Source organism: Alosa pseudoharengus, unplaced genomic scaffold, assembly GCF_046254945.1.
Source record: "Alosa pseudoharengus isolate Yale_2024_CS ecotype anadromous, Long Island Sound unplaced genomic scaffold, YU_APseudo_1.1 YU_APseudo_1.1_scf_14, whole genome shotgun sequence".
Classification (NCBI taxonomy): domain Eukaryota; kingdom Metazoa; phylum Chordata; class Actinopteri; order Clupeiformes; family Clupeidae; genus Alosa; species Alosa pseudoharengus.
The window spans coordinates 13816921-13889009 of NW_027468609.1; the positions used below are offsets into that span (position 1 = coordinate 13816921).

A 72089-nucleotide genomic window follows, 5' to 3' on the forward strand; every position below is an offset into this window, starting at 1 on the left:
GCAGGATGGATGTTTGTGAAGGTGTCAGGTAGTTCTGGGACTCTTTTCACTTTGTTATTTCCAAACCTCAGTTGGTCACGATTTTCCCCTCGCTCAAAATCTGTTGGATGTTGAAAAACAGAGATGCTGGTTCCATGGAAAGACGTGGTAGCTGTTGTTGCCGTGGGATTGTGATCTATATTGTCCATAGCTGCTGTGGTGAACAATCCTTTTCGCAAGATAGATGGACACACTACTACTTCTTCCACATATTTACTAACTGCTGCCTCTCCCAGCTGTGCCGATATTTCCAGCACTCTGCTTTGATGTCAGCACCATGTTCAATCATACCTACAAACTGAAGGAGACTGGATGGAATGGCTTCTTCAATACACCCTTCTTGGAAAGTCCCATCAAATGATGATTTATGGTTGAGCATATGGGTCCTCAAGATCTTTGCTGCCTTACCAAGGATAATGGCATCACTGTACTCACAGACTTGTGAAAGTGCCAGTCCAACATCACTCTGGAAAGCGAGGAGCATATCTCTTCCCTGTTTATGAGCTTCCAACCCAGGTATCTCTGCAAGTAGTCGGTCCTTGAGTCTGGTGGCATTTACGACAGGTTTCTCCACACCCAACTGTTCTAGCCGTTGATGATACAGATGAACTAGGTCTGCAAGTCGGTATACAGAAACAGCCTCAGAGCTAGATTTGGCCTCCACTACATATATGACCAGTTCAGAAAATGCCTGGGGGTAAGCATTCTGTTCATGTGTCTGCTCATGCTCCTGTCTCTTGATGGATCTGAGATAAGTTCTTTCTCTGCTATACAGTTCAGACAAACATGTGAAATGGTACTTCAGCTCCTGTGCAATGGCATCTCCACCACTCAGTTCTGTCAGAAGTTTTCTGTCATTTAGTATTTTAGCACATTAATTCAGTCTTTCATTAAGGTGCATTGTCATGACTTCCCTCAGCTCAGTTTCTGGTGCTTCTTTTTCACAGAGAAAGCAACGATACTTTTGACCTGCATGACTAGCTCTGCGCATCTTAGTGTGGCCTTCTACTTCCGTACTGCTCTCTGAATCAGCTCTCCTTTTTCTTGACCGATCAAGTTTGCTGTTGTTCATCAAAAGGCGGCATCTCTGATGGTACTTGGCCTTGTTTTGTCTAAGAGTTTGCTCTATTCCACTACCCTCATCCAGTCTAGCAGGATCCAGAATGATGGGCAGGTCATTTAGGGCATAAAAGATGGGAACATTGGTTGCAATCATAGTGTAGCCATCCTGTTCTATTGAGTAACGTGTGGGTGGGGTTTTGAGATCTTCCTCTGTCTCCTTTTGGCACAAACAACATTTACTCCAGTCAGTTTTCCATTTAGGTGGTACTGGTGATGAACTTGCCATCTTTTTGGTCTTTTTAACATCTGCAACATATGTCTACAACATGAAACAGAAAAACACATAGTTTAAACCAGTGCAGTATATAACACAGACAGAACAGAGAATCAATGCATTACAACACATTGTGCATCTGAAGTTGATAACACTTTTATTTTACGGGACCCCTGATACAATGTATTAACATCTAACATCTAAGTACAGTGTAACAAACTGTGTACTAATATGTAATATAGTTTACAAATACAGTACCTTACCCCTAACCCACAATAATGTTTGTATTTTGCAATAATACATTGTATTGCATATAGCCTACAAAGATATACACATATATTATGGTTATGGATATTTAGAAGCCGCTTCTATCGAAAGCTACATGCAATATACAAAAAATACCAATTAATGTTAAATTATAATTATAGTTACTTAAATGAATAATTTGATTACAAATGAAAGAATAATCATATTACATAGTACAGTCTGTTACACTGTACTTAATGATGTAGATACACTGTATCAGGGATCCCGTAAAATAAAGAGTTACCAAGTTCAAAAAGGCACAATTAATGATGAAGGGTTGTGTAATTAATGTGTAATTAAAAAATAACCCCTTATTAACAGTTTATAAAACATGTATTGCATAGTACTTATATGGTAATAAGTTACATATTCATTTTATTACATTGCATTGACTAGTGCCAAATTTCAACCTTCAGGTTATTTTAAGAGCAAAGATTAGCACTATCTTGCTAACAAGCTAACTTGCTAAGCTAGATAAAGCCAATTTGACAAGTAAAAATAAATTGCCATGACACCCTTCAATTTCATCTTTTGACATTTAAAGTGTATGCTTTAAAACACTTAAGCCTTGTACATAAACATAAATAATTATCTTAAAGTAAGAGAATACATAGAACTTACCTCAGATAAAATGTTCATAGCATCAGCTACAATCACCTCTGAAGGAGAAATGCCTACCTCACTTAGAAACAGTTGCTAGGCTACATTAGTTCTTGGCATTCCAATGTAAACAGAAATACAAGAATACAAGGCAACATCCAAATACATTTTTCTTTCTTTTTTCAAATTAAAATGAATTTAAGATGAATTTAAAATGAATGTAATTCCTTAAGAAGAATACATTATTGTAATCAATCAATAATGAATAATTATGATAATTATGAATAGTATGATTTCCATTCTGAATCATGACGTCCCACTATTAGACTTACCTATTGATCTGGAAGTTTTATGGTATTAGAAATAGTGTCATTGTAATCCTTGACCATCAAAACATGGGGGTAGACATCACCATTATTGATTTTTGATGTTTGGCGAAAAATATATGATGTAGGCCTAAAACATATATAATTCTGTAATAGCAGATAACAAAATGGCCGCCATTGCAGTCCAGAGGCATTCATCGATGTTGTGTATGGTATCCTTGTCATCATTGACCATCAAAACATAGGGGTAGACCTCATCATTTATGTGCTTAACTGTTTTGCTTAGTAGATATGATGAAAAACACATAATTTGGTAATGGCGGAAACAAAATGGCCGCCGAGGCTGGCATGGGGGGGGTTTGCGATGGCTAACGTTCTTTATTGAAAGAGCAATACCCATACAGCAATTGTGCCAATTTTGGCGCTTGTTACCAGTTGTGAACGATTCTTATGAAAAAATTCAGTTATCTGCCCCACTAGGTGTAACGTTGGTACTAAATCAAAGCAAAGAATGATTTTTGTAGCACGTGCAACAAATATGTGTAGGTACAGCCCTGCCCTGAATACATCTCAACGTGCGCTCTAAAACATCTGGTTTAAATGGAGATGTAGATCATCACGGGTGCGTTAATAAATCTACATTGCGGCGAGTTGACACAAATTATTCATTTTGACGAATTTATGTAGTTTCAGTTTACTTTGAGCCATGCTCTTCCTTACTTGAATCACCTTTGAAAATAGAGGATTGAAGTAGCCTATATGGGTGTTTGGGAATGAACGTTGACTCAGATGCTTTTTGAGACCTTGAGCAGAAATGTCCCAGCGGTGTTTAGGATGCATCATAGACAGGTTATCTTTCAGGTAGCCTATATATTTTCCATTAAAAAACCATCACGTAGCGAACGTGTTGTGGCTAACTCACTTAGCTCCTGTTAGTAGCCTAGGTTATGGTCATAAGGAAATGAGATGACAGTTCAAAGATACAATTAGTGCTGTTATCGATTTGCTTGGTAGCCTATAAACGCATTTATGGTTTTCTACAAATACATCAATAATCAAATTGGCCTCCATCACTCAACCATGCTAACGGTAACATTATTTTACCTACGTTCTGCTATTGATGCTATTGATAGGATTAACGTAGCCTACCTGCAGTAAAAAACAAGCATGTCCGATAAACATTCTCAGATTTATTTCGGCTTCAAGAGGAAATGGGAATTACATGTCATGCAGAAATCATCCTACCCTTAGATGTTCTCTGCGGTAAACTACTGTAGCCTACAGTCTTGTCCTTGTAGGAAGCGTAGTGTCTTTCCAACCCACTTTAGATTAACTTCCAACAAAATTACATCTCACTGCAACGATGCGCCATCTAGTGGACAAACGACTACGTGACGCCAATACTGGAAATGCAGCCAAATTTTTATTATGATGAATATTTGGTTTTCCTTTAATCCTACTGAATTTGTAATTATGTATCGGCCGTTCTAATTGCCGATACTGATGGTATACGTGCCTGTGTGTGTGTGTGCGTGTGTCCACCACCATCTACAGGCCAATGAGTGTACAGTCACTAAATATACACATAACTTAATTATTTAGACCCCCCCCCCCCCATGGATGAAATTCTACGAAACTTGGCATACCACCAGAGAATGTCAGGTTAATCATACACATAAAATTTGGTGCAGTTCTGAACGTCTTTACTGAAGAGAGGGGCGATTAAAGCAGAATGATATTGCATTTTAATTTTTTACTGGTGGGGTGCAAATCACAAATGAGTGATTATGGGCTAGGTTGATGTGGGCCCTTGAGACCAACATACCATAAAAAATTTGTCATCCTCGGTGCCACGGTTCAGGTAGTTATTTAGGAAAAACTGCATTTTTTGGGTTTCGGGGGGCCCAGCGCGGAGGGGGAGTGGCCCCTGGGGACCAAACGAAATTTTTCCGTAAAAGTCTAGTGGGGCTACATACCCACCAAATTTCATGTGCCCGGGTGTTTCGGTGCCCCGGGTATCGTTGACCAAAATTTCAGGAAGTAGATGACGGGGGAAAAAAAAAAAGAAAAAAAAAATTGACAATCCCTGTATTTTAAGGAAGAACATTTATTTATTTATGATATATTATTCATTCACAAAGAAAATTGGTGTCCTTAAAGGTTTGATATTTCCTCTTTTTATTACTTAACACATTAAGATCACCTTCCAAAAGATGATTTTATATTCCTCTCTTTAGTCAACTTTAGCAAAGGTGCCAATAATTCTGTATGTCAGAAAACCCCCACAGCTAAGCTGGACTAGCTGGTTAAAGGTGTTTCTGTGAAGTTCACTATGGAAATTGATTTCTCTGTGACGCTACAAGCGAAGGTCAGCGTGAAGGTCATGTGAAGGTCAACGTTTGCAGAGCAAGCAGCAGCGTAAGAGCCAGAGGAAGAGCGGACACAAATCTGGCCTGTGCCGACGAGCCAGAGGTGGTCTGCGCAGCGGTTGTAGGAGTCGCTGTTGTCGTAGTTGAAGAAGTAACTAGTTCAGAGGAAAAGTGGTGTTGAAATCAAAACAACAGTAAGTACAACTCATTTAAATATAAATTAATAATAGGCCTATATCAGTTGAAAAAAATCAGTTAAATGTCAATAAAAAAATATCAGTTTAGATGAATTTGTTAACTTCAACTTTTATAATGTGTCAAAACTTACTTGCACTCATGCTGCCTGCCACTATGTCCAGGGTAGTTGAGTTGGCCAAAGCAGATGCCACACTACTGGTAGATGGAACTGAACTTTGTCTGTCAAACACAAGCTCTGAGGAAAACAACAACTGAGCCGCTCCTGAGGTAACACAGACAGCAGAGTAAAGGACATGAACTCAGAACCCAACTTATCTGCAGTGTAGCCCACTCATACTCACGCAAAACTCTTGATCCTGGTACTTTTGAATGTGCTTGGGTATTGTGCTTGGTAAATCGCAGGGGCAGCTGTAGAGGCCAGAGGGGCAGCTGTAGAGGCTGCAGGGGCAGCTGTCGTAGCCACAGGGGCAGCTGTAGTAGCCACAGGGGCAGCTGTAGAAGCCACAGGGGCAGCTGTAGAGGCCAGAGGGGCAGCTGTAGAGGCCAGAGGGGCAGCTGTCGTAGCCACAGGGGCAGCTGTAGAGGCCACAGGGGCAGCTGTAGAGGACACAGGGGCAGCTGTAGAGGTGGCAGGGGCAGCTGTAGTGGACACAGGGGCAGCTGTAGTAGCCACAGGGGCAGCTGTAGAGGCGGCGGGGGCAGCTGTAGAGGCCGCGGGGGCAGCTGTAGTAGCCACAGGAGCAGCTGTAGAGGCGGCAGGGGCAGCTGTAGAGGCGGCGGGGGCAGCTGTAGAGGCCACAGGGGCAGCTGTAGTAGCCGGCAGGGGCAGCTGTAGAGGCGGCAGGGGCAGCTGTAGAGGCAGCAGGGTCAGCTGTAGAGGCGGAGGGGGCAGCTGTAGAGGCCACAGGGGCAGCTGTAGTAGCCGGCAGGGGCAGCTGTAGAGGCGGCAGGGGCAGCTGTAGAGGCGGCGGGGGCAGCTGTAGGGCCAGTGGTTGTAACAGCAGCAGTCACTGTAGAAGTAAGGGTGAAGAAAGTAATATATAATTTACAATGAATTGAACAATAAAAATGTTAGGTTACACTTTACTTGACAGTATCGACATAAGAGTGACATGACATGACATGACTATACTCTCATTCAGGCGTAATAATCCAGTCACTAACCAATTTTTCTGCTGCAGCTCAAACTTGTTGCTGGAAGTTATCCTATGGAGACTACTAGTATAAGTATATAGTATAGTATATATACTCTTTTGATCCTGTGAGGGAAATTTGGTCTTTGCATTTATCCCAATCTGTGAATTAGTAATACACACTCAGCACACAGTGAACTGAAGCACACACTAATCGCGATACATTGAGATGCCTACAGCGGAGCAGTGAGCGGTTAGGTGCCTTGCTCAAGGGCACTTCAGCCGTTCCTACTGGTCGGGGTTCGAACCGGCAACCCTCTGGTTACAAGTAAGAAGCGCTAACCAGTGCCACTGCTGCCTGGCAGGTGCTGCGTGATATCATTGTGCTGCTGCGTCCATGAGAGTACGCCGCAATTAGAGTATAGTTCCATGTCAAATCAGCCTAGAAAATCGCCATGTTTCATTTTCCATTGGTCTTAATTCACTTTCTAACTTGAGAAGAGACAAGTTTTAAATACGAAAATTACCGGAAATCTTAGTCACTTTTAAGCGTAATGCTAGCGGGCAAGATGCTATTGGTCTAATCTGATTCAGTGATCTATGCTAGGCTGCAGCTAAAAGTGGTATTGCCAGACTCGGCTGGATGAACTGGAGAAAGGTAAAAATCAATTGTTTAACTCGAGGGGAGGTGGAAAATGAGCGTATTTCCCCAAATGGTGGCATATCTCTTTAAACTAATAAGACCATCTTAAAACGTATTTTTTATACTTTATACTTAAGACACTACCAAGAGTGGAGTTTTTGCTTTTGGTCATCCTTGTAAGGTTCTGGGTGATATTGATTAGGGTTTGCATGCCTTTCAGGTAGCTACCACTTTAAGACCAAACCTACTGCATAGCAAGGAAAAGAGTTGGATCAATAAATAATAACTCTGCCTAGTAACAAATCTTGTAATGCACAGATAATGCAGGCCAGAATATTGTTCTGCTGTGAAATGTGAAGGCTTCTTTGCTCCTTGACTTACCTATCAAAGGAAGGAAGACCAGGAAAGGAACCATCTTCATCTTGCCTCATGCTTCCCTTGAAGTAAATGACAGTTACAAATATTTTGTATTTGGATTAAAAGTGGTATTTGGAGTTTTTTAACCATCCAAAGCAATGACCTAGAAATAAACACAGAATGTGTAGAATTTAAATAGATTATTTTTGCCTTCATTGCTGTATTTAAAGTGTCCTTTAAAGTCAGACCATGTCCAAGACACGTGTATAAGTTATAGACTTTTTTTGCGTTTTGTAACATCATGTTCCTTTCATGTTACAAAAAACGCTACACAATTTCTAATTTCACAACTGATTGTTGCTTTATTGCGCCCTGCAACGTGTCATTAGCAAATAATGGTAGCACTTAGCCTGGTTTCACCAAACTCACAACTTAATCACAATTGGGAAATATTTCCAACCCTAGCATCATAACTGGCGTAGACTTTGTGGTAACTTTTATATCATGGGTCCAACATGCCCAATTTCATTAATCAGGGATAAATGCATTTAGAGGAGACAGACTATCTCAGTGAGATACAAATGAGTGGAGATAGGCAGGCGGGGCCAGGCTAAACAGCACCTGCATGATTTCCACAGCGCGGTGGGAAACCAGTTTGCTCTGGTATGCTCTGATGCAAAGACTTCACCTGGCAGCATCCACAACCAGTTCATTCAGCAGCAACCTGACAGTAACATTCTCACATGCCACATGTCAAGATAGTCATCAACCTAATCTACCTCAGGATCAGGAAGGAAACTCCCAGACGGAACCACTTTTAAGTGTGACTGCCTGTGATGAGTAGTTCCTGACTGGTTGTGGGGTGGTCCTGATTGTGGCGAGTAGTTCCTGACGTCTTACAGTCATTCAATCATGCTGAAATATAGCATAAGCATGGTGGTTCAACTTAGCTGGTCTGGTGAAGCAGCAGTAACATAACCGACTTAGGATCTGTCAGGGTGCGATTCCTGTCTTTGCAATTCTATGTCACTTTGGATTAAAGCCCCTGTTAAAATCCAGTTAACTTGAATGAGACCTCCCATGTGTAATCCTTGAGAGGTTTTATGTTTTATTGCTACTATTGTTTTGTTCACCCATCCACAGATTTCACAATATTAACACTATTCAGTGATCCACGGGTCATCCAACAGGTAGAACATAGGAGAATCAAAATTATGTTTTCTAACCCAAAGTAAGGGCATGGAGCACCATTTTCAAGTAAATGGTTCTTTGACTTTAAAATAGAATAATACCAAATCCCTTACCCCACAATATTTTGATTATTTTCACCAAGTACAGCAATGATCCTTAAAGGGATATTCCACCATTTGGGGAAATACACTTGTTTTCAGATTATCAGATTAGACCTTTAGTTTATAAGAGAGATGCTAACGGTCTAATCTGATTCAATGAGCTGGAGCTAAACGTGCTACTGTCAGACTCCGAGAACGGCTGGATGAACTGGGGAAAGGTAAAACTCAATGTTTTCCAGATGTCTACTTAAGTAAAAGTACTGAAGTACTTGTTTTTAAAAGTACTTGAGTATCAAGAGTACAAGAGTAGCCTACATTTTCTAAATATTGCATTACTACTGCCACAGTGCTTACATTTATGTACAGAAACGTCCTACATGGAGTTATGAAAAATGTTAATGTTAATACCTTGGAGAATGTAAAAGGAATTCAAAGTAAAATCAAGTAATTTTCATCTTTTTACCATGTTGCCAGGGATGGGCAGTATTTATAATACATGTATATAAAATATGTATTTCAAATACAAACTAGAATGTAATGCCAGAGGAATTACAATAGTGGATGGAAATATGCTGGCTTAGTGTTGGTGGGGAAATTCCTTGAAAAAAAAAAACATTAAATCACTTAATCTTTGAGTTCATACAAACCCTCATACCAAAATACCTTGTGTGTCAAGGCGTTCTTGAGATATAACACTCAAGGTGTTTTTGACCTTGACCTTTGACCTTTGACCTCCAACATCAACTCACTTCATCTTTGAGTCCATACAAACACTTGTACCAAATATGAAGCATATGCGTCAAACCGTTCTGGAGATATTACGCTCAAAGCATGAGATATGGCTGTGACTTTTATTTTGACACACGGGAAACACTTAAACAGGATGTGTAGTTTTAGGGAGCACCAGATTGTATGCATTAGAAGCTGACAGTTGAATTCACAGGTGACACCTGTGCCAGTGTTCTAATTAGCCCGGGAACTACTCTGGGCATAGACTGTATATATAGAACTTGGAGGTTTCTAAGTGCACTGGCAGTGTTCACTGGCAAATAATGCAGGAATCACAAGTGATCAGGATTTTTAGAGGAACTAAACCCCCTCTGAGTAGGAACGCGGCCAAGGCTTTCTGGAGTCAGGTATCAGCGCAGCGAACTGGCAAACAATCTGACGGGTCCACCATGAGAAATTTGACTGGCATATGCCAGCGTTCGGGGGGGTAAGAAACCTTCCCTGCAATTCAGAGCACCGAGGGAAAGGGAGTTCAAAAGGAAGGTGTTTAAGAATGCCTTTAAAAAAAGCATGAAGCATTACAAAAAAAAACCTTCTCCCTCGTCTGGTTCTGTGTTGTTCTACTCAAATGCAGAACATCTTCTGCAAAGATCTTCATCAGTCATAACAGTTGATAAGGGAAGAATGGAAAGCTTATGAAATTAAAATATGTGAAATAAGTAAAAGACTCAGTTCAAGAGTTCAGTAACACTTTACTTGACGGGTGAGTTCATAACACATTCATAGCAGCTGTCATAAACTGCACATAAAGCATTCATGACTGTTTCATGGGACATGACTCAACATTCATACCAAACCTTTCATGAATGTGGAAGACAGAACAACAAAAATGTGTCAAAATAAAAGTCCAACAATTGCAAAGCAGCATTGCCATTTTTGTTCCAAACCTCTTACCTGATCACGTCACATCTGAGTCAATGGGCTACTCCAGTGCCAAAAAGACAGAACATGGTCAAGCAAATAATTTTTGTTTCATAAAAATGTATTTGTTTTATGATACCTTTGCAGATGATTTCTCATCTTTTGCTACTGGGAATGTCCAACCGTTCCAGGTTTCACAAATACGGGTCAGCTGAATGTAAGCTAGTTTACCTCCCAGTGTTAAATTCAGTGATTATGAATACTTCACAACTTGTATAGTAAAGTGACATTCGATGTAGACTTCATAAGATATTCATGAAATATTTACAAAGGCTGGAGAGAAAAACGGCAATGCTGCTTTTGCTGTTGGACTTTTATTTTGACAAGTTGTCATCGTTCTGTCTTCCACATTCATAAAAGGTTTGGTATGAATGTTGAGTCATGTCTCATGAAACAGTCATGAATGCTTTATGTGCAGTTTATGACAGCTGCTATGAATGTGTTATGAACTCACCCATCAAGTAAAGTGTTACCAAGAGTTCAACAAAAAAAGAGGGAATAAATTAGCCTGGGTATCCCACACACATCTCTGAGCACATAGAGGTCCATCCGTCAAACCATCACACAACTCACTTATGACTCAGAAGTGTGACTCACTTCTTGACTAGCAAGATGGCGGCAAGCAGAAAAAACAAGTGAATGTGTTAATACAGCAAGTTTGGGTCTTCATGAGATTTGTGTGTAATCTTTCTTTTTTGCTTTAGAATTTAGTTAAGCATCATTCTGAAGCTAATGTGCCACTGGGACTCCTGGTTATGCTATAGCCCATTCTTTCCTTTAAAACGAGAACACAGCATGTGTTTTATGTCGACAGGCTATTATGGCAGTAATCGCACTGAAAAAAAAAACAGTTGACAATGGATTTATTTACATTTACAGATTATTGATCATTAACAGAGATTACAATATCTGTGTTTCAGAATATCTATAGCCAATTGTTTCAAAATTATGTATCAGTATCTTTACAGGACAATAGCATATTAGCCTAAAAAAAACATTGTAAACGTAAACATAGATGCCGCACTGAAAAACAGGATAACACAATTCAATGGAAAACATTTTAACCTGTGTGTCATATACTGCTTAAAAACAGTTGTCTTTGTAATCGTTTTAGCTAACTTTGCAGCTCTCTAGAAAAGTTTTTTGTTTTGTATTTGTCTATAACTTGACTTAGGGGCGAGTCATTTTAGTTCAAACATTCCAAAATGATATTCCAGAATTTGAAATAAATAAGAAGGAAAGAAATAACTCACTTGGTTACTCACTCATAATACAACTTTGTACCTGAAGAGTTGCCGTTTCAAATATATGCAAGTCAATGGAAGTCTGGTGGTGGATGTAATGGCTTGTTCAGGACAAATACCACATTACCCATATTTTAAAATATAGAGGAATATAAAATCATCTTTTGGAAATTGATCTTAATGCCTTAAGTAAAAAATGAGGAAATATCCAACCTTTAAGGACACCAATTTTCTTTGTGAATGAATAATTTAATATCATAAATAAATAAATAAATCTTCCTCCTTAAAACCCCTGGTCATGAGTATTGGCACCCCTATGTTACATTTCCATAGAGGCAGGCAGATTTTTATTTTTCAAAAGGCCAGTTATTTCATGGATCCAAGATGCATCCTGATAAAGTTCCTTTGGCCTTTGGAATTAAAATAGCCCCACATAATCACATACCCTCCACCATACCTAAGGATTGGCATGGTTTTATTTCAGTTAGCCTATTAGCTGTTTTTATTTGCATTGAGCTCAATGAGCATAACATTAAAACCATGCCAATCTAGGTATGGTGAAGGGCTTATGACCCCTGTAATTTAACAAAGAACATTTATTTATTTATGATAAATTATTCATTCACAAAGAAAATTGGTGTCCTTAAAGGTTGGATATTTCCTCATTTTTTTTACTTAAGGCAACTTCCAAAAGATGATTTTATATTCCTCTTTTTAGTAAACTTTAGCAGAGGTGCCAATAATTCTGGAAGGTACTGTATGTCAGAAAACCCCCACAGCTACTGTAAGCTGGACTAGCTGGTTAAAGGTGTTTCTGTGAAGTTCACTATGGAAATTGATTTCTCTGTGACGCTACAAGCGAAGGTCAGCGTGAAGGTCATGTGAAGGTCAACGTTTGCAGAGCAAGCAGCAGCGTAAGAGCCAGAGGAAGAGCGGACACAAATCTGGCCTGTGCCGACGAGCCAGAGGTGGTCTGCGCAGCGGTTGTAGGAGTTGAAGAAGTAACTAGTTCAGAGGAAAAGTGGTGTTGAAATCAAAACAACAGTAAGTACAACTCATTTAAATATAAATTAATAATAGGACTATATCAGTTGAAAATATCAGTTAAATATCAATAAAAAATATCAGTTTAGATGAATTTGTTAACTTCAACTTTTATAATGTGTCAAAACTTACTTGCATTGATGCTGCCTGCCACTATGTCCAGGGTAGTTGAGTTGGCCAAAGCAGATGCCACACTACTGGTAGATGGAACTGAACTTTGTCTGTCAAACACAAGCTCTGAGGAAACAACAACTGAGCCGCTCCTGAGGAAACACAGACAGCAGAGTAAAGGACATGAACTCAGAACCCAACTTATCTGCAGTGTAGCCCACTCATACTCACGCAAAACTCTTGATCCTGGTACTTTTGAATGTGCTTGGGTATTGTGCTTTGTAAATCGCATCCAACTGTAATTACATATGAGAGGACATATTGAGATATCAGTAAAAGCATACATTTTGGTTATATAAGTACTTAAATGGTCAAAACACAAATCTTGGCTATTGTAACAGATGGGGATCTTACTTTAGTCACCACTTCTGACTCAAGTGTTTTGTATGCATCTGAAGATGAATTGAGAAGATTAGAAGTGAACGTTCGATTGAGACTAAAAGACAGACTCATGATGCCTTCTTCTCCAGCAGGGGCAGCTGTAGAGGCCACAGGGGCAGCTGTAGAGGCCGCAAGGGCAGCTGTAGAGACGGCAGGGGCAGCTGTGGCAGCCACAGGGGCAGCTGTAGAGGCCAGAGGGGCAGCTGTAGAGGCGGCAGGGGCAGCTGTAGAGGCCGCAGGGGCAGCTGTAGAGACGGCAGGGGCAGCTGTGGCAGCCACAGGGGCAGCTGTAGAGGCCAGAGGGGCAGCTGTAGAGGCGGCAGGGGCAGCTGTAGTAGCCACAGGGGCAGCTGTAGAGGCCACAGGGGCAGCTGTAGAGGCGGCAGGGGCAGCTGTGGTAGCCACAGGGGCAGCTGTAGTAGCCACAGGGGCAGCTGTAGAGGCGGCAGGGGCAGCTGTAGAGGCGGCAGGGGCAGCTGTAGAGGCAGCAGGGGCAGCTGTGGTAGCCACAGGGGCAGCTGTAGAGGCGGCAGGGGCAGCTGTGGTAGCCACAGGGGCAGCTGTCGTAGCCACAGGGGCAGCTGTAGAGGCCGCAGGGGCAGCTGTAGAGGCTGCAGGGGCAGCTGTGGTAGCCACAGGGGCAGCTGTAGAGGCGGCAGGGGCAGCTGTAGAGGTCGCAGGGGCAGCTGTAGTAGCCACAGGGGCAGCTGTAGAGGCGGCAGGGGCAGCTGTGGTAGCCACAGGGGCAGCTGTCGTAGCCACAGGGGCAGCTGTAGAGGCCGCGGGAGCAGCTGTAGAGGCCGCAGGGGCAGCTGTAGAGGCCGCAGGGGCAGCTGTAGAGGCGGCAGGGGCAGCTGTAGAGGCGGCAGGGGCAGCTGTAGAGGCCGCAGGGGCAGCTGTAGAGGCGGCAGGGGCAGCTGTAGAGGCAGCAGGGGCAGCTGTAGTAGCCACAGGGGCAGCTGTAGAGGCGGCGGGGGCAGCTGTAGAGGCGGCGGGGGCAGCTGTAGAGGCCGCAGGGGCAGCTGTAGAGGCGGCAGGGGCAGCTGTAGAGGCGGCAGGTGCAGCTGTAGAGGCCACAGGGGCAGCTGTAGTAGCCACAGGGGCAGCTGTAGAGGCGGCAGGGGCAGCTGTAGAGGCCACAGGGGCAGCTGTAGAGGCCACAGGGGCAGCTGTAGAGGCCACAGGGGCAGCTGTAGAGGCCGCAGGAGCAGCTGTAGAGGCGGCGGGGGCAGCTGTAGAGGCCACAGGGGCAGCTGTCGTAGCCACAGGGGCAGCTGTAGAGGCGGCGGGGGCAGCTGTAGAGACCACAGGGGCAGCTGTAGAGGCGGTGGGGGCAGCTGTAGAGGCAGCAGGGTCAGCTGTAGAGGCAGCAGGGTCAGCTGTAGAGGCGGCGGGGGCAGCTGTAGAGAAGAGTGACATGACATGACATGACTATACTCTCATTCAGGCGTAATAATTCAGTCACTAACCAATTTGTCTGCTGCAGCTCAAACTTGTTGCTGGAAGTTATAGCCTATGGAGACTACTAGTATAAGTATATAGTATAGTATATATACTCTTTTGATCCTGTGAGAGAAATTTGGTCTTTGCATTTATCCCAATCTGTGAATTAGTAATACACACTCAGCATACAGTGAACTCACAGTGAAGTGAAGCACACACTAATCGCGATACATTGAGATGCCTACAGCGGAGCAGTGAGCGGTTAGGTGCCTTGCTCAAGGGCACTTCAGCCGTTCCTACTGGTCAGGGTTCGAACCGGCAACCCTCTGGTTACAAGTAAGAAGCACTAACCAGTAGGCCACGGCTGCCCCCGTGCACCCAGCAGGTGCTGCATGATATTCTGCTGCTGCGCCCTTGGTACGTTTACAACATTCCTTGATTATACGCCGGAATGAGAGTATAGTTACATGTCAGATCAGCCTAGAAAATCACCCTGTTTCATTTTCCATTAGTCTTATTACACTTTCTAACTTGAGAAGAGACACGTTTTAAATAGGAAAATTACCGGAAATCTTAGTCACTTTTAAGTGTGAATCTAGTGGGCGAGATGCTATTGGTCTAATCTGATTCAATGATGGAGCTAAAAGTGGTATTGCCAGACTCGGCTGAATGATCTGGAGAAAGGTACAAATCAATTGTTTAACTCGATTTAAACAATTGTTTAAATCTTAAAACTTATTTTATATACCGGAAATCTTAGTCACTTTTAAGCGTAATGCTAGCGGGCAAGATGCTATTGGTCTAATCTGATTCAGTGATCTATGCTAGGCTGCAGCTAAAAGTGGTATTGCCAGACTCGGCTGGATGAACTGGAGAAAGGTAAAAATCAATTGTTTAACTCGAGGGGAGGTGGAAAATGAGCGTATTTCCCCAAATGGTGGCATATCTCTTTAAACTAATAAGACCATCTTAAAACGTATTTTTTATACTTTATACTAAAGACACTACCAACTGTGGAGTTTTTGCTTTTGGTCATCCTTGTAAGGTTCTGGGTGATATTAATTACGGTTTGCATGCCTTTCAGGTAGCTACCACTTTAAGACCAAACCTACTGCATAGAAAGGAAAAGAGTTGGATCAATAAATAATAACTCTGCCTAGTAGCAAATCTTGTAATGCACTTGCAAAAATAATGCAGGCCAGAATATTGATCTGCTGTGAAATGTAAAGGCTTCTTTGCTCCTCGACTTACCTATCAAAGAAAGGAAGACCAGGAAAGGAACCATCTTCATCTTGCCTCCTGCTTCCCTTGAATGTGTAGAATTTAAATAGATTATTTTCCCTTCATTGCTGTATTTAAAGTGTCCTTTCAAGTCAGACCATGTCCAAAACACGTGTATAAGTTATAGCCTTTTTTTGCGTTTTGTAACATCATGTTCCTTTGATGTTACAAAAAACGCTACACAATTTCTAATTTCACAACTGATTGTTGTTTTATTGCGCCCTGCAACGTGTCGTTAAATGAGCAAATATTGGTATCAGCATCCTTGCCTGGTTTCACCAGACTCACAACTTCATTTGATAGTCTGGGTACTCACAATTGGGAAATATTTTCAACCCTAGCATCATAACTGGCGTAGACTTTGTGGTAACTTTGATATCATGGGTCCAACATGCCCAATTTCATTAATCAGGGATAAATGCATTTAGAGGAGACAGACTATCTCAGTGAGATACAAATGAGTGGAGATAGGCAGGCGGGGCCAGGCTAAACAGCACCTGTATGATTTCCACAGCGAGGTGGGAAACCAGTTTGCTCTGGTATGCTCTGATGCAAAGACTTCACCTGGCAGCATTCACAACCAGTTCATTCAGCAGCAACCTGACAGTAACATTCTCACATGCCACATGTCAAGATAGTCATCAACCTAATCCAAGGGCGTAGGTTTGGTCTCAGCTTTGGTGGGGACATCCAATCCCCATAGTTATATAGTATTTTATTTATGTTACTGAGTATGGAAATGCACCATAGTTTAGGATTGAATATGTCTATTAATTTATGCGACTCTAAATTATATTTGTATTTCTTTATTAATGCTTAACTGTAATTGGAATTCTTTTACTGTAAGATACCAGTGCCTTAATGGCGATTTCCTTTGTTATTTCAGACTGTTGGCAATACAGAATATCACAATACAGAAGTGAATCTACTCCATCTCATTATATTGTACAGCAATGCTGCTGACAATTTGACATAGGCTAATAATTAGAACCTCACATGAAGCCCTGATGCTGTTTCCTCAACCTGCCATCCATCTGTAGTGGTTTGATGCTGTCTTTCCTGCATACAAAGTGGTTCATTCATTTTGTAGCCTATCCTTTGGCTAGCGAGTTTAACCCTCCTACCATATTGTATATGATAGCCTAGTGTTATTTGTATATTATTCATCAAATAATGATTCATTATATTTGAATAGCCAACTGTGTTAACTTATTCACATTGCCAACACGTTTTTACAGCATGTGTCATAACAATGCAATGACAGTCCTTCAAACGAATTTGGGTCTCCCTTTTATTTCTCTGCATTGTGTAGGCTACACTCAGAAATACATAACATAAACAGAATAGAAACGAAAAATGTCCAGATCCAATGTTTATTGTGACTTCCAAGATTCTAACTTAAGGTAGGCTAATTAACATTCAGTGACTTGGTAATAGCATATATAGTGATAGCGCGACTTCTATGCGACCGTGCTGCACACCCCTAATCAATACTCCTGACCTTGGTTGAAAGATTACAGAAGCTAGGTTTATCTTTAACAATATCCTGGGTAACATATGTTATCACCAGTTAATACTAGTTTTCCATATAATAGAATCTGCATAATTTGAAAGCCTGGTCACTACCACTGCTTGCTTGTGTGGCTAGTTATTTTGCTTACTTACAAAGCTTTTTCATAAAGCAGAGTGTATGTCCCCTTTCTTCTTCGTGGGTGCATAGCTGATCTACAAACCAAAAAAGGGGTTTGTATGTATGCTGAAGGGAAAAGGGAATATCAAAATGTTTCACTCTGGCCTTTTATGGGGTAGGCCTATGTATTGACAGACAGCCCTGGTAACTTATCGTTGTCGTTGACACACCCGTTCGCTTGACTACCAGTGCAAGAATAAAGCAAAGTGTGTCAGATAACCCTTCCCCCTCCCCCTCGGTTTTTCAGCCAATCAAATGACGACGTTTCTTGTACTGTCGTGCTGGCTGTCGGAATGATCAGCAATGAATCATCAATTTGATCATGTCAAATGAGTTCGCTAAAATATTGGTGGGGACAATTTTGTCATCTTAAAATATTGGTTAGGACTAGTCATGAGCGTCCCACCCTAAATCTACGCCCATGACCTAATCTACCTCAGGATTAGGAAGGAAACTCCCAGACTGAACCACTTTTAAGTGTGACTGCCTGTGATGAGTAGTTTCTGACTGTGGTTGTGGGGTGGTCCTGATTGTGGGGAGTAGTTCCTGACGTCTTACAGTCATTCAGTCATGCCGAAATATAGCATAAGCATGGTGGTTCAACTTAGACTAGCTGGTCTGGTGAAGCAGTAGTAACATAACCGACTTCAGGGTGCGATTCCTGTCTTTGCAATTCTATGTCACTTTGGATTAAAGCCCCTGTTAAAATCCAGTTAACTTAAATGAAACCTCCCATGTGTAATCCTTGAGAGGTTTTGTGTTTTATTGCTACTATTGTTTTGTTCACCAATCCACAGATTTCACAATATTAGCACTATTCAGTGATCCACGGGTCATCCAACAGGTAGAACATATGGTAGGAGAATCAAAATTATGTTTTCTAACCCAAAGTAAGGGCATGGAGCACCATATTCAAGTAAATGGTTCTTTGACTTTAAAATAGAATAATACCAAATCCCTCACCCCACAATATTTTGATTATTTTCACCAAGTACAGCAATGAGCCTTAAAGGGAAATACACTCGTTTTCAGATTATCAGATTAGACAGTTTATAGGAGAGATGCTAACGGTCTAATCTGATTCAATGAGCTAGAGCTAAAAGTGCTACTGTCAGACTCCGAGAACAGCTGGATGAACTGGGGAAAGGTAAAACTCAATTGTTTAACTCAAGGGGAGGTGGAAACTGAGTGTATTTCCCCAAATGGTGGAATATCCCTTTAAGAGCCTTGTCATAAACATTTCACTTCATGGATTATTACAAACCAGCCGCTTGTTATCCCTGTCAGTACAGAGCTTTGCCATTTCTTCCAATATGATAATTATTGCATGATGATGTATAAAATACAAACAATTACACTCATTCTACACTCATCACATATCTGTCAAAGGCATACACTTTTCATTGTGCTATACATTCACATATCACATCATTCTATCACATATCTGCTGAAGTCAAGTACGTATCTCTCTTTCATTGCTCTATTGGTCAGCTCTTTTTGTCTTAAGTTGTGAAACCAGACAAGCATTGAAACATGGCATTAGATGCCCTGAGCTCACATTTATTCATCCCTTGGCTCTCTGATGCCTCAGATAAAGCATTAATTCAGAGCACAAGGGCAATTATATCAAATACAAAACACGTCAGAATATAATATCCTGGCGATAAAAATGTATATAAAGTTGTTCCGTTCGCCTTACCTGTTAATTGTCCTTTTCCAGATGTTTGTGTGACCAAAAGGACTGGAGGTTTCTAAGTGCACTGGCAGTGTTCACTGGCAAATGATGCAGGAATCACAAGTGATCAGGATTTTTAGGGAGGGGAGGAGAGAACTACTTAAAACTTGAGGGACTTGTTCTGGTAATGGCAGCGGCCGAGGGGCATGTAGAGCACTGATTTAAAAGAAGATTCTAGCCTGTGTCGAATTCGAATTTTGTGTCAGGTTCAACTGGGTTTTCCCAGGTCATGGAAGAATGTGGACAATTTCAAAAATAAATGCTAAAGGTGTTAAACATCCATGCTTGGGTTTCACAATCAGGGTGCTTTGTTTCACAAGGCCTACAATTATGTGAAGTATTTTCTCTGCTAATTAAGTTTAATCAGGTCAGCTATAATATGTTTTAAAAATAATTAAATAAAAAAAAAACAGAAACTTGTCCTAGCACACCCGTTGTTTTAAATAATTCTGTGTCTTTTTTCCAACATCACAATTGTAAAATATTAGAAAAAGTAAAGTCTGGACCAGTTTTCTGACCACAGTAAAATTAAGTTCATATGATGTGTTGAATGGTTTAGTTTTAAACTGAAAATGAGGATGAAAGGATGAAAATATTTTAGCAATTGTCTGCTTGTCATTAACATACAGTTATCCAACATAGTCATATATTGTGAAGTACACAGACATGCATGTGGATAATGTCAAGACATTACTGATCGAGAAACTACTCATTTAATGTTGTAATATTTTCATTATATAAATTGTACAAATTCAGTGTATGTCACAATGAATGTAGATAAAATTGTGCAGTCATCCTCCAAGATAAACTGTGAGGAGAGGAGACCATAACGTCTAACTTGCTAATTGTAACTGCATTCAATTGGTTTTCTTAAAACAAAGTCTACATTAGTTGTCTGTAAATCTGGAAGAAATCAAGTGATTCTAAGTTCATGGTCTTTGCTTGAAAAACAACAATGTACATTAAAACACTGTACATTAAAACACACACTCAAACACACCCTCACTTACCTCTTTGCTTCTATGCCAGCCCCCACTGGAACCTTTCCCCAATAGAATCTTCCCCTTTCTGACTTGCATGAGCTCAGGTCAGTGAGGCCTGCAGGCCATAAATAGCAAATGGAAGTACAAAATTGGTTATATCCCATAGAACACAAGTTGATGCAAAGGTCTATCACAACATTAAATGATAAGATGTGTGCTACTATGGATTTATAAAGTTATAATGCAGCGGCCATTTTTGACCGGGAACACAAAACTAGTACACATAAAGCAAACACAACAGAGACTTGTTCTGGTAATGGCAGCGGCCGAGGGGCATGTAGAGCACTGATTTAAAAGAAGATTCTAGCCTGTGTCGAATTCGAATTTTGTGTCAGGTTCAACTGGGTTTTCCCAGGTCATGGAAGAATGTGGACAATTTCAAAAATAAATGCTAAAGGTGTTAAACATCCATGCTTGGGTTTCACAATCAGGGTGCTTTGTTTCACAAGGCCTACAATTATGTGAAGTATTTTCTCTGCTAATTAAGTTTAATCAGGTCAGCTATAATATGTTTTAAAAATAATTAAATAAAAAAAAAACAGAAACTTGTCCTAGCACACCCGTTGTTTTAAATAATTCTGTGTCTTTTTTCCAACATCACAATTGTAAAATATTAGAAAAAGTAAAGTCTGGACCAGTTTTCTGACCACAGTAAAATTAAGTTCATATGATGTGTTGAATGGTTTAGTTTTAAACTGAAAATGAGGATGAAAGGATGAAAATATTTTAGCAATTGTCTGCTTGTCATTAACATACAGTTATCCAACATAGTCATATATTGTGAAGTACACAGACATGCATGTGGATAATGTCAAGACATTACTGATCGAGAAACTACTCATTTAATGTTGTAATATTTTCATTATATAAATTGTACAAATTGAGTGTATGTCACAATGAATTTAGATAAAATTGTGCAGTCATCCTCCAAGATAAACTGTGAGGAGAGGAGACCATAACGTCTAACTTGCTAATTGTAACTGCATTCAATTGGTTTTCTTAAAACAAAGTCTACATTAGTTGTCTGTAAATCTGGAAGAAATCAAGTGATTCTAAGTTCATGGTCTTTGCTTGAAAAACAACAATGTACATTAAAACACTGTACATTAAAACACACACTCAAACACACCCTCACTTACCTCTTTGCTTCTATGCCAGCCCCCACTGGAACCTTTCCCCAATAGAATCTTCCCCTTTCTGACTTGCATGAGCTCAGGTCAGTGAGGCCTGCAGGCCATAAATAGCAAATGGAAGTACAAAATTGGTTATATCCCATAGAACACAAGTTGATCAAAGGTCTATCACAACATTAGATGATAAGATGTGTGCTACTATGGATTTATAAAGTTATAATGCAGCGGCCATTTTTGACCGGGAACACAAAACTAGTACACATAAAGCAAACACAACAGAGACTTGTTCTGGTAATGGCAGTGGCTGAGGGGCATGTTGCTTCTGGAGCACTGATTTAAAAGAAGATTCTAGCCTGTTTCGAATTCAAATTTTCTATCAGGTTCATCTGGGTTTTCCCAGGCTATGGAAGAATGTGGACAATGTCAAAAATGAATGCTAAAGTGTGGGTGCTTTGTTTCACAAGGCCTAAAATTATGTGAAGTATTTCCTCTGCTAAATAAGTTTAATCAGGTCAGCTATAATATGTTTTTTTTTTTTTTTTAATTAAAAAACCAGAAACTTGTCCTAGCCTATAGACCTCTCCAGAATAAGTCCCGCCTCCGTAACTTCCGTATCCATCCAACTTCCTGGCGTCGATTGTCTATGGGAAATAACATGGCGTTTCGAAATATCATACCGGTAAAACATCTGTAGGTAGCGAAGTAGAAAAAGCTGGTGGGCAGATTGGCCTACGCACTTCTGCCATCTAGTTTCCACTGGATTTTTTGATTGTCGGTGCCGTTTAAGTAGTATACTATAGACTATACTACTTAAAGCAACACCAAAGAACTTTTCATCTGTCGCACGCACTATTTGTTTATCCAGCACCGGCTTTGCAAATAACAATGTCCACAGACAAGGTAGAATAAGTTGCATGATTTTATGAAAGTACGATGTATTGCGACATCAGATGCAAGTCAAATTTGTAGTTTCTCATGTCTCATTCCATCGAACTACAGATCCGCTACCCGATGCAGCAAACTTACATAGTGCGGTAATAGCCGATAGAGGGCCGCGAAGCGAATGCAGAAAGTGCCGTTCACCCTGTTACGAGTTGATGAACCACTGAAACGATTTTGGAAACATTATTTTAAGGTACAAAAAACTCTTTGGTGTTGCTTTAAACGGCACCGAAAATCAAAAAATCCAGTGGAAACTAAATGGCAGAAGTGTGTAGGCCAATCTGCCCAGCAGCTTTTTCTGTCACCTACAGAGTTTGACAGGTACGATCTTTCAAAACGCCATGTTATTTCCCATAGACATTTGACGACCGAAGGTTGGATGGATACGGAAGTTAGGAGGCGGGACTTATTCTGGAGAGGTCTATGTTTCAAATAACCATTGTGAGAAAGCCTGTGATAGGAGAGACAAAGTGATGACATCATCAAGTATCGACTCCCCCTCCCCCCATTTTACTTTCCCTCGTTTTGCAATCTTTGCAGTCGTCTCTCTAAATCGTGAATAACAATGTACCTATTTCCTGTGTGCGTAAATGCAGAATGTAAGTTACCTACCATACTTTATCATTAGGTCACCGAAATGTTAACTTGTTAACTTGTTGTATTTTGTACGTTTGCATACAATATTAGTTAAAGCCATATCCTGTGTTCTTGTGGCTAGTATGGCTAGTCTAGTTAACTAACATGTTAGCTTACCACTTCATCTACTCAATCATCATCTTCCATGTGTTGAAGTTTCCTAGGAATGTCTGTAAACATTGACATTAACTGTGTTGCATTAATATGCTTAATAACGTAGCAATGGCAAGTTAATCACTTAGTACCTTATGTTCAAGAATTTACTAGCAGTCTGCTCATTCCTTATACACTGGCGCCATCTAGTGGCAATTCGTTCTAACTGGTAATCAGGAATCTCATGCACAACATCAATGGCTATGTTAGTAATCCACGTTTATGACATTTCGGAACCCAACAAAGCACCGACGTGGTGCGTTTGTGAAATGTACATATTTGATGCGTGTGCTAATCTGATTAATCTGATGCATCTGATTGTGATATCCAACAGACATGGAAAAAACACATTCCTTATCTTGCCAATTGGTGGCGCTATGCAAGGCATGTTAATAAGACATATGAATATCATCATGATATCTAATTTTGTGTAAAATTTCTGATCAATCAGTCAAAGCCTTGAACATTTTTGGCACATTTCCTGCTTGGCCAGATGGTGGCACTATGCTAGGCATGTGAATTACACATGTGAATATCATCACAATAATGATATCCAATATTTTGTAAAGTTTCAGATCAATCACTAAAGGCATTGCCAATTTCTGGCACATGTTTCTGCTTGGCCATTGGGTGTCTGGATATCATCATAATCATAATATCTATTAACCTGAGAAGTTTCAGACCATTCATTCCAACATCTTGAAACACCTACAAACTTCGCCAGATTACTCTTCATTGACTTCAGTTCTGCCTTCAACACCATCCAACGCCACCTGATGATCAACAAACTCCACCACCTGCACTTCCCCCCGACCCTCATCCACTGGATCCACAACTTCCTCAGTGACAGACCACAAGCCGTCAAGATAAGTGCAGTTGTAACAGGACAAGGTCCACGCCCCTTGTCTAGGTCAGGAGTGCCATTGCAAGTGGCTCTTGCCATTCGGAGGTGAGCCAATCAGCATATAGTAGTGGCTATATTAACTTCAGCTTTTAATTTGAAAACTGACGTCATAGCTGCATACTGTTTGTCCACCTGACTCCTGCCTTCACCGTGGGATCCCTTGTGCTCTTTTGGCCTCCTGCCCAGTGACATTCCTGGTACAGTAGGTTATCGTGGCATTGCATTCGTTGTAGCTTTCCCTGTATGATGTAGGTTAGTATAGTTAATACAAATTTTGGGGTTTTAGGACTGCTGTCGGTCGCAGAACATGGGCCTCATAACCAACCTGATCGGTACGTAAGTTTAACTGTCTTTAAAATAATATGTAGCTTGCGTGGGTTTTAATTGTATCTTTTCATGTAGCAGAGCTTGGTGGTAACACAAGGAGCGGCAACATCAAGGCTACTTTGGTCCGGGTTTCCGAACGCTGCTGTTTTGTTTTCACCTAAGTTGTGATCATCGATTTTTACATGTTTTGTTTATTGTATGTTCGTATATCTTTTAACTTACACACGGGAGAAGAACTGTACAACGGACGCTCCATCCAGCGTCATGTCTGGTAAAGTGGCCTTGAACGCCCTGCGGATTCAATGCCAATTGAAGCTGTAATTGTGCACTGAATGCCTGTTTCTTATTGTAAATGGACATTAACCAGAAGTCATGCCAACGTGCGAGAAGACATTATTGCTGTCTGAGAAGATGTTCTTCCCATTGTGTATTTTGTGTATTATGATTAGTGGCTCATTCAATGATCTTTCTCTTGCGAGACAGGAGCTGCAGGCCAACTGGGGTGGCGGGCTATCAAGGTGGTGGCGTCCCTTCACTTTTCCTGCTGTGGTGCATCTGAGCATTTGGTTTGACATGTTCACGTGTGGTGTGTCTTAGACCCTCTCTTTTGATATACTCCCCAGCCCCGGGTAAGCTTCAGTCCTGTCCCTGGATTTCCCCAGCTTTCTTCAGCCATTAATCTAACAAGCATATTCTGGTGTATGTGTGTGTGACTGTCTGTGTGTATATGTGTGTCCAGGCCTTGTAGGCCATTTGTCTCAGTGCCGTAGTGGCAAAAGTCTGATTGTCTGGAGAGAACTCCCTCCCTGTATGTTTTTATTATTTGTAAATACAGAGTTTATTTTTGGAACCACGACTCTGGTTATCCTGTGATCACGAACCTGTGTTGCCTGGTTGGGCTTCAGATCACTAATTATAGTCCAATTCATTGAAGATTCTGAGGGGCAGGGCCTCAGATGGCGTAGTCGACAATTTGTAACTAGAGAGCTAACCTACCACTTGCCACATTTGGCGTAGTCGGCAGGATCACATAGCAAAGCCAGAGACGTGTGTTCCAGTGTTTTTCTGTCTTTTGTTTCTTGTCTGTGCTTTGTTTGATTTGGTTTTTGTTAATCTTTTTTTCTCAAGACAAAACAGCAGCTGTTCGTTGGACCAATGAGGAGTCAGGCAAGCTTGTGTTGGGCGCATGGCCAACAAAGGTTGCATCTCTTTTAACCCCCCACCCCCTTGTCTGCAGCATTGACTGCTGCTACTTTTGTTGTGTTGTGTGCAGAACAACCAGGAGCGGCTTCTCCCTTTGGGGACCTTCGGGGCATGGGCTGTGGACCCATTAGCGGGGTCTGGGACGATCCTCACCTGGCCTCTGTGTGTCGCGGGGTTTCGGCCTACTGACCACCCGCGTGTCGTTATGTGTTTTGTGTACAGGTCGACCAGGAGTGGCCTCTCCCTAGGTGGACCTTCGGGGCATGGGCTGTGGACCCGTTAGCGGGGTCTGGGAAGATCCTCTCCTGGCCTCTGTGTGTCGCGGTGTTTCGGCCTACTGACCACTAGGGATCGACCGATATATCGGCCGGCCGATATATCGGGCCGATATTTACGTTTTTTACGTGTATCGGCATCGGCCGATAAGCGGCTGCGTTCGCTGATAGTTTTTCCCCCGCATTATTTACATACAGGCGTCCACAGGCAGCTGTGTGTTGCTGGAGAAGCTGCAATTTACGTGCAGACTGCCCCTCCCCCACAAGTGCTGAAAGCCTGCTCTTCAAGACAACAGTAAAATTTAAACTTTCAAAGCATCTTTTAACTGTTTGACTTAGCTAAATATTGCCATACACTTTGAAGGTGGAAGCAAGTTTGTGGGTCCAAATGGAAAACACGAATGATAGATAGATAGGTACTTTATTTAATGCTTAATGCCTCGTTTATAGAACTGCTTGCCATTGTATTTAGGGAGCTGCAAATAGCTAAGTTGTAGGCTAGGCTAGCGGTAGCTGTTACAAACACTGGTCATTAAGTAATGCCAACGTTGTTCCGTGGTATTTGTGGGAGTTTTATTCAGCGACCACCTGGCTGAATTTTGGACGCGTGTGGTGTGTGTGTGTCTCCCTCCCTGAATGCCTCTTCTATAAAACTGCTTGCCATTGTATTTAGGGAGCTGTAAATAGCTAAGTTGTAGGCTATCCGTATGGTAGCGGTAGCTGTTACGAACACTGGTCAATCATATGATTAAGTAATGCCGACGTTGTTCCGTGATATTTGTGGTAGTTTTATTCAGCGACCACCTGGCTGAGTTTTGGACGCGTGTGGTGGGTGCGTCTCCCTCCCCTTCTCCCTTCGAGCTGGGCGGAGTTGCCATCACAGTGATAAAAGCTTTAATAATGAGAGACGTGTTATATGTAGTTAACTATTAATTCGTGTTAACGTTTACCATGTACCAGACATACCGTGTGTATGCCTTACTTGTTTAGAGCCGTTTGCTAACGTTATCATTATCAATCCAGTTCAATAGTTGTTCGTCAGCTACCAAACAGACGTTTGTGTGTGCATCTGTGAGACACACGCATCACAGCGATATGAGAGTGCTGCGCTACCGGAAGAAAATATTTTAAAACTTTGAGAGATATGTTTTATACCTTTTGACGTTGATGCCGTTTAGAACAGAAACATCTGACACCACGTTATTTTCTTCGGCTGATTTATGTTCTGTGATTGACAAATCTTGCAGCTTTTTTAAAAAAAAATATAGACATAGAAAAAATGAAACCATGCAGTCTTAAATTACAAATCAAGCACTTTATTTCAATAGCTTTTCAGGCTTATTGTTTTCTTAAAGTATTTAAATGTGTTGACAAATGTGTTTGTGATGACCTGAATTATGTCTTATAGTCAGCAAGCAATGCATCATCAAGGCTGTAAGATGTTGATGAAAGCATTTTGCACAGTTAACCATATCCAGTGCACCCATCCATAAGTTCAATAAATGTTCCTTTTTTAAATTGAGACTTATAACATTTGTTATCATAATTTGTGTAATTATGTTTCGTTTTTATGATGTAAATTGAGGGAGCAGAATAAAAGCAGTATCGGCTCCAAATATCGGCTCAAGAAAATCGGCAGCCTGTATCGGTCATCGGCTAAGGCTGAGGGAAAAAAATCGGTATCGGCACTAAAAAATCCATATCGGTCGAACCCTACTGACCACCCGCGTGTTATGTGTTCGGTGCATTAAGGGTAACCAGGGTGGCTCCTCCCTAGAGGGACCTTCGGGTCATGGGATCCCAGTGTGGTGAGTCCCATTAGCGGGGTCTGGGTGTAAAGCCCCCCCCTGGCCCCTGTCAGTCACGGCATATCGGCCTACAGACCAGCCGTAGAGTATGTTTTGGGAGAGTCTGGCAACCTGCAGTGCCTCCTCACCTGCAGACCTTTGGGTCATGGGCCACCGTAAAGGTGGGGCCCATTAGCGGGGTCTAGTGTGGAGGCCCTCATGGTTCCTGGTACCTCACCTCTGTCGAGGTTTGACCATCAATCGTCGGGTCGACGATTCAAGAAGCCGGGGTAGAATGTAACAGGACAAGGTCCACGCCCCTTGTCTAGGTCAGGAGTGCCATTGCAAGTGGCTCTTGCCATTCGGAGGTGAGCCAATCAGCATATTGTAGGGAGGGCGCGTTTTGGTCGCTCACCCCGCGGCCAGCAAATAACGTGCCTAACACAGCGTCCTGGATTTGAGGCATGCTGCCTGAATCCGTTTGTGCTACACATAGCATACTCACACTTCAGGCAAGATCATGGTCCCCTTCAAGCCAGCACGCACGAGTATGTTCATGGTTTATGTTTACTTTACCAATCTTTTTACACTGAGTTCTTTGAACCAACAGTTATAGGAGAGAGGAGATGTGTTGCATACACAATAAACATGCATAAGACACAGGCTTAAAATGACGTCTCCAACCTACTTACAGAGTTTTAAACTGAACAATCTTTCTTACTTATCCCTATGCAATACTGGTACACTGTGTACAGGCAGGCTATACGCTGGGCTTATGGGGTTTTAGGCAGGAGTATAAAGGAAGCCTCTACCCTCTTGTGTGGTTTCAACCATCAGACAACAATTCCAAAGTGGTGACCAGACCTATCAGGGCTTTCAATGGCCTCGTTTAGATGAAAATGAATAAAAAGAATTGTTATGCTTATTCTGTTGTGATCGCTCCATTGCCCTTAAAATGTTATAAAGTACACAGAACACATGAATTTTGATAAAAATAAAAAAAACAGTTTATTGGCATTGCTTGTAATGGTTACTGAACATTTAAACATTTACTGAACAAGGACAAAGACACAGGTTGGAAGTAAACAAATCTCTATAAAAAAAAATTGGTTAGGCACAAAACATACAAGGAACACTGATGAAGGGCTAGACGCGAAACGTTTGCACCTTGTTTCTTTGGCCTGCAATAGTGTGGTCTTACCTGAGGGTCAGCTGATGGTTCTCTTTCTCACACACAAACCCATAATATTTCATGCATGCATACATGCAGTGATACATGCAAAAGCACATCAAGCAGACACACAGTGAGCCCAGACAACACCGCACACAGAGGTTATCAAGGCACAGGTAAAATGATTGGTAAATTATTTTGAATTACAAGACATTTCATGCAAATAACAACAAAAAAGAAAATCCAAGCACACAGACAGAGGAGCAGACATGCAGCACCCCTTGAATGGGGTACAGCGACAATTATTACCACTTACAAAGACGAGAAAAAGTAATGATTTTGTGCAAAGTATAAAACAAAGCAACAGCACACAAACATGCAGCATGCAGGAAACCACCACCAAATGAGATGAAAGGGACAGAAAGAAAGATACACAGACCTAGATATGTAAAAAAAGAAACTTGAATGAAACACACATGACCAATACAGTATAACACTCAAATATGATGACATCACAAACCAACAGACTAAAGCCAGCCTGGTACACCTGTGTCCCAGCATCAGAAGTGGAGGTGGGCAAGGGCTGATCCCCAGTATCACACTGTCCATGGTCTCCTGCTGTGAGGCGTCTGTCAACATCTTGTGAAAACAAATATAAAAAAGGTCAGCGAAGAGGGTATACAAGAGAAAAAAGATTACAGTACAGTGGACCCTGATATGCGCTACTCGATGTTTTAAAAAATACATGAAAGACATTCAGAACATATTTGATGATGTTGAAGGTTACTGTTAAATGTAAACATCAATACTAGTGGTAATAAATGTCTAGAGTGCATGTGGTGAACTCTATGAGGTAGTGCATTTACTGTATTGGGAGGTAGCTAAACTCTGAAGTAAGAAGTGGATAAACTGTTTCTGAAATGTCATAGGTGGGTAAACTGTTTACTTGCGTTAGCCTCCACTACAGCCCTGGTGACACGGTCATGGCCAAATATATGTGAAAGAGAACTGTAGCAGTCTAACACAAAACGCAAACACACTGTTTAGTTGTGAAAGCTTTATGATCACTGATCCCAACGCTAGCCATGATGCTTTCATGACGATATGGACATTCGGGGCAATTTTGTTTTGGCTCATATTCGTGAATCACGAAATATCCTCTAAGCTTTAGCACCCTGCACGTCTATTACATAGGGGGAGAACCGGGACTTTTCAATGAAATGTAATTTACAAAGACATCGTACCACACTGAAAGCTAATATTTTGTCACTAGCAACCTATATCTGTCCTCTGTCAAATACAGTTGGAATTTCATCTCTGAACAAAACCGTTCATGAGTTAATTAAGCAGAAGTCGAATGTGCGTTTTGTTTCATTCGACTCTCCTGGCCAGAATGAATGGAACAGGACGAAAGAAACATACCATTTAAGCTATGTACTTCCCACAACTTCAATATTTGACAACATATCATGAATGGTACTTCAAATAGGTGTTATTTTTAATAGATTGCTGATGGGCTATACATCTTGGTGAACGTCTGTTAACAACTTCTTGCCGTTATCGTGAAGCGTGTATCTCGCGGTTATGGAAATATCATGCAATATGCCATTTTTTATAGTTAGAACAATATGTGTTCCCAATTATATTATGTTTCTATAGTGTAACATGTTATTTTACTGTGTCTTTACGTGGGTTAGGGCACCACACATCCAAATAAGTGCCCTTCATGACCCACAGGCCTTCAGTCTCCACAGGTTAACTCGTCCAGGCAATCTGTGAGAAAAAAACACCCAACCCAAAACTAATTGCATTTTCATATCACATACCAAAAGTCCATGAAAATCCAAGTGGTGGAACATTGTCAAAATTGGAATTATTTGTGCATAGGTCAGTGGCAAAAAGCTGCACCTTTGGCAGTTTTATTGAACTTTCATAGTACAGGGGATATGTGAAAATTAGGTCAAATTCTTTCATAAAGGCATGACACTTGGTGAACTTGTACAGTTTGGAGCCCTGAACATTTTCAGATATAAAACCATTATCAAAAAACCCTAATGGTCGCCGTGGCAACCATTAAATGTTCCACTATAACTGAATTACGCCTATTCTTCATTATATCTCCTGAAACAAACATGGTATTTCAGAACCAATGATGCCTACAGGGATGAGCAGTATTTATTACATGTATTCCATATTTCAAATACAAAATATATTGTATATTCGTAATTTGTATTTGACTGGGTTGAAAAAAACGGCTTCGTATTTTGTATCAAAATACTTTATAGGTATGCATTTTTGTAGTTTAGAATATTGACAAATATTTTTGGTAAAACCAATACTTTTGGTGATGTGATGACATCATAACTGACTTGGGCTGACTTAGAGTTTTAATTTGCCCACATTTGTGATAATATTGAGATTCAGGAAGATGATCCAGTGCAAGTTGAGTAACTTTAGGCGGGTCAATATAGGGTTCAACATCAAAAAATTGATACAAAAGGTTTTTTTATGGATTCTGGTACTGTTAGACATGCTAAATAACATACTAAAAATCTAGTAAAATCTGACCTTGAGAAATGATGGCCACCAAAATGGCTGCCAAGAGGTTATAATGGCTATGGGCCCTATCATGACAGTCAACAGCACAGCGCAAAGTGTATAATCATCATGATGCAACACATATTTCTATTGTACACTCGAGTTTTTCGTCATCTCTTTTATTGAGCAATGCACCAAGGGGTGTAGCCATTAACGACCTAAGGAGGGGTCTAGCGCATTATCTAAAAATCACTATCGTACACTACTAGTCTGAGCGAATTAGCCTAGAAAAGGGTCAAAGGTTGTAGTAAATACAGCAAAAGCATATTTGGTATCATTTGAATCATCATTTTCTGTAGATTAAGAATTTGTGGTGCCTACAGCGCAGATTTGTACCGGAAAAAATATATAGGGCTTTGAATGGAGCATGGCACAATGATTTTTGGGCCAAAACCTTATGTTAGTACATCTTGATAATAGCTGATATCTCTTAAGCCAATTGAAAGATATTCATCAAACTTAGTCTACTTTCCCACTATAAGTTGTCAAAGAACTGGCAAGACAATTTAGGTCTTGAGGTCAAAGGTCAAGGTTACAAGGGGTCACACAAATAACTCACATGCAGTATTTGGTTCATATCTCCAAAGCAGACTGTTGGATCTTCATTAACTCTAGTACATTTATTGTCTATACAAGTTAGATGAACTTAGGGACTCAGGGCCATGGGGTCAAAGGTTAAGGTCAGTTTTATCCCGACATACAAGGTTATAGACGGTGGAGACATGCTAATCAACATGCCATGTTCAATTCAATTACTGTAAATATAGTGATTTCTTTTTTTTATGTTGCACAACATAGACTTGGTTGTTTTTGACATGGGGAGTCCCTATCTACAGCACAATGAGTTTAATACCCCTTCTTTGTATATAAGAATCAAGAATCTGATTGCAATTACTAGGCAAATGTGCTTAGCAGTTACATACAGTAACAGTGAAATACGTCCACTAGCATAGTCATGACCTGACCAATATCTCTTTCAAAATTGCCCTTGCAGTCCTTTCCACAGTACAAGCAGTGCTACTTCCAGCTGTAAATTATAGCTTTCTGTACTGTTGTGACTTTCCATACGTTAGTATGACTGTTAACTGTGGCCCTTGCTATTTTTCCCTTCGTGGACAAGGTGTTGTCCACTTTCTCCTGGTAATTTCTGTGACCCTGAAGACAGCATTGTCTTCCAGTTTTGATGTTAGTAATGTGGCATGTCTGTTATTTGCAATGGATGATGAGACAGCACTTGAAGAGGAACCTGGCATATGCGCAGATCTTTGTGTTATCTGCCAATGTGGAGGTGAGCTGTCATCTTGTAGCACTGGCTTGCAAAAGCTGATTTACTATAGCATTGCTATAGGCAACAACACATTTTTAAAGGGGTGGTTCAGGATTTTGGACATAGGACCTCATTTCCAAGTTAGCATGTGTGATATTTATCAGTGGAGACCGTTTTCAACACGTTTGATCCAGTCCTTATAGTTGCAGAGTTTGCAGGTGCTAAGCTAGCGCAAGTCATCAGTATGTGTCAGCCTGCCACTAAAAACAGTCTTACCCACTCCACAGTACACCCAGGCAAATACATTATAACGGCAGACAAATAAATTATAACGGCAGACTCAATGTAAATGTCTGTGTTGATCATTTTATTTCTAACATTATTCTATGCATTTCAATGATCGCATAACATTTTAAGGGACTAGTTTTTTAGCAGCGGTTAGTACTGCGTCGAAAAGTCAACAGACAAGCGCACTCTAATCAGGATACTGTCGTGGAAAATGTCTACCCTGGAAATCCAGAGTTCTCGCGAGAGCACAATGGAATGAGCAATGATGCACGTTACTTTTACCCCTTGCATCCCGGGGAGCCAATCAAATCGGCGTATCTGATATATGCGGGCCAGAGGCGAGCTAAATTGATGACGACAACGCTGCAACGTTGGAGGTCAGTAAACATTGGTCATAGTGTTATCCAATTGTGTCGAAGTCCGGAATCATTCAGAGTAAACATTGGTCTAGTGTTATCCAATTGCTTGCAGTGAGATTTTCAAATGCATGCTTGGTGCCGCCGCTCGAGTTGGGCCATTACATTGTTCGTGGCAAGACCCTTAATCTTTTGAGATTACCAGGGTCTGGATTTTCCAGGCTAGAAAATGTCAACTTCCAAATCCAATTGTCCAATTAACAATTACCACATGACTATTTAGTAATTTAGCACTCTGGAACAAGGCGTCCGAAGGAGACAATGTAGATAGAAGATTTTCCGAAGACTGTTGATCTTTATTCACCGTATTGCAATGATAGTACAGCCCAACCAAAGTCCAGACCAATCATCAAAGCAATAGGGAGGAGATGTCATCAGCTGGGGCCCCCGACAAGATCTCCCCTACGGATGGCTATACACTATATTTTATACTCCTCAGCCCTTGAGAAGTGCCACCCTCTCACGCCATCTCCATCAACACCCTTCACCAATTAGTATCAAGCAGGGTCGCTTACATTGGTGGAAACCATCTTCCCATCATGCATCCTATGTAATGCATAGATAACATATGTAAAATAGTGTAACCCTAAGTTTTTCTGTTTCCTTCCAGTTTGGTGAAATAAGGCCTTCTTATCTTATTCTCTTCCTAGCTAGACAGGCACAGTGGCCTCCTCATCCCTGTCCTGTCCAGTCCTCACCAGCTTGATAACACCCCCTCTCCCTTAACCATATAAGGAGGAGATCCTCTCATCCTGGTACCCCCAGTACTTTTCCACTCACCCCACTCCGCTGACAGTCGGTCTGGCCTACACAAGATACAATGACCTCACACTGCTCACAGCAAATGCAGTGGCATTAAGACTTATGACACTCATGACTACATTCTTCTAAAACATGAAAACCCATGCAATAGTATAAACCCTTATGAAACCCATGATTACATCCCTTCACATCCTGAAAACCCACCAAAATAGTACAATCCTAGGTAATATCAGTCCACTGCTGCCGTTGCTTATATGCCTACTACCAACTTCAGGGAACAAAGTATAACTATTGCAATGCGATGCAAGGGTAGTTTTTATTTCTAACACTATTCTATCAAGATAGACATTTACATCGATTGTCTGGCGTTTTGACTCTGAAGAAGACGCATGGGCGTCGAAACGTTAGTCAGTTTGCACAAATAAAAACACGTTAAAGCATTGAGTGCTCCGGTCCTGCTCCTTGGCTCCTGTTAGACCTTGGTTCTCCCTTTTTGACTTCTGCGTCCTGTTCCGTGAGCACCAACCAGGCTGAAGCGCAAGTGACCCCCTGCTACTGTCTGGCGTTATAATTTAAGTTGAAGGAAATAGCTCTAGATGACAATGTTTATTAGAAGTTTGACAGAAATGGTTTGGATTTAATCTACAACTTCTGCTATTCAGCTTGTCTAAATGAACTACAATGTTGTTATTGATGTACTGAATGTTATGTAATAGTACTTTGTTTTTACTCCAATATCATTTATGAACTAAAACAGTTATTTTAAAACAGGTATTCACACAGATGTTTGCATTTGCATGTCAAGTATGACCTCACGTGACCTTGACCTTTGACCCCAAGACATTAAACACCTACTAATTTTAATGAAGAACTTATGGTGAGTAAGTACACCAAGTTTGGTAAAGATCCTTTTACCAGTATGGGAGATATCAGCTAATATCTATATGTTATAATATACGTTTTTGGCCCAATAATCATTATACCATGGTCCATTCAAAGCTGTATATCTTTTTTCTGGTACAAATCTGCGCTGTAGGCACCTGAAATTCTTAATCTACATGAAATTACGGTTCGATTGATACCAAATATCCTTTTGCTGTATTTACTTCCACCTTCAACCCTATTTCGCTCAGACTATACCTAAAACGCATTACACCACTGACCAAGAAATACCTGGTCAGAAATCCATGGCGAGTTGTTTATCTGTTATTTTAAGAGTGTTTTATCAACAGTGATGGGCTGTGCACAACTACACCCTGCTTTTCTCGTCCACAGGAACGTGAACCAGCGCACATCCATGCAAAACATTACAAATTACATGATTACAATGGGGAACATAATAATTATAATAAAGATATCAGGAAATACGTCTCACAATGAGTAGTTTCACCATTCACCATCATTTGCAAATTGTTAATGACAGTTAAAAGTGAATAGGCGAGAGGCACATATGGAGCACATATGAAGACGCACTGTCACGAGATGTAAGCAACTCCTCTGCAGGATAAATGTCCTTAGGTTTCTTATTCAGTCATTTAAACACTATTGGTGTAAGTGTTGCCTTTTTCAGGCTATTTTGTCAATGGTAACCTATTGTCAGTCAATAGCGTAATTAACTGTGTAACTGTTTTGTGTTGACTATGACACCACAGAGAAGTTAGTTTTACTTTGCCAATGAGTTCAAATAATAGACGAGTGCAGATGCGTTTATAGGCTATACTCTGCTAGGTTTTAAAGCATGGTTTAGTGGAATACCTGTTCCATACAGTCTCGCATGCAAGCAAATTCCTTCAAATGGGCCGCTGACTAGCCTACTACAATACCGATGCGCTGTTTGAAGTCCAAATGCTTGCTGTTAAAGGGAATGACAGATGTCACTCTCATTGGTTTAAAGGATGTAACGCCCAAAACACACCCATGACTAACTAAGAAACATAAGATCCACTTTTTTGCCCAGGTGCCGGACTTTTGAAAACAAAACCACACCCAATGTACATGGCAAAACTCGAAAAGCTTGTCAGACCTCCCGTGCCTAGTGACGGGTTGCTAAGCCACGATTGGCCTGTGGCGGTTTTCGGGTGTGGCTTAGCGAAGGGTGGTTGAAATACTCCCGAAACACAAAGAAAACAAACCAAAATATATCTATGCAAGAACATGGGATGTCATTGTATTCCAAACAATAAGCCAACAGTCGTGGAAGGGCATTACTACGGTTAAATCTCACTATAATCTTGCCGTCCACTAGGCGATTTTGCTGTGGCGCGAACAAAACGTGACGACACTAATGTTCCATTTTTTCCCAACAATGGCAGCTAATGGAAGCCTCAAATAGTTCCCGGAAGTTACAATTAATAATAGCAGCAGTGTAGTTACAGCAGTATAGACTGTTTGTAGCCAACATTTCAGACTCAGATTTACATTTTCCTCATCCGAATAATAATAATAATAACAGTAATAGTAGTAAAGTAATAGTAGGCTATCAATAGCCTAATTATAATAAGAAACGATTTATGTATCGATTATGACTTTTCTGCTGCTCAGTCTATCAGTTCCTCATCAAATAAATTAAAAGAGGCTAAAAGCCCAATAAATGTGCCACACGTAATAGCCGAATATAAGATAACTCTTGCCTATCCCATTGCAATTAGGCAGCACTACACCACCACGAACAAGCTGTCATTAAAGGAACACGCCATCCAATGTCAGTAGTAATATATGTTCTTACCTTAACTTTCACGAGTTGAGTCATACCTCTCTCATGTCGATACGTGCACTCAAACGCTCTGGTGCACGGCGCGAATGTGTTAGCATGTTGCTATGCTAGCGGGCTCAGACGTAGCCAGACGTAGAAGTAATCAAAAACATCCATGTTTTCCCGACTTAAATACACTTACACGAGTAGTTGATTAACATGTCTACGGTCAAACAACATGCAACGTGGCGATTTTCCAAGCGAATAAACAGGAGAACTACAATGTTTGGCGCAATGTGACCATCACGTAAGGTTGGAGTGGTTCACCAGAGTAGAGCAGTTGCATGGTATGGTTTGGCATCCACTGTTGCAAAGAACTGATTCAGCTGTTGAGGTTTCTCTCTAAATGCCATCTGGACAAAAGGCTAGATTGACCAGGAAACAAGTCTACTACAACGGAACAAAGACTTCAACAACAAAATTCTTAGGAGGTGGCGGTACGTGACTGTGGCCGCATTCTCCGTCTCAGAGACTACTGTGGACAATGGGAGCAGAATTGTTGCATAACAGTCAGAGTGATTTTTATCAACGTGGTGCTGTTCCGACATTCTCCTCCATTTAGGACCATTGAATCTATACAAACTTGTGTGTGTGTGGTATGAATGGGTGGAGCGGAGTCCTTTCAAGGTCACAATATATCCTATATTCAGCTCCGTATAAGGCTGAAACTCCTAATAGTCAGCAATTCACAAATATTCACAACCTTATCTTTTCATGTTTAGTCTCATCTGTCTTTTATCTAACCAGAATATCAATGCCATTAACTCCTTAGCATCTTAAAGTAGGCAGTGTTGAATTCTAATTAATCTGCATTGTTTGTTTCAAATCTCTGCTGCAGCTATTGTGTTTTAGAAGGAGATTCTGTCATCAGCGGAGGAAGGAGATCTGCTGGTCTTCTATTCGTTAAATTCAAAAATATTGGATCAGTCTTTCTAGAACAGGCAAGAGCTTTCTAGCCTCACGTCAGCAGCGCTGCATCACCCATACATTAAAACAACCAGCAGATGGTGGGCGGGTGCAGTTTTGAAAATTGGTCAAAAAACTTTGGTGCGGATGGATGATAAGTGTTGAACTGCAGTTATGGTTGAAATAATAGCCCATCAGCGCATCTCTAGTGTGTGTGTGCCTCTCTCTCGCTCAGAGGGGAGGGGGAGGCTGAGGGGTCGATCAAGCATGGTTTCTAAACTCTGTGGTGGATAGGATCTACAAATAGGTGTTAATTAATATTACTACGCTAGGTCGAAGTACTCCCAAGTGCTATTGCGCCAAACATTGTAGTTCTGTTTATTCGCTTGGAAAATCACCACGTTTCATGTTGTTTGACCGTAGACATTTTAATCAACTACTCGTGTAACTGTATTTAAGTCGGGAAAACGTGGATGTTTTTGATTACTTCTACATCTGGCTACGTCTGAGCCCGCTAGCATAGCAACATGCTAACACATTCGCGCCGCGCACCAGAGCATTTGAGTGCACGTACCGACATGGGAGAGGTATGACTCCACTCATGAAAGTTAAGGTAAGAACATATATTATTACTGACATTGGGTGGCGTGTTCCTTTAAGTTTTTGCGTTTAGTAGGCTAGGCCTACAACTTTTATGACGTGACGTTTCTTGGGCATTTAGCTTCACCATCACGTCAAGTTGTAACCATAGACAGTAAAAGAAATGGACGAACAGACTCCGTCGTTTTCAATGGGAGGGCACTGAGTCAAATAGAACGATTTTTCAGATCCCCCCAGTACTGCGCAGACTCACACTTAACTTTGTGACGTTAGCCATCGAACTGAATCTTGTAACTCATATTGACCTCTCCAGAATAAGTCCCGCCTCCGTAACTTCCGTATCCATCCAACTTCCGGGCGTGGATTGTCTATGGGAAATAACATGGCGTTTCGAAATATCATACCGGTAAAACATCTGTAGGTAGCGAAGTTGAAAAAGCTGGTGGGCAGATTGGCCTACACACTTCTGCCATCTAGTTTCCACTGGATTTTTTGATTGTCTATTATGATAGATACACAGAAATTCTTCTCACACTTCCTTCGTCTTCAAAGTCATCAAAGTTAAACATTTATTTATGTATTATTATTAATATCATCCTCACAAGTGATAGGCTACCAAGTTGTGTTAATGTTGAAGCTACCACACATGATCATCTTCAAAAACAGTCATGCTAAAACAAAACAAAAAAGTTATAGCCTTGAAGCTAGCTTCTAATCTTCTTTCCACTTTTCCGACCTACGGTCAATCCATCGAAAACCAATGAAATGATTATCGTTAGTGCCGTTTTTCATTAGGTTACTTGCCTCTATGCAATGCTTTACTTTAACATACAATGCTATAGGCTACATAGCTTTGTTCATGAGTTTCCGTGCTGGCTGGACTGAGCTTCTTATCCAAACAGTACGGTTATCCCCCTATGGTGCGTTAGCTTCACTTCAACCGGACATGCTAAACATTCTTCTTACGGGAACCTAACGTTACGTACGAGGTAGTCGAGTCTTGTTTTGCCTTTTATTGTTCATGTAGATTACACAGAAGCTACAATATCGGCACAGGACGTAACGTATGCGCAATGCTCATCTAGACCAGTGGTTTTCAAAGTGGGGGCCCGCGAGGGGGTGCCAGGGGGGCCTCAGCAAGTTGAAAGGAAAAATAAAAGCAACAAATAAATACATTTGAAAAATGTTAAATATACCTATTACTATGATTGGTTGTTATACAATGCCATTATAATAATTTGTCGCATATCTGAACATTATATTTTCCATGATAATGGGAATAATAGTACAGTGATAGCTCTCATATAGCAGAAAACCCCAAATGCAATTTTTACACACTGTATGCTCCATCACGAAGTGCTTGTGGCTAAAATAATTATTAGGATTAGCTTAATGTATTTTTACATTTACCGTAGTATTGTCGATGGGTTTAATAACACATCAAGGGGGTCCTTGGCCAGAACCTAGTGGTATTTGGGGGGCCTTGTTGTGGAAAAGTTTGGGAACCCCTGATCTAGACTTAGCCTGGACTATGGATTTAAGTGGCTTAAAGGCAGCAAAAGTGGGATATAGTGCAACTGCTTCCCCAAAACAATTCCTCCATAACTGTGTATTTAATCGTTTGATATGTGGATAACTTTTAGTGGACTAAACAAAAGGTAAAGATTTTGTTATCACAAGGCTAGCTGGTTCGTTATATGGCGAAGCAGCCAACTTTGTTTGCAGCAGTGATTCTGAGTTTGTTGTTAACATTGTTGGTAACTGTCAGGGAATTTAACCCCAACATATAGATACAAGAACCACAACACGTAGTATATTGCCCACAAACTCTGGTACCAGAGGAGAGCCTGCTAATGTAAGGAAGAATTCCTCACACCATCAGTCTCTGACTCTGCAGCCCAAAAGCTGTGTCTTTTATTGTACAGATGCACACAGAAAATAGGAAGCAAGACATAGCGACTTCATTGTGACATACTCTTATCTCACCCACACACACACACAGACAGGGTGCAGTTCCTGTCTGTCTGGGTGGGTGCACACCTAATTTATACTCTCTGTTCTTAGAACTCAGCACAACATTTAACTTGAACTCTCTGTTCTTAGAACTCAGCACAACAATATTTCTGCTTACACAATGGTTATACAATGGTAATAATAATTTCCTTACAGTGACGTAAACGTTTCTTCAGTTAGGAGCAGTAGCCTACTGTTTTTTTTATGTTGCATTCATTTTCATTGGCAAAAGCTAGCCTAATAATATGCATGATAATTAGATTTGAGGGAGCTGCAGCTGTTAGCATCAGCACGGTCATATTAACACAGCAGGCACTAGCCCAGTGAAGGATCGTGTAAACCCCATCCCCAGAAACCAAGCTTGCGCTGATATGATGCATGATCACTGATCAAATTGCTATTTTCTGACAGGATGAGCACAACCATGCAGGTTCTCGAATCTCAAGCTCTTTAGCCTAGCATCTTATAGCACGGTGAATGACAAACGGTGACAAAATGCTGTTGTTTATGAGTTCATAGCCTGATTATTTATCAAGGACTATATCACGTTTTATATGTTATTATGATCACTCGCATCGCATTACCAATTGAGTTACTGTGTAGGTAATGCTACGGTTAACTTAACATGCCCACCATTACACTGGAGAGATGTTAGAAAACTTTTAAACTTTTGTTTTATTCTCCCGAGACGCTAGATACTTAAGGTAGTTCGCTCATTATCTCAGATCAATGAAGAACTACCAGAGAAAACGTTGGGGAGAAAACTCAAACAAGTTAATGTTAGACTTAGACTAGCTGTGTTACAGTTTCTCGTTGCAAAATTAAAATCTCCATGCGCTTTTGTAGGCTACACGCAGTCTCAAAAACACTGTTTACAGCTCTTGAGTCAGGTACTAGGTCTTTTTTTTTATAACGATAATTTAGATAGGCCTAGGCCAGGGGTTTCCAAACTTTTCCACAACAAGGCCCCCCAAATACCACTAGGTTCTGGCCAAGGACCCCGTTGATGTGTTATTAAACCCATCGACAATACTACGGCAAATGTAAAAATACATTAAGCTAATCCTAATAATTATTTTAGCCACAAGCACTTTGCGATGGAGCATAGGCTACAGTGTGTAAAAATTGCATTTTAGTACAGCGGCTAAGGCCAGATTTTTACCCGAATCGTTCAGTTTTTGCAGAAAGCACGAAACTTGGTACAGTTATAGTACTACCCCTAGTGATCAAAAATTGAAATGGACCCCAACACATAGCGCCGCCTAGTGGCCCCTATCTTGACTTCAAATATGGCCAACAAAATATGCCCTTTTTTTCTACATTTATAATGCTATGCTGCTTTTAACACATAATATGACATCTATAGCCATCTTTCAGCATTATGAAATATATAATGAGACAATCATGTGTAGCGGACGGGACCTACGTCCGCTTAGTAGGGGTAATTCACTCTTCCCTGAATGGCTGGAGATCAGAGGATCTAAGTCCCTAACCCCCAGGCCTATTAGTCTCGGGTCTACCCTGCCCTCTCAGCAAAGCACAATAGCTCAGGCTTTAGGATTTGGACCTGTCACGGTGGGGACCTAAAGTGCAGGATACCAGTAGCCTGTGTCAGTGTGTGTGACTTAACCTGTATTCCCCCTAACTACTGTACTTTACAGACAGAGGATGAGACGCCCCTACTTCAGGAAAGATGGAGAAAACTTAATAAAAGCAACAGTGTAAAAGTTGAAAAAGGAGTGGTTATTTATTATTCTAAGTACCAGTATCCTAATACTGATTAAAATATAAAAGTAAAGAAAATATATGTATTTATAAATCAAATGTAAACTGTATAAGAATGGTTTCCCTATCAACTTGTAACCACATGAAATGTTCAAAACATTGTGTTATCCACTTCACCAGGGTGGCTCAATAACACTTACACAATAACACCATCAGCATGTATCTAAATACACTGCACAGAAACCTCATATGTAAATAACAGCAGTATATGCTTGTGAATGTAATTCAATGTAACCGTAACCTAAAACAGTAGCCTTCAGGTCAATTCTAACCTCAGAAACAGTTTCACAATGATTTTCACAATACACTCAATAACATTCAATGCACCCTCAGTTCAATGTTCCTCTTGGTTCGGATTGTCCACGTTATGCATGTGCCGACCGTACACCAATTAACACTCAATGTTCATTTTGGTTCGGATTGTCCACGTTACGTATGTGCCGGCCGTACACCAATTAATAGAACATGTCCTTCACGAGCGCGTTGCTATCCTTTGACAATGATGGAGTAATGTGTGGCAGGGAAGCCTTTTACTCACCAACCGCACCGTATATCACGCGTGAGAGAGGGAGGGAGAGGGAGAGGGAGAGAGAGCAGGTGAGATGAGCCACAGACACGTCCCAGGCTGTAGCAGTGAACTCGCTGGTTGTCTTCCTTCTCTTGCGTGACAAACCTCCAACGTTGGCGACGAACTAATAGTATAGCTGAATAATCAACACTTTGCACTAACTAGCGAGAACGTTTGCCTCGCACTATGCGAACTATACTTGTTAATGAAGTGACAACGGATGAATCTTCAGAGTTGATGGCGTGGAGTCTTCCGCTTTTACACACGCCACTCAAACCGTAACTCTTCCGTAGCTCAGACTTAAACATGTAGCACATGCAATAACTAAGAGCTAAACTGTTATTTACTAAATTAGAATACCGAAATCTCCGTCAGCATGGGACCTCTTCGGACGCCGCCATCTTCTCTGTTGCTCAACGCCAACTCTCACTAGTTCCGCCCTCTCCTCTCCTCTCATTCGCCAGTGCACCAGCATGCAAGTCATTGATTGGCTGAGCCTATGTCCAAGTTCCTGTGTGCAGTTGGGTGAGAATAGTTTGAGGGATTTATTCATGTTAAAGTAGGGCTACATATCAAGAAATATGTGCACACTCTAGGTGTACACCTACACATGCATAATTAAAATGGCAGACATGTTGGATTTTAAAGAAGTAGCCATACATTCTGACACTGAATCAAAAACTGGGGTGCGTTTAGGCTATGTGTAAAGTTTCGACTGTGTGACTAAACCCTGCACTTGCCTGGGCTCAATCCTTCTAATTTGCCCCCTAGAGGCTGGCATGCTAGCGAGGAGGCTAAAACCCATAGATGCTAGCGTCTGTCAAGTCTCTTAAAGAAACATATGCTGCCTTTTGGGAAATTAGCTATTTTGTCTTCTATCCTAGAGTTAGATAAATTAGTACATACACCCAGTCATAGTTAGATAAATTAGTATATAACCCAGTCCAACACATCCTACTGTTAGCCTAATTCAATTGAGGTGGGTGGGGCCAATTAGCATATACCAATTTAAGGCTTATAGTGATTGTCCAGTCCTTGGGTGTGCTTTGTGGTGGATACACCAAAAGCTCAATACAAGTTGAGGTTGTTCTGATATAGTAAGTCCAAGACTTGCTTGAGGACCACTTTCTCCAAAACAAGAAAGGAAGAAGGGAAATAGGTCTGTAAAAACAGGAATGGTTTTAGAGGTGGTGGCAAATGATAACTTTTTCCATCTTTATCCTCCTTGACTGATTTTTCACTAGTTTCACATTGGGCTACGGTCAGTGTCACTACTGGTAGCATAAGCCAGTACCTGGAGCCTACAAATGTTGCACAGGTAGTCCAACTCCTCCAGAATGGCACACCAAACGTTCCATTGCTAGAAGGATTGCTGTGTCTCCCAGCGCAGTCTCAAGAGCATGTTGGAGATTCCAGGAGACAGTTGCTCTAGTAGAGCTGGGCAGGATGGTAGAGGGTCCTTAACCCAGCAGCAGGACCAGTATCTGCTCCTTTGTGCAACAACAAACAGTAGGAGCCCTGCCAGAGCCCTACAAAATGACCTCCTCCTGGCCGCTGGTGTGAATGTCTCTGACCTGTCAGACTTCATGAAGGTGGCCTGAGGGCCCGATGGCCTCTGGAAGGACCTATGCTCACTGCCCAGCACCGTGCAGCTCAATTGGCATTTGCCATAGAATACAAAATTGGCAGTTTCGCCATTGACGCCCTGTGCTTTTCACCAGGTTTACCCTGAGCACATGTGAGGTCTAAAGATGTCTTGGAGAATGTAATGTTGCCTGCAACATCATTCAGCATGACTGGTTTGGTGGTGGGCCAGTGATGGTCTGAGGAGGGATATCCTTGGAAGGACGCACACACCTCTACGGTCAAGACAACTGCACCCTCACTGCTCTTAGGCATCAGGATGAAAACTTCAGACCCATTGCCTGACCCTGTATTGGTGCAGTGGGCCCTGGGTTCCTCCTGGTGCACAACAATGGCTGGACACATGTAGCGAGAATGTGCAGGCAGTTCCTGGAGGATGAAGGCATTGATACCATTGACTGTCACCCCACACTCCCCTGACTTAAATCCGATTGAACACCTCTGGGACATTATATTTTGGTCCATCCAACACCGCCAGGTTGCAACACTGACTGTCAAGGAGCTCAGTGATGGCCATGTCCACATCTGGGATCAGATACCCCAGGACACCATCTGCTGTTTCATTAAGAGCATGCCCCAATGCCATCAAGCATGTCGGGGCCATACGAACTACTGAGTACCATCATGAGTTGCTGCGCTGAAATTTAAGCAAAATGGACTAACTTGCCACGTCATTTTTTCCACTTAGATTTTCGGGGGGTCTTTTAATTCAGTCCTCTGTGGATTGATCATTTTCATTCCCAAATAACGAAGTGGCATCCTTTTCTTCCTAACATATTACCCAGTCCATATCAGTTCGAATCCTACCTCACAGGATGCTCGTTTAACATATCATGGCTTGAAATTTTGGGGTAAAAGTAACGTGCATCATTGCTCTTTGCCAGAGTGTCTCGCAGAGACAATTCCATTGTGCTCTCGCGAGAACTCTGGATTTCCAGGGTACTTCTCTTTGCTATCCACACCACTTCTTTGGGACAGATTATTCATTCGCACAGCTTCTCATACCACTGCTATGCAGATGACACACAGCTTTATCTGTTCTTTCCACCTGATGACCCCTTGGTCTCGGCACGGACCTCGGATTGCCTCTCAGACATATCTACATGAAGGCACACCACCTCCTGCTAAACCACTCATAAGCCAAACTGCTGGTCCTCCCAGCTAAACCTACTGCTCTCACCTACTCGAATGCCCTCATACAGGCATATATGCTACCCCCCGACCATTGCGCTCTTCAGACAAACATCCTCTAGCTCTGCCACCGGTACGCTCAGGTCAATCCAAACTTTGTTTATCTGTTATTCCTCGTTGCTAGAACGCGCTACCAGTTCCTACTAGAGCAGGGACATCCCTCTCCACCTTCAAAAAACTCCTGAAGACCCAGCTCTTCAGAGAATATCTCCTCTCGTAGCACTACTTACAACTAGCTAATTCTTGCACTTACCACCTGACTTGACTGTATAAAAACAACACTCACTGATGCACTTTTCCCTATTGTACTCTACCTTTTTGAATTGTTTTAAATTGTTCTAGAATTGTTGAGAATTGTTTTAAAAGCGTTAAACTGTTTACCAGGTTGTAAGTCGCTTTGGCTAAAAATGAGTCAGCCAAATGTAATGTAATGTAGATATCCAGTATGATGTTTTTTCCCGATTGAGATCTGATGTGTTTTATTTTTTAAAGTGTATAATTTTTTTGAGCAGTGTATAGTAAGAGTTAAGGTTTGCTCAGAAAGAGAAGAAGGTAGAATAAGAATTTATTGATGATGTAGGTAGTTACTTCAATTAACCAAGATATAGAATAATTGGCTTATTTTCTTACACATAGTGGCCATATTGGAATCTTACCAAATTATACTTGATGCCTTGTATATTATTGAGTTTGTCATGTGATAAAATGACTGTTCAAACTTTGAAATTGTTTTTGAATGATATTTCTATCATGAATAACAATAGAGATGGTCTATATTTTCACATTTGGTATCCGCCATATTGGATTTCAAAATGGCCAACATCAAGTTTGTTTGGAAATCATGTCAATAGCTTCCTTGACCCTAAAAATTGAGTGTTAGAACTTAAAAGACTTTTTTATCTTGTTTAATTTTGAAGTATCAACAATTCTATTAAGAATGGTAGCCATATTTGAATTCAAGGTGGCAGCCACTAGGGGGCGCTATGTGTTGGGGTCCATTTCAATTTTTGATCACTAGGGGTAGTAGTATAACTGTGCCAAGTTTCATGCTTTCTGCGAAAACTGAATGATTCCGGTGCTTAGCCGCTGTACTATTTGGGGTTTTCTGCTATATGAGATTTGGGGTTTTATCACTCTACTATTATTCCCATTATCATGGAAAATATAATGTTCAGATATGCGACAAATTATTATAATGGCATTGTATAACAACCAATCATAGTAATAGGTATATTTAAAAATTTTCAAATGTATTTATTTGTTGCTTTTATTTTTCCTTCCAACTTGCTGAGGCCCCCCTGGCACCCCCTCGCGGCCCCCACTTTGAAAACCACTGGCCTAGGCTACACTTATGGGGTGGGTGCTATTGCGTTTTCTAAAGAATCTCCCGTCTTGGTTTTGTACAGAAATTAATACATGGATTTCTATGCAACGTCACGAAAACATGCGTGCGCAACCAAGAGGCAGAAATTTAGCACCATAGAACAGAATAGAACAATGCAAAAGAATAAAATGAGTTTTTGTGCTGAAAACTGCACCAATTCGAAATCACGATGGTTAGAGAATGTTAAATATATTCAATATTCCAAACGGAATGCATGTCTTCGCCAAAAATGACAAAATACAATGTTATATTATTAATGCAAATGAACGGCAAACTTTGAAATATAGTCTGAAATGAGATGTTATTATCATTGAGACAACAGGGGTATACAAAAAATCCGATTGTAGCTTACAGCAGCCGACTATTTAGGTTACGTTTATATCGTTGTGGACGGCCACCAAGCGTCTTCTGCCCCACGGCTGCACGCGCATCTAGTTTTGTTGGTAAACGGGAAACCCGTGTAATTAATATTAAGTGACACATACGTAAAAGGGAGAAAAAAGGTCACCTTCCGATATTTAGCAGGCTACGGTCTGGAATTTAATTTAACATTGTTGTAATGGTAGGATAACTACACAGTTTACACAATAATTACACTGTGTTATAAATATTGTATATCAATGCATTTATTGTCTGTCAATTACCCAAAATTGTGGCTCTGTCTCTCATTGAACAGTAGCTTAGTTAATGCATTATAATCCATTGTCAATCACTTCTGGGAACTTTTTGAAGTTTACATGAACCACGTGACCTTAACGAATTTTGAACACCCATTGTCGCACCTCTACCTTTTATATGGCTCTGAGATTACCCCGTTAGTGAAAAAATAACGTCGTTATTCCAAACACTGGTAATGTGCGTGTATGTCGTTCACACATAGGTCCATATAAGGTCAGTATAAGGTCCGCAGGTTAGCATCATATCTGAATCATCCGAAGGGTAGGACCTCCATTTGACAAACCTCCGCATATACTTCGGAGGTTATATCTGAAAGCGCTTAAAGATAGAGGTGGCCGGGTGCAGGGGCGGCACTGCCAATTCCAAGGGCCCAGCACTGACAGGGGCCCCCAGAGACCACTTACTATAATGTTTATAGTCTGAGGGGCCCAAAATTAATATTTTTTCATTGGGCCCAAAACATCTAGCGGCGCTCCTGTCCAGAGGTGTCATACAAGCTAGGACCACCACTGTCGATGAAGTCTAAAACTCTACACTGACCATCGGACCATCAACTTTGTCTGTTTCTGCCCTAATGGACCAAACTGCTATAGTTTAAATAGCTGTGTGACCTCTCAGCAATTTGACAGCAGTTGTAGATTTCTATCTTCTGTGACAGAATCCGACACTCTGTCAGTCACTAAAAATGCAGCTTGTCCACTTATTTGTGGCAGGAAAGGCATTGTGTCAGAGCGCACGGTGTCTGTCACTTGGGCTGGCACATTTCCGCCAGATTTAGAACAATAGGACCTGAGTTTGTGTTATAAACGGGGCATTTTATACAGATATGGACTGGGTCAATAAAATGAAATGTTTCCAAAATGCATATGTAAAAAAATATGCAATGTATTTTGCCCTTTGTATGTATGATGGAATAACAAAGGAATATTGAGCAGTGTTTCCCCTAGAATTGTTTCCAGCAGCGGTGCTGTTGATCGTAGGAAGGCCTCCCCCCCCCCCCCAAAAAAAGAATATAACATTTTTAAACAATGACTCCTTAAATGGTGACTTCTGGTGGATTTTGTGAAAGAAATGTACAAATTATGACATAACCATCAACACAAGCATTTACAAAGCATGATTATTGCAGTACTTGAACAGGATTATTCATGTTTTTCTTTCACCTTTTTCATTTACATTATTAGTATTAGCCACTGTACAACTGTACACTGTAGGTCACTGTACAAACGATTACTATTTAGAATATACAGTGCTGTGCATAAGTTAGGACATTTATATATAATAACATTTATTTATTTATGATACATTAAAAAATAATTGATGTCCTATTTTTTTTTAAAATAAGGCATTAAGACAAAAGGCAAAATATGTTTTTTATTCCTCCATATAGTCAATTTCAGCATGGGTGTCTTAACTTTTGCACAGCACTGTATAAACTATATAGACTTCTCTTTCATGTCATTACACTGTATTGGTGCTGTGCAAGTCGAATTGTGTGCCTGTCACTTTAATGCTGTGACGGCCAGTGACGCTTGCTTTATTCTCACGGTCTTATAGAGCATCACAGTCCCGCCCCTCCTCCGAGAGAGCTTTGTTTCCGGAAGTAAATTTCCCATTAATTTCTCCCATTGACGTTTTGGAAAAATCCGTATCTAAAGAGTTTTAGAGCATGTCTTAGGCTAATCAGCTACGGCGTAACTCATAAGCATACAACATATCATTTCGAGTGAAAAAACGAAGAGAAAGTCCAAAAAAAGTCAAAGGTACAAGACTGTGTATTTTTATTTCCGAGCGAAGGAACTACTCATCCCATAAACCACCGCGCCTCACTGAAAAATATATAAGCAGCACGAACCAGCGCGAAATCATTTCCAGCCATGTTTCCAACCGGCGACAACCCGCGAACCCTTTCCTCCAAACAATGATTTTTATATAGTTAATAGGAGTTATTTCAGGAGTAATCGTGTAAATAATAGTGTTTTGGTATTGAATGTTATATTTACCATCGTGTATTTTATATTGTGTGTGTGAAACCGGTTAACGTTAACGTTAGCAACATTGTGCAGTGCTTCATATCTGACTGCCATCCTGATGCATGGACCTGTGCATGGTCTGCTCTTGGACCACCATATTCAGTTTATTAACTTGCTGTGAATTATTACACAAAATGTTCATTAAATGTACGAAGAAGTATTTCTAGGTTAATGATTGATGATATGGCTCGTACAGTATGAAGGCTACAGTAGCCTAGCTAATGTTAACTAGCATTACCAACCTCCCTGCAAAATGGACGGTTTGCTAAGCATTTTACTGCAGTGTCTAGCCGGTGGTAGCATCCAGCCTGTGCTATCAGCTAGCTAGCTAGTTCAAAGGTTTAAGTACTTAATGGGGATATACAGGGCTTTTCAAGCCTCGACTAAGTTGATGTTTCATTTAAACAACAATTCATATTCATAGAAACAACAAGGTCACTAAAACATAATATATTTCATACCTGTGTTGCAGCATGTAGGCTAATGTTAGCAGCATTACAATGACATTCTAATGTCTGAAAGGCTAATGATTAGCCTGTCGGCTAACTGAAAAGTTAAGTGTTCAAACTAGCATTTCCAGTGTTCTATTTGATGGTGTATTGGCCCTGACTAAGTTTGTGTGATATATAAACCACAATCCTTGTTGATACAAGTACCAATGTTCGTCTAGAAAGTTTTTATTCACATTAAGAATTTCGCCATAGGCAGTAAAAGACTACGCCATCTTTGTCAATAATTTCGCTGATAACGTTTCAAACTATGACCTTAACGGCCTTTCCACCAATCAGAGGCATCACTGTGGGATTGTTCAGGATTGTGGGTAATGAAGTACTTATCCAAGACATCGCGAATAAAAGACATTTATCTCAAAACAAGGTTAGTGCCCCGTGAACTTTTGGCGTCTATATGAGCATACACAATCGCTTTTTATGGCTTATACCCGAATTGTCAATGGAGAAATTGCATTGAATTCTTAATACTGGAAACTCCTGTGGGCGGGACTGTGATGCTCTATAGTGCATTCAGAGCACCTCGGAGTGACAAGGACCGCCCCCATGGCTACTTTGTTTTTCCAACAGCAAGTGTTCATGTAGCCTAGAAATCTAGACGCGCCCCTAGCGGCAGCAAATTACATTTGCTGCCAGGGCTAGTCTAGCAACTCTCCGTTGGCTTGTAAGCTCCAGAAATCGAAACTTAATCAGGACATTGAAATCGTGTATAGAGTCGTTTGGTGGGCTTAACATAATGATTGATGGCAGAGTTGCAACGGTTTGGCTTGAATTCCCTGCTACTTGAAAACAAATATCCTATTGCGGCCTATTTCGTGCAGAGGGAATTTGAAAGACAACTGATTATCCCGCCCCTCGGACTGAGCACTGCGAACGGTGAGTGCCCAGAACCTACATTTTAATGTGGGTCTGGCTCGCCAGGCTATGTTCATGTGCTTTGCCATCGGAATGTGTGACAAACACGGATGCCACAACAAAGGTTAAAACATACACTCACTAATCCTAAACAAACAACTGTACTTGCTTAAAATATAGTGTAAGATGCTCGTGAAAGAAAGATATGCAGCTTTAAAGTGACAAAAACGGCAAATTCCCAAGTCTCTGTTAGCAAAATCTAGCCCCAGTTTCCGACCTCTGATTCACACATTAGTGACGTGAATGACGCGGAATGATGATGTTTTCACTGGAGAAAGGTTTTTCCGAAGCCCATGAACTCTAGGTTAAGCTAACTTAGTAGCGTTGTTGTGCATGGTGCATAAGAATATGTGGATGAAATGAATTATGTTTCCCATGTCATTTGGTAAAATAAATGGTCAAAAACTCTAAGAAAATCTATCTTGGATTATAGCAGATAAGTGTCTTGTATCATATCTATAATTTTGGTGAGCTCTACAGGAATTACAAACTATCTCAGATGTAAATGGTTGCGTATCCTATTACTCAAATTTAATTAAACCCACCAATAGGCTAGCTAGACCTTCACATCCTAGGTATGTTAGCAACACAGGGCTTGAAAGCATTGCCTGTATCACAAACAAAAACGAAACAATGCGTGGAATTTATCTGGGAATAGGCTACTGAAGGTAGGGGTGAGCTATCTCGCTGGCGTGTTTAATTTGGTTCCTTGGTTAACATAATGTAGGCTATGGCTACGTTTTTTGCACAAAATTGCGTCTGCTAATAAACTTAAACATAAACACAAACAAGCGTGATCTCCTGTGGAATCCCTGACTGCACCTTCAACGTTGGCCTACTATTTGTTGACATGAAACCTGAACGAACGGCAGCTGTTCCTGAAGTTCACTTGACTATTTTTTTTTTAATTAGGCAACTGCGTCTGCTAATAAAGCGGCGCTGTGCCGCTAATGAATACATTGTAGGGGAAACTACGACGGAGTATTATGGTGCATTCAGGGCACTTCGGAATGACAAGGACCGCCCCCATGGCTACTTTGTTTTTCCGACATGGATGCCACAACAAATTTTAAAACATACACTCACTAATCCTAAACAAACAACTGTATATTTGCTTAAAATATAGTGTAAGACGCTCGTGAAAGAAAGATATGCAGCTTTCAAGTGACAAAAACGGCAAATTCCCAAGTTCACATTAAAACTGTTGGACATGAAAGGCCACATGGACTACAAACGAACTACAACGTGATGACAAAAGTGATGACGAGCCCCTAACTGGGCAACTCTGTTAGCAAAATCCATAGACAGTAAAAGAAATGGACGAACAGACTCCGTCGTTTTCAATGGGAGGGCACTGAGTCAAATAGAACGATTTTTCAGTTGGTCCCCCCAGTACTGCGCAGACTCACACTTAACTTCGTGACGTTAGCCATCGAACTGAATCTTGTAACTCATATAATAGATACACAGAAGTTCTTCTCACGCTTCCTTCGCCTTCAAAGTTAAACATTTATTTATGTATTATTATTAATATCATATCATCCTCACCAAGTCGTGTTAATGTTGAAGCTACCATACATGATCATCTTCAAAAACAGTCATGCTAAAACAAAACAAAAAAGTTATAGCCTTGAAGCTAATCTTCTTTCCACTTTCCGACCTACGGTCAATCCATCGAAAACCTCTGAAATGATAGTGCCGTTTAAAAAAAAATTAGGTTTACTTTTTTATTATTATAAGGTTGCCTCTGTGTAATGCTTTACCTTAACATACGGTCGTGTATGCTAGGTTTTGCTTATGAGTTACCGTCAGACAGTAAGGTGGACTGAGCTTCTTATCCAAACAATACGGTTATCTCCCTACGGCGCGAAAGAGAGATTACGTCAAAGCTAGCTTCCCTCCAACCGAACAAGCTAACCATTCTTCTTACGGGTAACCAACGTTACGGAAGAGGTAATGGAGTCTGTTTTGCCTTTGTAGTGTTTATGTAGATTACACAGAAGCTACAATATCGGCACAGGATATATGTTATATGAAGTTATGGTATTTCAAAAAAATCCTACAATGAATGGACTTCTATGGGAGTTAGCAGAGAGGTGGTCCCTCCAGCCTACGTCGATTCTTCTACTTCCGGGAATTCGCCTGCCCCCTTGGAAAAATCTAGCCCCAGTTTCCGACCTCTGACTCACACATTAAGTGACGTGAATGACGCGGAATGATGATGTATTCACTCGGAGAAAGCTTTTTCCGAAGCTCATGAACGCTAGGTTAGGGCCACTACGGAGCCCGGGAATGCTCACTTTTAAGTGATATTTTTTCTGGTCGTGATAATTTGTGAGCACTTTCCTTTAATTGAGCCCTCGAATTAATAAAACGTGACCCCGTTGTAGGCCTAAATTGAGCTCTCGAAATATGTATTTCGTGCTCACATTTAGTAATTCCCGACATTTTCTCATCGCTCGCTGTGCTGTGGTGGCAACTTCGTGTTACCTTGGCATGGACTAGGCCTACAGCTGTCTGTGTTCATAGCCTATTGGTAATGTGATAACCGTAGGCAGCTAATTAAAGCTTAGGTGGTCAGGATGGTTACTATGCCGTGTCCAAGAGAATGACGCGGTCATGGTATCGTTAAATGGGCTGTGATGTAAAGCATAACATCAGGGCAGTGGGGTGGGGGGTCATTTATTTGTTATTTTGGTGTATTGCAGCGCATTGTTGATGTCTTTACACAAATTGCATTAGATTAGATTAACTTTATTGTCCCAGATGGTAAATTTGTATTGGGGATACAGTGCTACATACAGCTGCTTACCATCAGGGTTGGGTCAGATTACTTTGAAATGTAATCCATTACTGACTACAAATGACATGGTCATTTTTGTAATCAGTAACGTAATCAGTTGGATTACCAAAAAAATGTAACGTAATCTGATTACTTTAGGATTACTTTTAGATTACTTCAATAAATATGCCCATTAAAGGAGAATTCCGGTGTGAACGTATGTCTCATAGCCCATCTCGGCTTGTCCCCTGCACTCCGAAATCTGGCGCTAGTTAGCCGATGCTACCAACAAGGCGGTCAATGGTGGTGCCTCGGCATCGGCATAGCCATGCAAATAAATCACTGTTTTACACCATTTACGAGGCTCGATGTATCTCCACACTTCATTGGTAGACTTCTGAGGGCCCTGACATTTAAAACGAGACATTGAGAACTTTGAAAAAGCACTGGTAGTTTACTTACAAGACGATTTATACAGACAGTACCTTCACGAAGTTTAGCGTTTGCAGCCATCTTGAATTTAGTCACGATAAGTCAAGCTATGAGTAAGAATGAACAGGTATGATAAGGGATCAGATTCCAAAAATAATTCTGTGGAAATGCATGGATTACAGTTTCTTCCAGTAGCAGCAACTGGAATCCATGCATTTCCACGGAATTATTTTTGGAATCTGATCGATCCCTTATCATACCTGTTCATTCTTACTCGTCGCTCGACTTATCGTGACTAAATTCAAGATGGCTGCAAACGCTAAACTTCGAGAAGATACTGTCTGTATAAATCGTCTTGTAAGTAAACTACCAGTGCTTTTTCGAAGTTCTCAATGTCTCGTTTTAAATGTCAGGGCCCTTGGAAGTCTACCGATGAAGTGTGGAGATACATTGAGCCTCGTAAATGGTGTAAAACAGTGATTTATTTGCATGGCTATGCCGATGCCGAGGCACCACCATTGACCGCCTTGTTGGTAGCATCGGCTAACTAGCACCAGATTTCGGAGTGCAGGGGACAAGCCGAGATGGGCTATGAGACATACGTTCACACTTGGTATCATGTTTCAAAACACTTTAGGTCAAAATCACACCGGAATTCTCCTTTAAGTAAAAGAAACCACCACAGAATTGATGAAAGAACTCTCATTCTATTTTTCTCCACTCTTCTCCAAACATGCACAACTCAGCTTAACCTTTATAAGGGCACACCTGGACAAAGAATTTAGCTTTCGCTGGATTTTTTTGACCCAGGGACATGGCCTGAGATTGGCATAAAAAAGGGAAGCATTAAACTGAAATGACACCATGTCCATTTCAATTGTGGGGGTGAGAAAATTATTATTTTGGGATGTTTTTCAACCAGGGGGCCTGGTGACTTTCTTAAAGTAAACAGTAACACTAAAACAAGAGGCTACATTAAGATTAGGAGGAAAAGATCAGGCTGTGTGCCGAGAGACCTGCCCCAATGGTATGTAAGTTAGTAAGTAAGTATATCTTTTGATCCCGTGAGGGACATTTGGTCTCTGCATTTATCTGAATCTGTGAATTAGTGAAGTCGAACCGGCAAGCCCAAAGGCCGAAGCCCTAACCAGTAGGCCATGGCTGCCCCAAAAGGCAGCATTTGAACATTAAATCACACAATGATCCAAAACATAAAGCCAAACAAGGCAAGAAATGGTTAACAGAGAACAATATCAACATTTTAGAGTGGACCTCAATCCGTCAAAAAAGTGAGCACAAGCCCAAAGTGATGGCAAATAATCGTTCCTGCCTCAAAACCCAGATTGCTGCTAAAAAGGTGCAGTCTACAATCATTATGGAGACATGAAGAGGCTTGGTGGGTATTATGAACCATTTTGAGAGCTGTGGTGGTAAATAAAGATGTTTCCAGTGATTGTTTAAAATGGGTATGAATAATCTTGAACACACAATTTTTCATAAAAATGTAAAAAAAGATAAAAACACTTTTTTTTATTCCATGTTTTTACCACATTGTCTTGCAACCTTTTGGCATGTGCAAGTGTAATTTTAAGTTCAAATTAAGAACAAACATATTGGTCAAGAGAAAATCAATATTTGCCAGGGGTATGAATAATTTTGTTCTTAACTATATCTTAAAAAACTCTAAAAAGTGAACGTCTTCTCAAATTAAAAGATAGCCAGGCTATCATAAAAAGTTGCATTGTTTGCATGATACAATGTAATCAGGTAATCCCCAACAATGTAACTGTAATCTGATTACACATTTTTTTTATTGTAATCTGGGCTGATTATAGTTACTTGATTTTTGTAATCTGATTACGTAATCTAGATTACATGTAATCCGTTACTACCCAACCCTGCTTACCATACAAAAAACACACCAGTTCAACGCCACATACCACATAAAAGACAGCAGGAATAAAATAGAGTAAGCACAACAGACATAGGAATCAGTATCTCAATCTCTGAGCAGAGAAACCCACCTAAACCATTAATATTGCACATAGCCTCTAACGAGAGTAATATTGTATTGCACATTTCCTAGTTGTGTTGCCTTCTTACACCAGTGAATATAATTTTACTTTTCTCAATTATATTGCACAGTCCCTCTTCCTCCCCAGATATTGATATTGCACATTTCCCTAAAAACTCATAGGACCCCCCTATACTCAAAAATAAAATAACATTATAAAATACATCACAAAGCCTGAATAAATTATCAGCATTAAAAACCATCACTTGTAAAAAGTGATGAAGTACACAATACATACCTTCCCCCAATAAGTTAACAGCAGCCTATAGACAATACTCATGATACACCTAATAAACTATAAGAGCTTGGCACATAGCTAATAGATAATGATAACTAGCAGGAGACTACCTATGTTTTTTTGTTTGTTTTTGTTCTTTCATGAAATCATTTAGTAGTTTTATTGAGGTTGGGATAAAGGAGAGCTTGTAGTGGTTGCTTTTAAATCCACTGGCTCTGAAACGTCTCCCGGATCGTAGTAATTCATATTTGGAGTAGAGGATATGGGAAGAGTCATCTAAAATAGGCCTACTGTGTGCCCGTCTTACTACTACTTTTTTGAACATGAAAAGGGATGGACAGTGGTGTTTATTTATCACTTTCATAGAGGTATTGACTAATTTCTCTAATTTAAATCTGCTCTGGACAGTGAGAGAGCCGTGCCTATACCATATACAAGCTACCATCCCATATGTAATCAGGCTTTCCAGCACTGCATTGCAGAATAGCTCCATGACCTTGTGATTTACCCCAAAACAGCCTGAGTCTCCGGAGAAAGAGCAGTCTCTGACCTAATTTACATAGATAGTCCACATGCACATTCCATTTTAGTAGGTTATCCATGCAAATGTTAGAAAGTAGTGTGATGCATTTAGTAAACACTACACTGACCATCAGACCATCAACTTGGTGTGTTCCGGCCCTGATGAACCAAACAGCTTTGATTGATTGATTGATTTATTTCTGGATCAAAGACAATACAACAGTAATCCAAAGGATGACATGCTAAAGTAACATACTTATTTCCAGCATGGTCCTACATGTAGGTGTTACACATAGACATTACAGACAGGAAAACAAATAGACAAGACACAGACAAACTGTATTTGGAGGGAAAAAGACAAACAAACAAAAAACTAAAAATCACATGAAACCAAATAAAAGAAAACAAAAATGCATGTAGTCTATCCAATTTATCAACGTATATTTTCCTTAGTCCATAAAAACTGATTGACCTGTCTTTTAAAAATCCCTCGTGATGATAGGCGTTTTGTAGCAGTATAGGCAAACTATTCCAAGCCTTAATACCTGTGTAAAGAAAGAATTCTTAACTGCATTATTGGTCGGAACTATGCAGGAGCGGATTCTGACTCTAGTGTTATAACTATGCTGCGTGTGGACCATGAGCACAAATATTTGGGGGCATGACCATTAACAATATTAAACATATGATTTAGCTAAAGTTGTTCTACTCTTAGATGTACAGGTAGTAGACCAGCTCTAGTAAACTCCTCCCTACCAATATGAGTACGGGGGTACATTGTTTTGTAGCACCTGGAATTTGTTTTTAGGTTTCACAGTCAACCCAGAAAACCAAGCAGATCAAGCAAAATCCACATGACATTGGATCAGAGATAAAACCAATAATTTCTTTACAGAAAAATCTAAAAGCTTTGTCTTGCGATATAAAAACGTCAGCTTACAGGCACATTTGGCTACAACTTTGGCGGCAATGGATTCACCTGTATGTGACACTTGCTTGATACAATTTCAGACCCATTACACATCATCTTTAAAGTATTTGATTTTGCCAACTTCCTTTTTAAAGCAAACAAGATTGATTCAGTCTTGCCCAGATGCATAGAGAGCTTATTGTCTACCAGCCACTGGCTGACAGACTCCAGCCCTATGCTAAGACTATTTTCAATGTCTTTAGCATTACACCCTGGGACAAGTAAAGTTTAAATAGCTGTGTGACGTCTCAGCAATTTGACAGCAGTTGTAGATTTATATCTTCTGTGACAGAATCCGACACTCTGTCAGTCACTAAAAAATGCAGCGTGTCCACTCATTTCTGGCAGGAAAGGCTTGTTTAAAAGTCTGAAAGGATGACATCAGTCAGGGGACTTCCTTCTAATGTCACTGGGGCTGGTTTCAGTGACACAGAAAAAAAAAATATGTATCTTATTTATTTTAAGGGAGTGTAGAGGGATGTTTCTTTTTTTCAGTCTGATTTGTTATAGGCCTATAATTTGAGCAGGCTCAGTCATGACTCCCGATGAACATGTAAATGAAAGCGACTCACAAAAATGAACATAACATTCAGCTACAATGCAGAGGAGACCTTAAGCAGCAAGTAGCCCAATGCTATATCAATCAACACTATGAGGAGAGGATGAGAGTGCAGGTGTTTTAACTACTAGTCAACGTGTAGTGGAAGGTCAGTACTGCTAGTCAAAGTGTAGTGGAAGGTCAGTACTAGTCAAAGTCTAGCTGGAGGTCATTACTGCTTGTCAAAGCCGTGCATACTGATTAGGGCATCGGGCTTGTAACCGAAGGGTTGCCGGTTCGATCCCCATCCAGTAGGAAAAATGTCATTCTCATTGGTTTAAAAGGATGTTATGCCCAAAACACACCCATGACTGATTAAGAAACATAAGAGCCGCCTTTTTGCGCCAAGCGCCTGACGTTTGATAACAAAACCACCACGAATATGGACTGGACAAACCCTTAAATGTATTTAAGCTATTTGCTAGTGACCATGCGTTTTAGATTGCCAAAATAGGGCCCTTGGAGCTTGGAAGCCTTTGACACATAGCTCCACTACTCCATCTGGTGGTCAAGAGAAATTCCTACACCAACTGTGTTAACCAGGTATGACTTGTGCTCGAAGTAATATTTTGAAGTCAATGCGACTTTTATCAGGTAGCCAGTGTAAAGATGCTAGGATGGAGGAAATATGTTCATATTTTTTGGTCATAGTGAGTGTGCGAGCAGCTACATTTTGTATTGTATTGCAGCCAGCATATAGAGCATTGCCATAGTCTATCCTTGCAGTGACAAAAGTGTGGGTTAATTTTTCAGCGTTTGGTAAGGATAAGGACTTCCTTATCTTTGAAATGTTCCTTAAGTGGTAAAATGAAGTTTTGGTGATCTGTTTTATGTGATTAGTGATAGGTCCTGGTCAATTATAACTCCTAGATTTTTAACACTTGTGGATGAGGTCAGTGGAAGATCACTATATGTAGCCTGTGATGAGGATAGGATACCCCTCATCTTTTTAGGACCTAAAACCATAACTTCTGTTTTATCTGAGTTCAAAAGCAGGAAGTTGTTCGTCATCCATATGTTTTTATATACCACATGTGTCAAGTTTGCCTAATGGGGTTAATCCATCAGGCTTTATGGAAAGGTATAACTGTGTATCATCTGCATAAGAATGGGAATGAATGCCAAGTTTCCTAATTTCAGAACCTAGAGGAAGCATATAAAGGGAAAATAACAGGGGAGGTCATTAAAAACTTTAACTAAGGCTGATTCCTTGCTGTGGTGATCTCTAAAGCCAGACTGGTATAATTCCTGGATTTTGTCTATATGTAAGAAGGCACTGTTTTTTGTGGACACTATATTCTTTTGAGTATTTTTGAGTTTTGATTGAGTAAAGATAAATCAAATAACAATACCCAATTAAAGTTCTACTGAACTGTAGTACTTAGTACTTGCAAAAGTACTTAGTACATAGTACTTGCAAAACAAAATGTAAAAAAATGATTTATGAAAATTCATTAAAATGGTGGATATAGCGCTTTGGAACCAAACTCTTAATTTGTAATTTCACATACAGTATACACAGGAGAGGTAGGGACTAGGTATAGGTAAGACTTAACTTTTTTTTAAATGTACGCGCCACTATAACATCTGCCTTCCATTGCTTACAGAAGAAGCTAATTGTTGAAACAGACACAACGTGAATGAAACGCTTCAGTGTCATATGCACTGAATTACACATTACACATCATCTTTAAAGTATTTGATTTTGCCAACTTCCTTTTTAAACCAAACAAGATTGATTCAGTCTTGCCCAGATGCATAGAGAGCTTATTGTCTACCAGCCACTGGCTGACAGACTCCAGCCCTATGCTAAGACTATTTTCAATGTCTTTAGCATTACACCCTGGGACAAGTAAAGTTTAAATAGCTGTGTGACGTCTCAGCAATTTGACAGCAGTTGTAGATTTCTATCTTCTGTGACAGAATCCGACACTCTGTCAGTCACTAAAAAATGCAGCGTGTCCACTCATTTCTGGCAGGAAAGGCTTGTTTAAAAGTCTGAAAGGATGACATCAGTCAGGGGACTTCCTTCTAATGTCACTGGGGCTGGTTTCAGTGACACAGAAAAAAAAATATGTATCTTATTTATTTTAAGGGAGTGTAGAGGGATGTTTCTTTTTTTCAGTCTGATTTGTTATAGGTCTATAATTTGAGCAGGCTCAGTCATGACTCCCGATGAACATGTAAATGAAAGCGACTCACAAAAATGAACATAACATTCAGCTACAATGCAGAGGAGACCTTAAGCAGCAAGTAGCCCAATGCTATATCAATCAACACTATGAGGAGAGGATGAGAGTGCAGGTGTTTTAACTACTAGTCAACGTGTAGTGGAAGGTCAGTACTGCTAGTCAAAGTGTAGTGGAAGGTCAGTACTAGTCAAAGTCTAGCTGGAGGTCATTACTGCTTGTCAAAGCCGTGCATACTGATTAGGGCATCGGGCTTGTAACCGAAGGGTTGCCGGTTCGATCCCCATCCAGTAGGAAAAATGTCATTCTCATTGGTTTAAAAGGATGTTATGCCCAAAACACACCCATGACTGATTAAGAAACATAAGAGCCGCCTTTTTGCGCCAAGCGCCTGACGTTTGATAACAAAACCACCACGAATATGGACTGGACAAACCCTTAAATGTATTTAAGCTATTTGCTAGTGACCATGCGTTTTAGATTGCCAAAATAGGGCCCTTGGAGCTTGGAAGCCTTTGACACATTGCTCCACTACTCTATCTGGTGGTCAAGAGAAATTCCTACACCAACTGTGTTAACCAGGTATGACTTGTGCTCGAAGTAATATTTTGATGTCAATGCGACTTTTATCAGGTAGCCAGTGTAAAGATGCTAGGATGGAGGAAATATGTTCATATTTTTTGGTCATAGTGAGTGTGCGAGCAGCTACATTTTGTATTGTATTGCAGCCAGCATATAGAGCATTGCCATAGTCTATCCTTGCAGTGACAAAAGTGTGGGTTAATTTTTCAGCGTTTGGTAAGGATAAGGACTTCCTTATCTTTGAAATGTTCCTTAAGTGGTAAAATGAAGTTTTGGTGATCTGTTTTATGTGATTAGTGATAGGTCCTGGTCAATTATAACTCCTAGATTTTTAACACTTGTGGATGAGGTCAGTGGAAGATCACTATATGTAGCCTGTGATGAGGATAGGATACCCCTCATCTTTTTAGGACCTAAAACCATAACTTCTGTTTTATCTGAGTTCAAAAGCAGGAAGTTGTTCGTCATCCATATGTTTTTATATACCACATGTGTCAAGTTTGCCTAATGGGGTTAATCCATCAGGCTTTATGGAAAGGTATAACTGTGTATCATCTGCATAAGAATGGGAATGAATGCCAAGTTTCCTAATTTCAGAACCTAGAGGAAGCATATAAAGGGAAAATAACAGGGGAGGTCATTAAAAACTTTAACTAAGGCTGATTCCTTGCTGTGGTGATCTCTAAAGCCAGACTGGTATAATTCCTGGATTTTGTCTATATGTAAGAAGGCACTGTTTTTTGTGGACACTATATTCTTTTGAGTATTTTTGAGTTTTGATTGAGTAAAGATAAATCAAATAACAATACCCAATTAAAGTTCTACTGAACTGTAGTACTTAGTACTTGCAAAAGTACTTAGTACATAGTACTTGCAAAACAAAATGTAAAAAAATGATTTATGAAAATTCATTAAAATGGTGGATATAGCGCTTTGGAACCAAACTCTTAATTTGTAATTTCACATACAGTATACACAGGAGAGGTAGGGACTAGGTATAGGTAAGACTTAACTTTTTTTTAAATGTACGCGCCACTATAACATCTGCCTTCCATTGCTTACAGAAGAAGCTAATTGTTGAAACAGACACAACGTGAATGAAACGCTTCAGTGTCATATGCACTGAATTACACATTACACATCATCTTTAAAGTATTTGATTTTGCCAACTTCCTTTTTAAACCCAACAAGATTGATTCAGTCTTGCCCAGATGCATAGAGAGCTTATTGTCTACCAGCCACTGGCTGACAGACTCCAGCCCTATGCTAAGACTATTTTCAATGTCTTTAGCATTACACCCTGGGACAAGTAAAGTTTAAATAGCTGTGTGACGTCTCAGCAATCTGACAGCAGTTGTAGATTTCTATCTTCTGTGACAGAATCCGACACTCTGTCAGTCACTAAAAAATGCAGCGTGTCCACTCATTTCTGGCAGGAAAGGCTTGTTTAAAAGTCTGAAAGGATGACATCAGTCAGGGGACTTCCTTCTAATGTCACTGGGGCTGGTTTCAGTGACACAGAAAAAAAAATATGTATCTTATTTATTTTAAGGGAGTGTAGAGGGATGTTTCTTTTTTTCAGTCTGATTTGTTATAGGTCTATAATTTGAGCAGGCTCAGTCATGACTCCCGATGAACATGTAAATGAAAGCGACTCACAAAAATGAACATAACATTCAGCTACAATGCAGAGGAGACCTTAAGCAGCAAGTAGCCCAATGCTATATCAATCAACACTATGAGGAGAGGATGAGAGTGCAGGTGTTTTAACTACTAGTCAACGTGTAGTGGAAGGTCAGTACTGCTAGTCAAAGTGTAGTGGAAGGTCAGTACTAGTCAAAGTCTAGCTGGAGGTCATTACTGCTTGTCAAAGCCGTGCATACTGATTAGGGCATCGGGCTTGTAACCGAAGGGTTGCCGGTTCGATCCCCATCCAGTAGGAAAAATGTCATTCTCATTGGTTTAAAAGGATGTTATGCCCAAAACACACCCATGACTGATTAAGAAACATAAGAGCCGCCTTTTTGCGCCAAGCGCCTGACGTTTGATAACAAAACCACCACGAATATGGACTGGACAAACCCTTAAATGTATTTAAGCTATTTGCTAGTGACCATGCGTTTTAGATTGCCAAAATAGGGCCCTTGGAGCTTGGAAGCCTTTGACACATTGCTCCACTACTCTATCTGGTGGTCAAGAGAAATTCCTACACCAACTGTGTTAACCAGGTATGACTTGTGCTCGAAGTAATATTTTGAAGTCAATGCGACTTTTATCAGGTAGCCAGTGTAAAGATGCTAGGATGGAGGAAATATGTTCATATTTTTTGGTCATAGTGAGTGTGCGAGCAGCTACATTTTGTATTGTATTGCAGCCAGCATATAGAGCATTGCCATAGTCTATCCTTGCAGTGACAAAAGTGTGGGTTAATTTTTCAGCGTTTGGTAAGGATAAGGACTTCCTTATCTTTGAAATGTTCCTTAAGTGGTAAAATGAAGTTTTGGTGATCTGTTTTATGTGATTAGTGATAGGTCCTGGTCAATTATAACTCCTAGATTTTTAACACTTGTGGATAAGGTCAGTGGAAGATCACTATATGTAGCCTGTGATGAGGATAGGATACCCCTCATCTTTTTAGGACCTAAAACCATAACTTCTGTTTTATCTGAGTTCAAAAGCAGGAAGTTGTTCGTCATCCATATGTTTTTATATACCACATGTGTCAAGTTTGCCTAATGGGGTTAATCCATCAGGCTTTATGGAAAGGTATAACTGTGTATCATCTGCATAAGAATGGGAATGAATGCCAAGTTTCCTAATTTCAGAACCTAGAGGAAGCATATAAAGGGAAAATAACAGGGGAGGTCATTAAAAACTTTAACTAAGGCTGATTCCTTGCTGTGGTGATCTCTAAAGCCAGACTGGTATAATTCCTGGATTTTGTCTATATGTAAGAAGGCACTGTTTTTTGTGGACACTATATTCTTTTGAGTATTTTTGAGTTTTGATTGAGTAAAGATAAATCAAATAACAATACCCAATTAAAGTTCTACTGAACTGTAGTACTTAGTACTTGCAAAAGTACTTAGTACATAGTACTTGCAAAACAAAATGTAAAAAAATGATTTATGAAAATTCATTAAAATGGTGGATATAGCGCTTTGGAACCAAACTCTTAATTTGTAATTTCACATACAGTATACACAGGAGAGGTAGGGACTAGGTATAGGTAAGACTTAACTTTTTTTTAAATGTACGCGCCACTATAACATCTGCCTTCCATTGCTTACAGAAGAAGCTAATTGTTGAAACAGACACAACGTGAATGAAACGCTTCAGTGTCATATGCACTGAATTACACATTACACATCATCTTTAAAGTATTTGATTTTGCCAACTTCCTTTTTAAACCAAACAAGATTGATTCAGTCTTGCCCAGATGCATAGAGAGCTTATTGTCTACCAGCCACTGGCTGACAGACTCCAGCCCTATGCTTAGACTATTTTCAATGTCTTTAGCATTACACCCTGGGACAAGTAAAGTTTAAATAGCTGTGTGACGTCTCAGCAATTTGACAGCAGTTGTAGATTTCTATCTTCTGTGACAGAATCCGACACTCTGTCAGTCACTAAAAAATGCAGCGTGTCCACTCATTTCTGGCAGGAAAGGCTTGTTTAAAAGTCTGAAAGGATGACATCAGTCAGGGGACTTCCTTCTAATGTCACTGGGGCTGGTTTCAGTGACACAGAAAAAAAAATATGTATCTTATTTATTTTAAGGGAATGTAGAGGGATGTTTCTTTTTTTCAGTCTGATTTGTTATAGGTCTATAATTTGAGCAGGCTCAGTCATGACTCCCGATGAACATGTAAATGAAAGCGACTCACAAAAATGAACATAACATTCAGCTACAATGCAGAGGAGACCTTAAGCAGCAAGTAGCCCAATGCTATATCAATCAACACTATGAGGAGAGGATGAGAGTGCAGGTGTTTTAACTACTAGTCAACGTGTAGTGGAAGGTCAGTACTGCTAGTCAAAGTGTAGTGGAAGGTCAGTACTAGTCAAAGTCTAGCTGGAGGTCATTACTGCTTGTCAAAGCCGTGCATACTGATTAGGGCATCGGGCTTGTAACCGAAGGGTTGCCGGTTCGATCCCCATCCAGTAGGAAAAATGTCATTCTCATTGGTTTAAAAGGATGTTATGCCCAAAACACACCCATGACTGATTAAGAAACATAAGAGCCGCCTTTTTGCGCCAAGCGCCTGACGTTTGATAACAAAACCACCACGAATATGGACTGGACAAACCCTTAAATGTATTTAAGCTATTTGCTAGTGACCATGCGTTTTAGATTGCCAAAATAGGGCCCTTGGAGCTTGGAAGCCTTTGACACATTGCTCCACTACTCTATCTGGTGGTCAAGAGAAATTCCTACACCAACTGTGTTAACCAGGTATGACTTGTGCTCGAAGTAATATTTTGAAGTCAATGCGACTTTTATCAGGTAGCCAGTGTAAAGATGCTAGGATGGAGGAAATATGTTCATATTTTTTGGTCATAGTGAGTGTGCGAGCAGCTACATTTTGTATTGTATTGCAGCCAGCATATAGAGCATTGCAATAGTCTATCCTTGCAGTGACAAAAGTGTGGGTTAATTTTTCAGCGTTTGGTAAGGATAAGGACTTCCTTATCTTTGAAATGTTCCTTAAGTGGTAAAATGAAGTTTTGGTGATCTGTTTTATGTGATTAGTGATAGGTCCTGGTCAATTATAACTCCTAGATTTTTAACACTTGTGGATGAGGTCAGTGGAAGATCACTATATGTAGCCTGTGATGAGGATAGGATACCCCTCATCTTTTTAGGACCTAAAACCATAACTTCTGTTTTATCTGAGTTCAAAAGCAGGAAGTTGTTCGTCATCCATATGTTTTTATATATCACATGTGTCAAGTTTGCCTAATGGGGTTAATCCATCAGGCTTTATGGAAAGGTATAACTGTGTATCATCTGCATAAGAATGGGAATGAATGCCAAGTTTCCTAATTTCAGAACCTAGAGGAAGCATATAAAGGGAAAATAACAGGGGAGGTCATTAAAAACTTTAACTAAGGCTGATTCAGTGCTGTGGTGATCTCTAAAGCCAGACTGGTATAATTCCTGGATTTTGTCTATATGTAAGAAGGCACTGTTTTTTGCGGACACTATATTCTTTTGAGTATTTTTGAGTTTTGATTGAGTAAAGATAAATCAAATAACAATACCCAATTAAAGTTCAACTGAACTGTAGTACTTAGTACTTGCAAAAGTACTTAGTACATAGTACTTGCAAAACAAAATGTAAAAAAATGATTTATGAAAATTCATTAAAATGGTGGATATAGCACTTTGGAACCAAACTCTTAATTTGTAATTTCACATACAGTATACACAGGAGAGGTAGGGACTAGGTATAGGTAAGACTTAACTTTTTTTTAAATGTACGCGCCACTATAACATCTGCCTTCCATTGCTTACAGAAGAAGCTAATTGTTGAAACAGACACAACGTGAATGAAACGCTTCAGTGTCGTGCCCAATGTACTGTAGCCTGCCTGTTAGTAATTATTTCCTCCCACAAGCATCTGTTAGGCCATATTTGTTAATTTTTGTACTTTATTGTGTGGCTCTCTATTGTATCTATTGTTTATCATTGAATGTTGTGTTGCATCTCTCAATAGTAGTTTCTGTGATGTCATTTATGGCTTTTTACGTAAGGCAGAGAGAGCCAGAGCACACATGAACTTCATTGTATTTTTAATATACAGGACAAAAAAAAAAAAAATAACTGTAAAAGAAACAGGGAGACAAAGACAAGGATTTGAGGTTTTAATTCAGCCTATATGTAAGTTCAAGAAGTCGCAGTCTCTGGCAATAAAGTCTGATGAGTGATCTCAGATCATGCGAGCGGTGAATACAATTCTGGTCGGCCTGTAAAATGTGCGTTTCACTGAAGCATTACATACATTTTGTACAACTTTGACTTAAATTCAACAATAACAATATGCAAACTGAATCACCCTATCACAGTGTTTGAAATAGTACCGACAGTCAAAAAGGCATAGCCTATAATAGATATCAGGCAGGCAGTGAAGTCAGCATAAATCAGTCATGAGGTAGGCCTAGAGAAATGACGTCTTTACATGATTATGGAATTAAAATCTGAAGCACAGAAATTATTTTAAATGTACTATTATTACCAGTAAACCATAATATTCTATCAGCATTTGGTGTCAGTAGCTACTTTGGTGTCAGTATCAGGCCTTGGCCATTGACTTGGGTTTACATAGTGGACGCTGTGACAATAAATATAGACTGGAATGCCGTTACACTGAAACCGAGAGTAATCTGTTTGCTTTGCCTCAGGCTTGGTTGTAATCAAAGCACTTTAAAGATCTGTAACGCCTGTCATTCACTGTTTAAGTCAACAAGTACCTATGTTGTAACATTGATTTTTAAATGCTATCATATGAAATTGTGAGGTTATAAATATTTGATATGAAACACTTCTTCACTATATTCAACACTTCAAGTCGGTTTAGCAGGCCACTGTCCTCCGCATCTCTAGCCTGTGTGAACCTAGACAAACCTGATAGCTCATTTGAATTGCTCTGCAGTTCCCTCTGGAAAGGAGCCCATTGACACCCATTTTCTGAACTACCCGTTTTACAACTTATGTGTGTAACCAGCAGTGATTACACTAACATTGCTGCATTAAACTCTTACTACATTAAATGTGCAGCAAACACATTTTGCTTGTAAACAAGGGTTTTAAATGCAGGTGTTTACTCAGTTCCAAAGACATACACGTTCCTGGGTTTTTGGTGATTTGGAAACGGATGTCGATGGGCTCCTTTCCAGACCAGTCTGCAGGCTTGTCTGGTTCACCCAGGCTACTCATCTCTATTTCCCACAGCTAGTCCTGATTCTAACTCCATGCAATCACAGTCCGGATGCTATCTAGGTAATAATGCCACCTTTGAGTATCATGCCCATTAAAGTTGCCTGTACAAAAATAAATCCACAGGCAATGGCGTTAAAATTTAGGGCAAGGTCAGTAAGTGGCCAAGGTACAATACATGTTATAGGTATGTGACCTTGATATCATCTTTATCAAAACATTAAATAGAAACAATTCATATATTTGCATTTTTGCTTCTGTCTCAGATAATAAATATCACTATTTACCACTATTGACAACAAGAAATGGAAAAACTCTCATGACAATGCTGGATATTTGTCCTATAATCAAAAGCCAGGATTCAATTAAAAACTGGGTCTCAGATCATGCGGGCAGTGAACAAAATTTTTGGTCGGTCTGTATAATGTGCATTTCACTTAAGCATTACATACATTTTGTACCACTTTGACTTAAATTCAACAATACCAATATGCAAGCTGACTCTCCCTATCAAAGTGTGTAAAATAGTATCTCTGTGTCGTATGCATATGTTTTCTGAGTAAAATAAAGCCCCCAGTCACTTTTGTAAGACATATGGTATGTGAACCCTGTTAGATGGCATTCCAGGCACCCCCAATACAATGGAAAATACAACATTTAAAACAGCTGTGAAATGTTGTACATCTTGCAGTAATATTTACATGCATTATTTACACAAAGTAAAATATTCAACAACACATACACTGTCACTGGCAGTGGCAACACAGAAAATTAAAAATGCATTGAGAACATAAACAAATATTTACAGTATACACACATATGCAAACAATTTGAAAGTAGTCAACTGTTGTTTTCTATTAATTCAATCTCTCCCTTTTAGGTCCTTAGAAGTGAAATATGTTCCTGACTTCACATGCATTCACATTGATGAAGATGAGGAGAATGTCTTAGTCCGTCCTTAATTTCCTTCAATCCTTTCATAGGCCCTATGTGCAGTTCTGCATCCAACAATGCTTCACAAGACGAAAAAGCAAGAAGTCAAGAAAAAATATTTCACACAACCAGCACAACAGCAGAAGTAAGAACAAAATGATCTAATTCTAATATGACCAGTCTAAAGACAACTTTGTTTTGAAACCACAACTGCTGAAGGCTATCTCTTCCAGTATAATAAATGTTAGCCAAGCAGATGATCTTGAGATTGTTAGCTAAACAGACGTGACTTGCCATCGCATGTCCTCTTACCATATCGGAACCATGGCCACAAACGTGATGATGCTGGACAAGGTGAAGACAAACCCAGGGAAGACGTCGAGAGTGGCCTGGTACACTTTGGTGTAGATGGGGGTGTAAGCCAGACTGATCAGTTTGAAGGAAAGCTGAAGCGCAATCAGGGTTACACCTTAAACAAACAAAACAAATTTGAGTATAGTAGTTACATACAGTATATGCATTTAGAAGATATAGATTAATGGAAACCCCTGCACAGTGAAGTTAAAACATATTATCAGTAGGGTTGCAAAAATGTATGGATTAGTTGGGAACTATTACTTGCTAATGTTACAGTGTGTTGCCTGGTAGTTGCCATGTACTGTAGATAGATAGTACATGTTCACACAAACATACCATATTCACAAAGGGTAGAGGTCGAAAAGTCCGGCTTCAGAAAGTAAAAGTCCTACAATGTATTGTTTCTACCTGTGCATTTAACACAGGTGATTTCCCTAATTATCTCATCTGCCTGGCTGAGGAACTGTACTTATTAGATTCAGCTAATTTAGCGAATGGGCCCACCAGTGCATCTGTAGGTCCCTTCAGCTTCGCCCTGGTACCTCGGTACCTATTTCCCGATAATGATCGGCATTCTATACATTATCCCTTACATACATCTGACTCCCTACATGTTATTGTATAGGTTAGAGACTTTGGTCTGGGCAACACATAAATTCCATAAACTTGTAACCGGGCCTTAAGTTCCTAACACTATTTTTGGCAAACTGTTAATCTGTTTGAGCACTTTTTTGAGGAGAAAAAACTCTTCAAATTCAAATTACAAATCTTTATGTTTCAAAGTCGATGCATGGCTGTGTATTATTCCTTCATGCTCAACACTTATTTTCAAGGAATAAAGTCCAGTTGGAGTGCTACCAGGAACTTAGTCAAAACTTTGTAAAGGTGGTGCTCTTTGGTGACAGGCTTAGTTCATTTTAGAAAAGTTGTAGAATACCAAGGCACTCATCTTCTTTGTAGTTAAAATGCCTTTATTTTAGGGATGTGACGCTCGAAGCTGACGTTTCGAAACAGTGTCGAGCTTCCGAAACGCAAGTGTTTCGAACAGTGTTTCGAAGTGTGGTTCAAAACGCCCATGTCACGTGACCATGGCTTAGTGAGGCTTCGTGGTGTTTCAATTTGGTTTGGACAGGTGGTACACTTGCTGCGCGAGCCAATTACCCGAGTAAACACCTGTTTGATCTAAATTACAAAGTCCCAGAATGCTTAAAAGTCATTCAAACACATCCTATCTTTGTGGGTTTTTTGTGAGGAGAGAGATTTTGAGAGATATAGCGACATAGACATATAGAGATATAGCGATTTATAGTGCATTCTTGTGATTGATAGGTTAGTGATATAGATTAATTGACAGGCGAGAGACAGACAGTGAGCGATAGTTTAGATAGATATAGTCTAGTGACGTTAATATTTAGATAGTAGCAGAAGTAAAAAAAATATATGACTGATGCCTTTATTTCAAGAACAGCTGACCCTTTGAAATACTGGCAGGAGAGGAGAGTGGTTTATCCAAACCTAACTATGTTGGCAAAAAAATATTTGTGCATGCTAGCAACAAGTGTGCCTTGTGAAATAATTTTTTCCAAGGCTGGGGAGGTTTATTCAAAAACAAGAAATAGATTAAATGCCAAGACGGCAAAACAACTGTTATTCCTAAATAAAAATGTATGTTGACATACAAAAAATGTGTTGTTTATTTTTCCCATGTTGTACCTGATTAGTCTAACCTGAGGGGTATTTCACAAAACCTAGATAAGGGATTAAGCTGGGATTTTTAGCTTATCCTGGATGAATTTAGCCTTGAGTTGGTTTCACAAAAGAGATGGCACATAAGTTACCATGGGGATTTATTCTCTGCACCTAGCCTGGTCCCGACCAGGCTAACAGCCAAGCTAAGTTAATTCTAATGGTAATTACATTAGATTACATTACATTTGGCTGACGCATTTTTAGCCAAACCGACTAACAACATGGTAAACAGTTTAAGTTTTAGAGCAATTCTCAACAATATTAGGACCATTTAAAAACATTAGAGTACAGTAAGAATAAGTGCATCAGTGAGTGCTGTTTTTAACATTTATGTGTCAGTAATTATGTCATCTTATTGGTTCAGCTAGCTGTCATTCACATCAGACCTCCGTGCTAATTTTTAAGGAGCTTTATTCCATTTATAAACTATTTGCTAAATGTATTTGCTCGCAAAACAAAACAGATTGTCTGCCTACTACCATATAGTTATTATTTTAATTGTGATAGCCTTATAATTATTAACATAGGCCTAGGTACTCTTT

At 40.3% G+C, this 72089-nt stretch overlaps 2 protein-coding genes and 1 long non-coding RNA gene across 3 annotated transcripts in view; all 3 read right to left on the minus strand.

Moving 5' to 3' along the window:
- Positions 1 to 4277: 4277 nt before the first annotated feature.
- LOC143123525 (uncharacterized) lies at positions 4278 to 26495 on the minus strand. The gene is made up of 11 exons (XM_076284978.1): positions 23170 to 26495; positions 20309 to 21568; positions 15844 to 15899; positions 13123 to 14549; positions 12940 to 13004; positions 12730 to 12860; positions 12434 to 12558; positions 7332 to 7426; positions 5516 to 6184; positions 5305 to 5436; positions 4278 to 5131 (listed from the first exon to the last, which is right to left on the minus strand). The coding sequence occupies exons 2-10, from the start codon at positions 20443 to 20445 to the stop codon at positions 5397 to 5399; spliced, it is 2745 nt and encodes a 914-aa protein (XP_076141093.1). The 5' UTR covers positions 20446 to 21568; positions 23170 to 26495; the 3' UTR covers positions 4278 to 5131; positions 5305 to 5396.
- A 1013-nt stretch (positions 26496 to 27508) lies between these two features.
- Positions 27509 to 37722, minus strand: LOC143122913 (uncharacterized). The gene is made up of 3 exons (XR_012986771.1): positions 36929 to 37722; positions 30561 to 30645; positions 27509 to 29511 (listed from the first exon to the last, which is right to left on the minus strand). It is a non-coding gene; the product is annotated as an uncharacterized LOC143122913 (long non-coding RNA).
- Positions 37723 to 67421: 29699 nt separating this feature from the next.
- Positions 67422 to 72089, minus strand: part of slc46a2 (solute carrier family 46 member 2) — a 17836-nt gene continuing 13168 nt past the window's right edge. The window contains exons 3-4 of the mRNA XM_076283918.1: positions 69754 to 69910; positions 67422 to 69521 (exon numbers count right to left, since the gene is read on the minus strand). Of these exons, the coding sequence (XP_076140033.1) occupies positions 69467 to 69521; positions 69754 to 69910 (212 nt within the window). The 3' untranslated portion in view covers positions 67422 to 69466. The remainder of the gene's footprint in view (positions 69522 to 69753; positions 69911 to 72089) is intronic.

Coding starts and splice junctions, on each gene's coding strand:
- LOC143123525 (XM_076284978.1), bottom strand. CDS start 20,445: ATGGGATATAACCAATTTTGTACTTCCATTTGCTATTTATGGCCTGCA. Junction 6,185..7,331: donor GGTCTTCCTTCCTTTGATAG/GTAAGTCAAGGA, acceptor TTACTTCTACAG/TGACTGCTGCTGTTACAACC. Junction 5,437..5,515: donor ACCAGGATCAAGAGTTTTGC/GTGAGTATGAGT, acceptor GTGTTACCTCAG/GAGCGGCTCAGTTGTTGTTT.